The sequence below is a fragment of the Tachypleus tridentatus genome, chromosome 1 (genome assembly GCF_004210375.1).
Source record: "Tachypleus tridentatus isolate NWPU-2018 chromosome 1, ASM421037v1, whole genome shotgun sequence".
Lineage (NCBI taxonomy): Eukaryota > Metazoa > Arthropoda > Merostomata > Xiphosura > Limulidae > Tachypleus > Tachypleus tridentatus.
In genome coordinates, this window is record NC_134825.1 from 73,177,796 (window position 1) to 73,249,884 (window position 72,089).

The 72,089-nt window shown below is 34.0% G+C and overlaps 2 protein-coding genes across 16 annotated transcripts; one reads left to right on the forward strand and one right to left on the reverse strand.

The window, feature by feature from the left end:
- Positions 1 to 3,361: 3,361 nt before the first annotated feature.
- On the reverse strand, positions 3,362 to 20,137 carry LOC143252278 (uncharacterized). 15 transcript variants are annotated; one of them, XM_076504245.1, is made up of 5 exons: positions 19,892 to 20,134; positions 19,452 to 19,643; positions 18,952 to 19,037; positions 15,476 to 15,538; positions 3,362 to 5,114 (listed from the first exon to the last, which is right to left on the reverse strand). In XM_076504245.1, exon 5 carries the CDS (start codon positions 5,027 to 5,029, stop codon positions 3,686 to 3,688), a length of 1,344 nt encoding a protein of 447 aa, XP_076360360.1. In that variant the 5' UTR covers positions 5,030 to 5,114; positions 15,476 to 15,538; positions 18,952 to 19,037; positions 19,452 to 19,643; positions 19,892 to 20,134; the 3' UTR covers positions 3,362 to 3,685. The 15 variants fall into 15 exon arrangements, with proteins under 15 accessions (XP_076360360.1, XP_076360288.1, XP_076360390.1 ...); XM_076504173.1 differs by having other exon boundaries at positions 18,952 to 19,072; XM_076504275.1 differs by lacking the exon at positions 19,452 to 19,643 and adding an exon at positions 19,210 to 19,351 and having other exon boundaries at positions 19,892 to 20,099.
- A 41,857-nt stretch (positions 20,138 to 61,994) lies between these two features.
- LOC143252334 (uncharacterized) lies at positions 61,995 to 64,733 on the forward strand. The gene is made up of 2 exons (XM_076504303.1): positions 61,995 to 62,172; positions 63,139 to 64,733. The coding sequence occupies exons 1-2, from the start codon at positions 62,161 to 62,163 to the stop codon at positions 63,940 to 63,942; spliced, it is 816 nt and encodes a 271-aa protein (XP_076360418.1). The 5' UTR covers positions 61,995 to 62,160; the 3' UTR covers positions 63,943 to 64,733.
- The last annotated feature ends 7,356 nt before the right edge of the window (positions 64,734 to 72,089 follow it).

The following is a 72,089-nucleotide window of genomic DNA, read 5'->3' on the forward strand; positions in this document are numbered from 1 at the left end:
TGGCTTAGAAAGGAATTTACCGACTGCCTTTACTGCCTCTTTGTTGGTCAAGCTTAATTTCAAAGTTTATTTTAGGTAGTAATTAATTAGTAGCAAAAAGGCCTGTGTATGTGTGTGTAATATCATCATCAACACAAGACAAAGTATAACCCACCAAAAACTGAGAATTCATGATAAAAAGAATTAAATCTTTTGAAACAAAAAGTAAAAAACTAAAACCAAGGTTCCATTAAGAAATGCAAATTTTAACAACTTGAACTTGAACATTTTGTGTACATCTGTTAAATGCAATGATGATGAGGAGAATGCAGTTACAATCAGTGGAAATTCACAAGGGAGTCACACAGAGTTTGTGTTACCGTCCTACAGATGGAGGACTTTTATAGCATGACACCATCATCATGTACCAGTGCAGTATATGTTAAGACATGAAATAAAGTGAGCTGGAGGATTGCAGGTCCCCTAAACAGATGTACGAAAAATATTTTGTACATAGAGGCCAGTTACTGTCTCGGACAAAAAGTGGTATTTTTAAACATATCCTTTCCAGAGAAAAATTTGCAAAGTTAAGAAATTTGGAGTTAAATGCAAGTTTTGTCTGACATTGGTGAGATTTTATTTGTATAACTGTATGCAGTTCTTATTTCCTTACAACAGGATATATTCAAACTTCAAGAATGCTGAAAGAGCCTACAATGACATCTAAGCTATGAATAAAGGACTAAACATTTTAAGCTGTTTTTTCCTTTTTTTATAACCTCAAATGCACTGAACATTCATCCAAGTTATCAGATAGGTCCTTTTATAAAGATTTGTTCAAGATGTTTATTATGTAGTGACAAGACTGGACAAATGTAATACACAAAATAAACACTTTTTATTAATACACTAACAACAAACAGTGTATGTACCTAATAAGTACTTACCTTGAATGATCACTCTAAGAAGCTTCTCTGATTAGTCAAGACTATGTTCTAGACTAGACAGACCACTTAAATACCTTTCAGACTGACTAAATGCTGAGCTCCAAGTTTCAAACAGACTTGCATTTATCCAGCACAACACGAGCCACCAAATGACTGGTTATTTTCATTACAAAATAGATAGGAGTGTAATTAACAGATACCACCTTAATGACTATTGAAGGTCACTGCTGTCAACATTCTTACACATTGTATTAAGCAATGTTCTCCACAAGCAGTAACAGGTACTACATACTTCAAGAATAATGAAAACAATTGTTTCTTCGATGTTATGATAAACCTGCCAATGATCAGAATAAAGAATAAATTCAACATAGCACTACAAGAAGATAGAAATGCATGGTATATTCATATACAACATTCTCAACCATATAATTAAATGTTCAAAACTGTTTAAAAAGCTTTTGGTTTTCTTATGGTCATTTTTTTTTTTATAAAAGTAACATGAAAACTGAAGAGGATGAAAACAGAAAATTGTATAGTGTGGATACAGTTCTAAGGGATACAAGCTTTGGAAGCTCATAGGAAAACTTGATAAAAAAAATTTGTAGAATAGCTTCCCTTATTACATGTTTGTGTTGTTAATACTCATTAAAGATTTTGACAGATAGTAATGTATCTATGTACATACGTCAAAGGTTCCATTTAACTTGATTTTACACTTCAGTTACCTGTTTTACTGGCAAGGAATTACATTTACAGGGCAAATGGCCTTTTGTCATAAATTCTCTTAAATATTTGTTATTATTCATTTAATTTAGATTTTATTAAATCCTTTGTACAAATATTTCTGGAGATGGAGCATTGATTAAAGTAAATGGGCTATTTATTTGGCTTTCAAGGTCATTTCTAGACTTTATAAATAACAATGGGCAAATACAAGTCACAGTTCTAAGTACTGTTTGAGCCCCAGAACACATTAAAAACTGCTACATTCAGTTAGTAAAAATCTGATATAACATGCTACTGTTAATCACATTTGCACTGTAGCTTATCTAGACAATCAGAGATGCCAACTATTTCAAATGACTAAGCATAATGATTGTAGACAGAGCCCGTATAGATATCGTACAACCACTAGATACAGTTTTGAGTCATCCATGTCTGTGGATCCACCTGTTGCTAAACTGTAAACACTGTTAGTAAGTATGTTTTAAATCATTTTGTCATCTTCACAACCCAACATTTGTACAATGGCTGTAGTTTTGGTTGTAGCACAGCCATATTTTTTTGCTATATCAGAGTCTAGGAACATTTTTCTGAATATATGTCCTGCATGATCAGCTACAGCTAGGGGTAAATTATGAGCAATGAAAAATTGCATAAACATCACTTCTGCATTTATGGTTTCATAGTCTGAATTCTTACTTACAAATGTCATTATCTGCATTGCTTTTGTCTTTGCCTCAGCCTTTTGTTGGCGAGATGCTGATTTTGTATGTCTAGAACAATCGTTTATCCCGTCATGCACCACAAAAAAATCAATGTGACAAAGTGTACAAAACGCATAACTGTCACTGACTTTTGATGCAATGACCAGATATTTTGCACCATACCCTTTCAAATTTTTTAATTCACAGTTTTAGTCCTTTTAGATTTGCCAGAAACAAGACAATCTGGTGAACGAGGCCTCTTTTTTTCCATCTTGTGAATGATCGCATTAGTGTTTCTATGCTGCTTAGAAAACAAGAAATACCCATCTACGAGAGCACTGATTGGCTGACAAGCATTGATGACGTAACTATGGATTCCCCCACGTACCCAATATGGAGAAGCACTGCACTCAAACTATTGGCAGACATCAGAGATACAAATATTTTTTATTATTTCAAGCACAAAAATGATTATTGCAAGTAACCATTTGGACTATGTCTTATTTATTATCAGAATTTATTTGTATCTCACTAGAAATTTTCTTTTCACCCCTTTCAAGCCCTGTGAGAACAATTTATCACTTTATTGTATAGGCCTATATAATAATTTGGGAGTTGCAACAAGTCGTAATATTTGTCTGTACAAGCGTATAGTTGTAATGTATACACCAAACTCGTAATGGTTGGCATCTCTGCATAATAAATTTAGGCTAAAATGTTTTACTTTTGATATGAAATATGTACTTTAAATATTTCTTTCCTATAGGTTACAATTGCAGTCTTTCAATGTTTTGCAGACACTCTACCAGATCTTCAGTATATAATGAGAATATTAACTTCAGATAAACTGTATAATTAACAAAAGACATCTGAAAAGATTTGATAACAAAATAACTGGATTCAGACTCAAACTATGGCACAACTGAGTGCCTCACTGATTCTGAAGAGACTTGTGCATACTTGACGATTTTCATACACAAGTTTCAAAAACAAGTACATGCAAAGTATATTGCTCCAGCAAATTTATTTACAATGATTTGTCTCCATTACAATACATTGCTATTTCATTTTTAACATAATTGTTTACAAAGTAGTATACGGTCTTCTTTCCACACATACACAATATACAAAAATACCTTGGTAATTAATACAACAAACATCTAGCAACTGTCCCATGTAACATGCTGATACCACAGGCATCACTAAACAGATGAAGTCAGCTTGGTAATCAACAATCCTAAACAGAACCTTAAACTAATCTATGATTCATATAAACTAACAGACTTGAATTACATTATACACAAAATATTATTAAAGACAAGTTGGCAACTACATAAAAATGGAACTGGTACAGCTACTTTTTTTGTTAGTCTCTACTTCCTCATTGCTCAAATGATGATTTAAAGCAGCTAGAGCTTGTGATGTAATATTGCTGTCTTCTAACCATCCACGAATAACGCTTTCATCATCCTCCTCACATAAATTTGCATTCTCCGATTCAATTTCAAGCTGGACAAGGTGAACCACTTGAGGAACTGGACTTTCTGAAGGACTGTTCAGTGATATATTTTCCAAACTCAAATGTGGGGTCACAACTTGGGTCAATGCTGTTAATCCTCTTGTAGCCAATTCTGAATCTTGGTACCACTGTCGTATTCTATTATCCTGCTGCAAGTTGGGCACTTCAACAAGTAGACCTTCTTGCGGAAGATAAACCATGACATTACTGGAATTGGAGGCTTGTGCACCCGCTGATGTAACTGATGACTGCTCAATCTGATTGGATTGAGGATCTTTAGCTAAAACAACATTGCTGATAGGAACTGAAATCACTTGACTGAGAGACAAAGTGGAAGATATATTCCCAGACACATAAACTTGCTGTGCTTGATTTGCAGAGTTTTTACTGACTGCAACAAACATGGGTTGAACACTGGCATGAAGTTCTTGACCATTTTGAACTTCATTTACTGGGAGTAGAAGGGTATGTACTTGTCTAACTGTTCCAGAGGAGCTGGATGATGGCAACAGGACAGTCTGAATTTGCATTTCTGACTCATCAGTTGTACTGTCCATCCTTTCAATTAATGAACTTGTAGATTCTTGGGATCCTAATGCAATCATTTCACGCTGATGTTCAGCCATTTCTACCAAACGAGAGTTTTCAACAATGCTTGTGCCTGCTGGGAGGACAACAGTTTCTATCTTTTGTGAAGGTTTAGAAATAGCATCTGTTGATGAAATACTTGAATTCTGCATTTGTCTACCCTGTTCTTCAGAATGTGATTCTGTGAATATGGCTGTCTGAACATTCTTTTGGCTACTCAGAAGATTACTGCTACTTGAAAGAAACAGAGCCTGCCCTTGGGTATTACAGTTTACTACTGGCACTAAGGCTTGCATATTATTTGGAGACAGGATTTGAAAATTTTCTCCAGAAACTAACTGCCCTTGTACAGGAAAAGTCATGAGTGTTGTACCCTGTGCTGGATCAGAATTGTTTATTGGCAACAACAATGTCTGCACCTGATCTGAACTGTTTGAAGTTGGATTAGTTGCTGGCAGAGTAATCAATGTTTGCGTTTGTCCTAAGGCATTATAAGAAGTACCAGCATGCTGAAGGACCAATGGCACTTGGCTAAGATTTAATGTTACAACACCAGGTGCTGCCATATCTGACACTGCTGTTCACACTGACTGTGTAGTACCACCGTGTTGCTTTTTATTTATTTATAATCACAGCAAATACACTGGTAACCTGTAGGTTAAAGATGAAAAATAATTACTGGGATGATTTTATTATTTTTTTAATAGCATGGTATAGGAATGTTCTTAGTATGTTCTTCATATAATACAATTGGCTTAGCAATGAGAGGAAATACTTGTTAGAGCAATTATATGAAAATACTTTTATCAGAAAACTAGGATTTCAAAAATACAGTTGCTATATTTAAGAGATCCTCCAATCACATCTTCTCCATATCTACAGTTGTGTGAATCCACTGTATACACAACTAAATATATAGCCAGACAAAAAAAAGGGGTACATGTTTGTATATAGATAAAGTCATTACAAAACACAAGTCAGATAAGGTTGCTTGATATTCACTAACAATTTTCAGTTTTAGGTTTAAGTATAGTAAAGCATTTGGTCCATACTGAATGCACAAACATGCTGAATATAAACAATTTTAAGGATAGTATGTAAAAGATGGTTCAGTTGCAAAGATAACAGATTATAAACTACAGTAATTGGGTTTTGAAAAATTAGAAATTCAGATAATGACAATGCCAGAGACAAAATGAGAAGACCGAAACCTGTCAAGATGTCTGGTCCAACGACAGCAATAGCATACATACTAAAATGTTAAAATAAGTATTTGCAACATAATTTAAAATATTTACATTTTTCCCTGCAAGTTTTATTAAATCTTATCAGTTATAACAACTTCAGTTTTTGCACAAATTTCAAAATTATGAAAATCATTTTACATCATAATGAGTCAATTTAGGGTTAACCTAAATCTCCTATACTGTCCTAACTTCTTGACACATTGAGATTACACAAATATCATGAACAATAGTTCAATGCATTCTAATCACTGTACAGTTTTATTTCTGATGCACCAATTTTTAGCATTAAGTTCTCATTATTTGTTCATTAGGAATACACAGTAAAAACCTTAAGTAACAAATCCTCCTTAATAGCGTACAAAGAAATGTTTTGCCTCATTCCAATGGTTATAAAAATGACAATGAGCAGAATATTTTAAATAGTTAACAATTTAAAAAAAATGATAGAAATAAATGTTGCTATCGACCACATTTTAAAAAAATTTCTTAAAACTAGGCTTCCGCTAGCCATTAGCCATATCGCCATTGGCAAAAAGAAACAGCCTGTGGCTAAAAAAAAACTAGTGTTGGTTTTGCCACAGTGGTGAAAGATAATTTTTCAGTCTTGGATGGTTTTCCTTTATTTATTCTGCTCAAGTTTCGGTCTTGAACAGCTTTCGTGGTTTTTATCACCATCCACGCCATTAATGATGACAAATGACCAGAAGCGCTCCCCAGCAAGTTGAAGAAACAAAAAACATCTTTAAAAACTACCACTGACTAATTATATTTTCTTTATATATGCATTTTTAGGATTTCAGGGATATAACAACTAACAAGTTAAATGTTTAAAAAAATATATTACTCAGCTGTGCTAAATTTCTTTTATTTTCATTTCTTATACTACATGTTTGATTCTGCCCATGGTACAGAAACAATGATCAGAGAAAACCTGACTTTCGTCATACCAACATATGGTCTGTATCAAAGTGGAAATCCCAAGTTTCAATTAACATATGTTTAAATTAAAATCATGACAACTCCTAGATCAGATAAAAAGGTGTCTAAACAGTTAGATATACAAAGTTTATTTTCAAAAGAAGGTCAAAGCAACAACATCAACTGATGATGGAAAATCCACTTCCAAAAGAAAAGACAGCTCTTAAGAAACTGAAGCTTGCAGCAGTGATCAGATTGTCGATGTGAAAAAAACCCTCCGATTTTCACAGAGTTGTTAAAGAAACTTGGCTTTCACAGTTTCCTTGGTTGGAACATATTTCCCAACCAAATACATTTCATTGCAAGTTATGCAGGGACAACCAAACATTTATGCTACCACTGGGAAAACTGCTACTAAGCCTAAAAAAGACGACTTGGTGAAGCATGCACGGTCAGATCTTTGCAGTGCAGTAGCATCACAAGTTTTGAAGGACATGTCAACTGCTGCTGTGAATGTGTATGTGGGGTGTAAAGGTGGCATTCAGGCTCAGATGGTCACATTACTTGTACAAGAAAAGGAAGCCATCCCAACTGTGAAGTTTCATTCCCTCCTTTCACAACAAGTATTTAATGTAAGAATATTCTTCATTCTAGTGATAATAAGATACTTTGTTTTCTACACTATTTTCTTAAAACAAAAGACAATTTGACAATTTTCTAAAAGTGAAACATTTTGAAAATATCTATCAAAAATTAAGTAACTAGCCATCTCTTCCAAATATCTTTGCTTATTACTTTAATTGGTGGTCTTATTTCAAAACACAAGTTCTTATATATTTTTAACAGAGAGTGACCTCTCTAATGAAACTACAGACTCAGTCACAAAGTGGAACAGAGCTTCATATACACCCACAGCCAGTCTCTGGATGATGTGTACAGTGCCCTAAGTCATGTAGTTCAGGATGAAATGCAGGCAGACTTTCCCATTTTTTGCTCTTGAAGCAGATGAAGAAACTGATGCAGGAAACACCTCTATACTGATAATTTATATCAAGCATCTTTCATCATTAGGTGAGGTTACAAGTCGATTCCTTACTGTGCATGAGCTGACCAACACTGGGACTAATTCTATCTACAACACAATGCACTCAGTCATGTTAGATTGAGGATTATTTGATGTTGGCTTGGCTGGACTTGCAAATGATGGTGCAAATGTCATGGTGGGAATAAAAACAGGTGTTGCTACAAAATTTAAGGAGGAATGCCCCTGGATAATAACAAGTCATTGTTTGGCACAGAGATTACAGTTGGCAGCTGAAAAGGCAGCAAACCAGGTGCCATACCTTGTGAAGTACATTTCAGTTTTGAACCAGTTTGCAAAAAGCCTGAAATATTCTCCCAAGTTGTGAAAGGTTCTGGAAGAGAGCAAAGCATTGCATGGAGAGAAAAGCAACAAAATCAAGCGTTATTCACACGATGGCTCTCTTTTAATGATTCCGTCCAAGCACTAGTCAATTGTATTGCATCTGTGATAAGCTGCCTGCAGGTCGTAGCAATGGAATGTGGTACTCCAGGTTGAGCCTTACTACATGGTCTAGTCCATCAAATGCCATGTTACAGCTTTATCATGATGACATTTTTTGGCTGATGCTGTTGGCATTCTTGGACTTTTGTCAAGATCTCAACAGAGAGCTGATTTGTCTTATGATCAGGTTAAAGCAATTAATGATGGGTCAATTCTGTCAATTCAGTTGCTGGTACACATCCATGGTCCTTACACACACACTGCACTGAAGGAACTCCCACAAGCTCCTGATGCCAGTGGTTGCACTTCTTACAGAGGCCATGACAAAGATATTGATAAACAACATGAAAAGTATATCATCAGCTGCTGTGTCATTTGTTAAAGAGGTGGTCACAAGACTACAAGTAGCATTCCCAGACACTAACATCATATCTTTTTTTTTTCAATATTTAGCCCATATCACAGCAGAGCAGTATCTGATGAGGATGATCTGAAGAAACTAATCCAGCACTTCTCTCCTTTTGTCAATGAGGATGAGGCACTGACTGAATGGCTGCTACTAAGGAACACAATAGAACAGGATGCTCACAAAAACAGAAACATGAAGAGCTTCTACAAGGAATACATCCACCAGACCTGTCAAACTTTTCCAAATCTGTCTCAGCTTGCAGCAATTGGATTAATAATTCCAGTTACATATGTTGACTATGAGCAGGGAATTAGCAGGTACAACAGCATCAAAACAGATGCCAGCAGCAGTCTGTCTGTGGCCAAGACAGAAATGTTACTGAACTTATCTATGGAGTCCAAACCTTTAGATCATTTTAACTTTGACTCTGCATTCTGATACTAAGTCACTCACAAAGACAGACGTGGGTACCATTCCCTGTTGAAGAAATGTGCTTTGGAACCTCAGGTGTCAACTTCTACCACATCTGTTGAGAATGATTTGGCTGAAGAGCTGCCATTGGATTTACCTACTTACTAGTCATGCTACCATATTCTAGTTTTAAGTCTCTTTTTTGTTTCTGTGTTATTTTGAGAAATGTATCTATTTTCCTCTATCATGTTTATTTTGTTATTTTGTTTTTTTTTTTTGGCAGGAAAGATTGCTGGGGAAAAAAAAATAGTACAAAACTTAATGTCTTGTAGATTTTCACATAATTACAACTATTTTTTACTGGATGGAATTGATGCATATTATAAGTCACACACCACATAGTTTTTGGTGACATAAAATTGTGGCTAAACAACTGTCACTGTGGCTAAAAGAAAATTACTTTGTTTAGCCACAGTGGCTAAGAGAGTTATTATTCTAGTGGAAGCCCAGTAAAATTTCAGTAAAACTGATGCAATATTTCTGCCATCCTGGTAATTAGTTATCCACACCTAAAGCATAGTTATAAATGCATTTTGCTTCTATGTATTGAAAGACAAAGGGTTACCACAATGTAAACAAATGCATGGTTAGAAAGATAACAGTTTATAATTCTTATTCTTCAGCAGTTAATACCCTTAGCTTAACATCAGTCAACTGAATAGTGCAGATATAATTATAAAAATAAACTGGCTTTAACATTAATAACACAGCTGCTATGTTTTGTTTCTCATAATATTGTAATATTAAGCTTTTAGTTAGCCAATTTAATTTACGTAGCCATAATTTCATATAAAACAATGGCTCAAGGCATCTACTAAAATGAATTCAACCTACACATGTACCATGTACACTTGTTGAACTTTTAGTGTACATTTTGCTACATTATATACATTGGATTTTTATACACATTTTTCTTAATTTATGAAATTTTTTCAAACTAATTTCAAGAAGCAGGTTAAAAACTCCTCCATATTTTAAACTATTCAATTAATAGTTACAAAAAGTGCTGTGGCAACGAACTACACAGGATAATCGATACTACGCAACATTTATGCCACTTGGAAGCACATTCATATTTGAATGACATTATGAGCAGAAAATCTTTCCACAAATGCTCTAAAACCATCAAATCCAGAACAAACTTTACCAGAATAATTCATTCAAAGTACTCTACAACTTTACAAATTTTTCTTATGAAAAATAAATGACAGACTTACAAGAACATAAAGTAAACAGGAAAACTGCAAAAAGGTTTAAGCAATGAGAAATTACAAAAATTTCTTAATACAAAATACCAAATTTGATTTGAGGGGTTTTCTGTTTACATAATCTAAAGGATGATACTACTAAAACTTCAGGAAATTTCAATACAAACACTGGAGGAAAGGAACACAAAGGAGTCCACCTCTCCACTGATGAACCTATCAGATTCTCAACCTAATCAATTAGAATTCTTTACAAGTAGAACTTTGTTATTATGGGAAAAAAAATAGTGTACAAAAAACTTTGGAATCTTTATCTACATTAAAGATCCTTTTCATTTTTTGTAAATTCTTGAATTTTATAGAGAAGAGATCTTTAACTACTATCTATCTTTCACAAGTTTCTTAAGACTGAATGAATGTCAATCTGATACTTTATGTTAAACAGAAGATGTGAAAAACCCAAATAATTACAAACCCATCAGTTTGGCTCCCAGTGTTTTCAAAGTGTTACAATCTGTATGTATAGTCAGTAATCATCCTAATAAGCAAACATACTCACATTCATTAAACAACATTTTAGATAGTTTTGGAATACATTTTCTTACCAATATAGCTTTAGTTAATACAGTATATACTTTATCAAATGAAGTTTTCGTACTATTTAACTTTCAATTTTATAATGAGAGTTTAAGTGACAATTTTATAAAACTTAGCTTGGTGATGGACATTAAGAGCAGTATCAGACAATCTTACAGGGGAATGTAACTGACAAGGTCCCTCACCAACCTATTTGAGTCAAGTCAATGATCCATCAAAAACCATTGCAAAATCCAAATTTCTTCATCAGTGCAACATAAGAGAATCAACAGAAGCATGCTCAGTAATGTAATAGGATTTGAACTCTACCCAAATGGAAGTATCTATATAAATTAAATTTTGCACTCTACTTCTGTTAGAGTGCCCCAAGATTGATGAGCTTGGCTTGTTAAAATTAATCAGGCATTTCCTGTACGTTTTGTTCATTTATTAGTCATCATGTTTTTGCAGACATTGCTATCTCCATGGAAAACAAAATGAAGTATCTGAGGGTAAGCTTTGACAGAAAACTTGACTTCACCAGCCATGTTAACACTATACAATACCTGCTTACACTCTACCTAGGTCTAAGTCGCTTCATCCTGTATTATTCACTACCAATGATCAAGCAGTATGTGTGCTATGCAACTAGATTGAAAAAGTACAATCACTTGTTTAAGAATGAGCATGGAATGTACTTTAACAACTGTCATAAATAATCTATGATGCCACAAAAAGCCCAAGTAACATTACAGAGCACTAACAGGACTTAAAGAAAAAAAAACTTCTTAACCGTGGTCATGCACTCCCATCATCAAGCTACTGCTATTTCAGACTTTCCAAGTCCACAATCACCTAGAAAATATCATCAAGCTAAAAAATGCTTAAAAATCACCCTCTAAAGACAGTCACAAGGGAACAGGTGCTATACAGCCACCAACAAATCAGGTAACTTATGGCACCACTGGGATCTGTGAAAATTTGCCTATATAGAAACTTATTGGCATACTAAAGCATCAAAAGCCTTTCAGCACTTATTCAAATACCATGGCAGATATTTTCCTATGTCAAAGAGAGTGAGAGATGGTTGGGCATACAAAATCTCAGAGAAACATTCAGTACAAGACTCATGGAACATTCAAGCCTTCCACAATCAGCATAAGGACAAAGCTGGAAGCCATAAATCAAAATCTTGTCAGGAATACCAAAAACAAGGAACTAATCAGAGACAGTGCCACCAACACAATATCTTCGAATGACTCATACAAAGTACTGCATAAAATTTAGAGTAGCTGCTCTCAGATGGATGGCAAATAGTAGAGCAACAGCACAGTAGGAACATCACTTGAATGTACTACCAAGTAATGCAGTGGTAAAACTATATGGAAATGGTGGCAAGTTCATAAAATAAGCTTTTATATCAAATTATGCAAAACTCCACTAGCAGAACACCTACCTACTCTATACTATTAAGATGAAGGTGGCAACAATGAATAGCCTTTAATATTCAGGAAGAATAAGACTGCTGTAAACAACTTTATAAAACTTAAATAATCTGTTTATGGATCTCTATTCAAGTGATGGAATTAAAAGACTGGAAACTTAGATTCAACAGTTAAGTCTACAAGTTACAAGATTTAAAAACTTTTAATACCATGACCCAGACTTTACCTCTGTGTTATCATAAGCTTTAAAAGTACATACCCCTATTCTATTACAATTTATCAAGCTTAATAATACCTAAGCTGAATTTGTATCTAAAAGAACACAAAACCTAAGACTAAAGACTCAACTTAGCAGCACAGAGGTTTGTCTGGAAAAGAGTGACAATGCAATTACATTTGACAATAGTTAAGAAAAATCAATGAGGTGTCATTCTGCACATCTGATTGGTTATTCACATGTCATATATAGAAGTTAGTGTAAATAAGGGATATTTTCCAAAAATGGAGAAGGTGAGCAGGGCCCACTGTGTTTGATTCATTAAATACATATAGTGATAACTCTGCAAACAGAAAAGATAAAAGGTTTTTATTTTATAGTCTAGCTTGTCAATATCATTAAGTAGAGTTCCTAATTTGTACAACACTAGAATTGCATTTTGACATCATAAACACCTAATATGAACCAATGTTACATTCAACATACCATGTGACATGTAATACACAAAAATCTTTGTTTAAATGTTTAATATGTACTTAAGAAATTAAATGGTGTACAATATGAACATGTGAATTGCAATCACAATTTGATACCAAAAATTTGTTTTTGAATTTTTGTGCAATGCTACATGAGAGTTATCTGCATTAGCTCTTCCTAATTCAGCAGTGCAAGACTAAAGGGAAGGCAGCATGCCATCACCAACCACTGCCAACTCTTGGGCTAATCTTACCAATGACCAGTGGGATTGACCATCACATTATTATGCCACCACAACTGAAAGGATAAGAATGTTTGGTTTGACTGGGACTTGAACCTGCAACCCTCAGATTATGAGTTGAACACCCTAACCACTGATTATACTGGGCCTGATACCAAACTTAAGGATATAAATTCATAATATATTGAAAAACTTTTGAATGCAAGTTAACAAAAGCAATTACATGGACTTTGACCCATCAGAATAGAGTTAAGTATACACATCATAAGGTACTTTTGACACAAATATTTTTCCTTTTCTATTTTATATGTATGCTAAAACCAAGATAAAGTGGCTTGCAAAAGTATTCATCCCCTGCCACTAATTTTGATGAAATACAAATAATATAAACAAGACTGACTGCATCACTCCAGAATATTCACCTTCTTTTGAAACCACTCCAGTGTGGCTTTGGCCTTGTGCTTCAGGATTTTGTTCTGCTGAAATATGAATTTTCAACCCAGCTTTAAGATTCTTGACTGACTCAAGCAGGTTTTCCTCTAAGATTCTCCTGTAATTTGCACTATCCATCTTCCCCTCAATCCTGACAAGCTTCCCAGTCCTTACTGATAAGAAGTATCCCCATAACATGATGTTGTCACCACCATACTGACAATTGGGATAGTACTGACAGGATGGTATGCTGTGCTGAGCTTCCATCAAAAAATTGTCTGACTGCAAAACCTTCTGCTAGATGTCTGCAAAATTATGTACATGCATCATCACAAACTCCATACGAGATTTAAGAGGATTCATTATTAGTAATGGTTTCTTTCATACCACTCACTCCTAGAAGGCAACTTTGTGTAGTTGGACCAAAACAGTGTTGATGAATGAACACTGACTCCCATATTAGACATTGAACTTTTCATATTTTCAAAGTTACTGTTGACTTCATAATGGCATCCTTTACCACTCTCCTACTTGCCTGGTGCTTACCTTGGAAGGATTGCCTGAACTTCTTAATGATGGACTTCACTGTACTCAGAGAGGGTAATCAGCAATTTTGAAACGTCCTTGCAAATTTCTCCTGATCTGGGATTCTCTACTACTTTATCTCGGAGTTGTTTAGAAAGCTCCTTGGTCTTCATGGTTGGTTTGTTGTATCACTATGAGTTGTGGTTTAAACAGATACATTTACTCTGAAGTCAAGCTAAACCACTTTGATTACACACAGACAGACCATTACACTTATTTTGTGATATTTCAATCTAATATTTTGCACCTGAACTGATTCAGGATTGTCATAGCAAAGGGGTTGAATACTTAAACAATTGAGAATATTTTAATTTTCTTTAAAAATCTAACTTAATAGAAGTTTTATGTTTAGTTTTCTTAGTTTGGAATAGATTGTGTAAATTCTAAATAAAAGTCCCATTTAAAGTTTCATGACTGCAAGCTTAGATAGCAACAAACTGTGGAAACCTTGCAGGGATGAGAATAGTTTTACAAGACTAATTTTAGTAATGTTCTCCAAGGTCCACTAAGACTTTATGCATATAATAACTGTAAACATTGTGTGTATATATATTTTTAGATATAATATTCAAATAGCTCTAGACAAATGTGTGTATTAATCCAAAGTTTGCATAAAAACATTTTTATGGTACATTCACATTTATTTGCAAGTATCCTTTGTTTATTCAAATGTTGTTACAGGATATTGTTAAATAACTCTGCATTACAGTATTAGAACACAAATGGAGAAATAATTTTGTTTAGAATGGCACAACTTCTTAAACACTGATAAATTTTGAACTATAGATACATTACATTGAGTAAGCTATATTTTGCCAACAGAAAAACAGTTAGATCTCAACTTCTAAACATATGCATACCCCAGACCTAGCAGTCTCAAAAATCACTTGATATTTGTCATTGAAAAACTCCTGTAATCTGTGTGCTAGAACACATGAACACTTTCTTAATATCAGCACATTATAGGTATAATGATAATATTACATTTACTTCATGTGTTGTATCCAAATGCAATACATTATGAAAGTTTTATTAATCATAGAAGAATATACTTAGCTTCTCACATTGGTACAGAAAAATATTTTATAATTAAATAAGGATACATTACTAAACATACAATTTGTTCACAGTGAAAACACCTACACTGCACATTCTCATGAACAAGGAAAAATTTCATGATAAATTAGACCACAAACAGAAACATATCAAAATATCAAATATAAACCTAAAAATATGTTCTAGATTTTTTTTTTTTTTAACTTACTTGATTGAATGTTAACTTCAAATCCACTGTTGTGTTTGAGTTGTTTTGATTCTATTGATTTTGCTACATATGAAAATAAGGAATAATGATATTTTGGTTATAGCTTCAAAAAAGAAATTTTGAAAGGATGCAACAAAAATTATCTACCTTAAGGGTACAGAAAATGTTAGGATGGAAGTTGAACCTGCAAAGAATGATACAGAAAAGATAATATTTGATGGTTAAGTGACTAGGTTATTAAAATCTGCTTTTTCTTCAATTTTAACAAATAAAGATTTAAACAATATTCCTTATTTTAAATGTTGCTAGATGAAAACAAGATGATCATATCACAAGATTATGTTAATTATAAGCTTAAGATAGCATTGAGCAGTTCATAAAAAAAAATAAACATATTGGGCCAGATAATATTTTCACATGGGTTTTAGGATATGGCAAAACTGTGTGAGTCACTTGCTACTATTTTTGGCAAATCCTTCCATACTGGACCAGTGCCAGGAGATAGTAAGTTGGCTAATACTACCCCTGTTTTCAAAAGAAATGATAACAGTTGACACTGTAATTACAAACTCTTAGCTTTAATTTAGTAATAAACATTTTTGAAAGTTGATAAAAATGCTTTAAAATTTTGTTGGATAAATAACATGGTTCCACCAGAGAGGTAATTTTGCCCTATTAATATGTTTTGTCATCTTTGAAGAGCCTACCACTTACACAGATGAGTGTAAAAGTGAAGATTTGGTATCTGGATTCTCAAACAGCTTTCAACTAGGTGCCACATAAAAATTGTTAATATATTTTCTGCAGGTGTGGTGAATAAGTTGGCTCTTTATACAGAAAAGTGATTGGATGGAAAAAAGCAGGAAGTTGTTATAAATGATGTTCAGTCAAACTTGATTAATTCACAAACAAATTAGAACACTTGCTCTTTTGACTTACATTAGTAGTACAACTTAAGGACTGGTGAATAAAGTATTAAGTCAACAGATGATGTTGCTTATTGTGAGAAGGATGCTTTACAAAATAATTTGGATTAATTGGCAATTTGTACACATAAATAAGATGACTTAATTACAATAAATACAAGGTGATGCATGTACAATATCAATTTGAAGTATTTTTGAAAGGGATAACCTCAACAGTATCAAAGAAAAGGATCTTGGTGTTTTAGTTGATTCCAGTAAATCATTCAAGTAATGTGCTGTTGTTGTGGCAGTGTAAATATAATTTTACATTGTATCTACAATAATTCTGAATACAAGTCCAAAGAGGTAGTAATTTAATTGTATAGGTCTCCAGTTTTTGCAAAGCTTGAGTGTCTCACCTTACAAAGGACACTGAATTATTGGAGAGTTCAGAGGAGAGCTACTGGTATGATACTCAAGACAGATAGTTTGCCACACAAGAACAGGTTAAGATACCTGAAACTTTTCTTTTGAAAAAAGATGAACTCCAGATCTGATTTAGTTAAGACTGTTAAAATAAGTGTTCATGCATTATCATTCTTCTTACTCAACTATAATAGTAGAACTAAACGACACAAACATGAATTCTGACAGTGCAAGAATTAACTCAGCTAAAACTTGATTTTCTTATAAATTGGTTAGTCTTTTGGTGTGGTAGAAGCACTAAATTCAAGGGAGTTATAACTTACCTCGACCAACAATACCCTTGGTATTCTTATATATGTTGCACACATGCACAATTAAAATAATAAGAAAAAACAAACAAGTTTAATAATGTTTTTTCATCGTAATTTCTAAGTATCTTTTCACCAAAACAAAACAGTAATGCTTTGGTAAATTTGTATACCTATAATTAATTGTGTAAATGTCATTGACTGACAACATACACTATCCATCATTTGTAAAATAAAATTAAACATGCAGTACATTTGGAGAAAAAAAATAATTCAGAGTGCAATCCATTGCCATAAAGTGAGAAATGAAAACTGTTAGGTATATCAATTTGTTACATTAAATGAATGTGTCATCATGTTATTATTTCAAATCATACAGGGTGGCCCGTAAGTCCCTACCCATCCATATATCTTATGCATCCAGTGTATCTGTGTGCTGTCCCTCATTCTCGCTACATAATATTATGCGACACCATGTTCTGCGAGACATTTTCCTCAACATCGCGGGGGTTATTGTTCCAAATGGCACAGTAACAGCTGCCTTAAACTCATCATTAGTATTGTAACATTGTTTAGACACAATGTCCTTTATGTATCCCCAAAGAGAGTTATCATATGTTGTCAAGTCCAAACTTCTTGCAGGCCATTTCATGGGTGCCGGGGATGTTACAGAACCACGACCTATCCATGTCTGGAAAAGTGTCATTAAGATAATCTTGCACAGTGAGGACATAATGCGTAATTGAATATAACATAATAATATATGGATGGGTAGAGACTTACGGGTCATCCTGTAGTACCTGTATGATTTTCTATGTCTTTTTTGCATTTCACTGCCTCTTTGCTATTACCAGAACATGTAATTGGGATGTCATTAACCTAGCAAGAATGCATTGAAGTGATTCAGTTGTGTTAGTAATTCTTGAACAAGTTACTGGCCAGTTGCAACAAAACTGAGACATCCTTGCTTGTTTCATGTAAATTTTGGTTATTTCCCTGTCAAATTTCATGAAATTGGTTCTATGTCCAACTGCAAACATAGTGGGAGACCTTGAAATAATATTACAGGTAGGATATACAATATTCAAGATAATGTAAGATTCTTTAGAATCATTACATAGCATGTCAGCATTTTTTTTTTATGATTAAAAACACATGTAAAATTGTAATGCTTTTAGATATGTAATAAATTATAAAAAGAACTAGCAATTTAAAAAATAACCAGAATAGAATGCACTTTAATACATCTGTATTGCCTTCCCTTAAAACAAAATGGAGATATATTTTCAATTATAAAAATGATAATCTTATGCCATACCTCAATAGCTCAAAATAAAGTAGAATTGTAAAAGGAAAAAGACAAAAGCAACTTTAAAATCAATAAAAAGTTCTTACAAGTTCTAGTTAATATTTGTAACTTTAATGAATGCAATATATACATACATTCCTTTTGAAAAGAACTATACTACTTAAAATCAAAATTATTTATGAATATACCTCTTAAAAGATGCTCTCTTTTTCATAACTTATGGGCAATGTAAATTTAAGAAGCAAGATACTCTTAATACTCACCAGTTTCAAAAAAACAAAATAATATAATGCATACCATGTTATAAATGACAGCAATGCATAAGAATCACTCAAATGTTTGTTTTCATTAGTGGCTCAGTTTGTTAAAAAAAATACTAGAGATCAGAGTTTTATAAAATTGGTAAAAATATCTACTGTTAAGGTTAAACACATTTTCAACAAGACCTTGTATATACATATTTTGCTTTCCTGATTTAATAATGTTTAGCCATTTATTAATGCTAGAACCTGGTTGATATGAACTCACCTCATTATACACCATCTAAACAAGACAGCCAAGGTACATGGTTAGGCCAAGGTTATACTGCCATCTTCTAGTTACACACATACACACTGCCTGACCAACAAGACATGTGCTATATCAGATTCTTCAGTGTAATATGTAAATGAATATTATAAAATTTATATATTAATTATATTTAAAGTTATAATCCATAACAAAGAAAGTTGCATATGAGAAATTATATTATTAATTTAATTAATAACATATGAACAATAGATATACCTATTTAAACTGTCCTACACCAAAGGAATTTAGTACATTAAACTGTAGTTGTACAATTTCTAGGAATACATCCTAAGCAAAGCTGTATGTTAGTTAGTAGCTACTCATGCCAAGTGTAGCAGCAGTGTTACCTTCCTAAATTCTGTGATATAAAATTCATGAATTAGCTTGTTGGAAACTGTAATGGGGTAAGTTAATAAAAACGAAGAATTTCACTTGAATTCAGCGTCTCAATTTCTCACCTTTGGGAAAACTTTGTTAAACCAAACACGACATCATAACGCTTCCAAGATTAATATACCTTCATTAGTTAAAACAAAACTAAAGATAACTCATAAGGTTAATAATAACTATTCAAACAAAGTTTACTTCTCACTACAATCTTTTTGTGTGTGTGCACTTTTCTACCCAGGTTAAAAAATTCATCTGAAAACCTGCAAATATAATAATAATCAGCCTATCAGTTGAATCTTTAAAATCAAGCCTATAAATAATTATGACAAAATAAGCTAAGATTAGACGTTTCTGATACTGGCGTTAGGCTTAACTTACACTCCTGGATTTACACTTCGAAACCTAAGCCTAAATTTCAAAGTAAAGACAAATTAAAACTTAAAATAACGAGTTACTAAGTATTTCAGACTCAATTTACATTAAATGATTAATTACGTATGAAAGTGACCTTTCGGAAATTGTAAAGACTACTGCATATAACACCCCAAAAACACCTTCCGTACAAGTTGACCTTCACTATATATTATCACAATTATAACATACAACCTATATTCTCAGTTCTTAATCTTAAACTCATTAACCAATAAAAAAAGCACTAAGCACTCAACCACTTGCATCCGCACGAACTATTTTATTAATTTCACCAGCATTATATCACGTAATATTCTCTAACAATATGACGCATACTAAAAGCTTACGGCGTCCTCTACGAGTTCTTAAATAAGTTATATATTTTTATTCATACGCAGAATGTTTACATTTTTGATAAACTTTATAATACGCAAGAAAGTAAATTTTAAATGATTACTGATATCACATTTATTTTTCATAATGAAAACATTATGTTTTTAAATGAGTGCGACCACCAACCTCATTGACAAAAGTACCCTTAGTCATTAAATAAGATAATAATGACCAAGCTTTTTAAATTAATACCATAAACACGAATTGATGTGGAATATGAATTTTACAGTTTTTCTTACTCTTGTTTCAACTTTTATTTATCTTTTTCATTTCGAATCTATGTTTTGTGTGTGATAAGACTGTAAAATTTGGTTTGTTTGGGATTTCCCTCAAAGCTACAAGAAAGCTTTTTGCATTTGCCATCTCTAATTTATCATTGAAAGACTAGAGGGAACTCTTGGCCTTTTACTAACGAACAGTGTAAATGACTATTACTTTATAACATCCTACGGCTGAAAGGGCACAAGCATGTTTTGTGAGACGGGGAGTCTAATCCGCAACTCTCAAAGTGCGTTTCTGGCCACGCTAGAACAAAGAATGCAAAGATATATATGTAAAAACAGCTTTACCCATACCAGCCGTTTCTACATATATATTCTTCTCTACAAGTGGGTCATCTCGTCATCACGAAAGATTACAAAGAGTTTGTGTGTGTGTGTTTTCTTTTAACAAAGCCACATCGGGCTATCTGCTGAGCCCACCGAGAGGAATCAAACCCTGATTTTAGCGTTGTAAATTCGTAGACCTACCAGTGTACTAGCGGGGGGCACAAAGAGTTTGAATATTGATGGTGAGGCCTATACAGGTTAATTTTACTCCGGTATCGGCTTTATTCACTGGCTGATTCGAGGCAAGATAAGAAGTGTGGGGCATAGATATAAATAATACTAAATTGGAAGCCACATGATTTCGGCATGTATAAACGGTTGCCGTTATTGCTACGTATAGAACTTTCAAAGCCCACTTGGATAATTTTGCTATTTCATTTTAATAAATTTGTCAATTCATGATAATCTAAACCTGATTTCACCTCAGAAATTAGTGTAGAAATGGTTCACAAAACATACTTATCTGATCTAGCACATGAATAATACACTGGATTTTAACCCGGAGAAATATATTAAAATTTCTTCTTTTTACTTAGTTTTCATTATGTGTCTCTAGAAAAATATATGTCTCAAGTACTATTGCAAACGAATAAGAGATGGCGCGTCATATTCTTTTCTTGGGGTTTGAGAGTAGAGAAGAATATTTTTGCATTAGCACCTCCAAAACATTCTTCGTTCTTAGTTGAAGAGGATGGAAATAATTAAGAAAATTTATGATATAAATATTAAAAGATTCATTCGAATATATTTGAGAATTTACGGAAAAACGGACACAAATGCTGAAATATATATGCATATACAAAATGAAGTAACACAAACCATTACGGCTAGGTCTAAAGACAATAAATTTAGCAATGTTTATTGTGAAGGTAAGCACAAAGTCACACAATAAATTATCTACTCTCTGCCTACCACCAGTATCGAAACTCAGTTTCTAACGTTTAACATTTACTGACATACCGCTATGTCCCCTGTGGTTTTACCAATGTTATTCTTTAAAAGGAGTCCATTTTGCTTTTTTAATCAGAATACTACTGAATGGTCACGTTCTCTTTCACTCCTTTCACCTGCTACAAAATTTTTTTTTAGATATGAGCTACTTCCTTCCAAATGGTCTCTGCAAAGTCTTATAATTAAAGAAAGAAAAACTTTGCTACAACCCTCCAATTTTTATTGTAGCTTAACTCATGTACAAAACCAATCTCTTATAATAAACAAAAATTAAATAAAGAATTTCTAATGATACTGTAGATTTAGTGAGTGTGTTTTCTTGAACTCACATCGGGTTATCTGCTGTGTCCAGCGAGAAATGAAACCCCGATTTTGGCATTGTAAAACCTGAGATATACTGTTGTCCCAGTGGAGAAATAAACCTAGTGTAAGATATTACACTAATATTATTATTCTATAATCAGAACAAAATAGTTTTGATGAAATTTTAACATCCTTCCGATTACAACAGTGGATTTCAAGACATCCTGCCATTAAGGCCAAATATAATTTCCCATGGTAAGATTCACATTTGAAGGCAGGCATAACAAAGTCAGGATTACTTAACTATGCGTTCCCAGTAGCACAGCAGTATGCCTGAGGACTTACAATACAAGAATCTGAGTTTCGATACCCGTGTTGTTCAGAGCAAATATAGCCCATTATGTAGCCTTGTGCTAAATTACAAAAACAAAATTATGCAAAACATTTTATTTTACATGAAAATCGTACATTAACGGCGTATTACAACAGGAGCAGATTGAAGCATGAAAATTCTATTTTTATTTGATTTGTTATATTTAATTGAACTTGATTACAGAAAAATATGACAAATTATATAAACTTTCATATGCAAATAAAGTTGTATGTTTTAAATGTTTTTTTCAATTTCGCGCAAAGCTAAACGAGGGCTATCTGCGCTAACTGTCCCTAATTTAGCAGAGTAAGCCTAGAAGGAAGGCAGCTAGTCACCACCACCCACCGCCAACTCTTGGGCTACTTTTATCAAGGAACAGTGGGATCAACTGTCACTTTGTAACGCTCCCACGGCTGAAAGGGCGAGCATGTTTGGTATGATGAGTCTAGCGCCCTAACTATCCAGCCACAATAGGCCTTTTAAATAGGTTAAATTTATGAGTATATACTTAAATAATTAAAAACAGATGAAACAAGTTGCTTTTCTTTACCACTTATTAGTCTGGTGTCGTTTAATCTACAAACCATAATATATGTCTAATATTTGCTGTAATACATGTGCGTCTTACTCTACCATGTACATACCTAAATTTTCATGACCCATCATATACACTTCAACACAGTGCATAATGTATTTTTATTATTTGTATAAATTTACAATTTTTTCTTGGATTTTTGTCTACCTGCATTTATAATAAAAATCAAAGATTAAAATACAAATTCAATTTGCCCCCCGCTAGTACAGCGGTATGTCTCCGGATTTACAACGCTAAAATCAGGGGTTCGATTCCCCTGGGTGGGCTGAGCAGATAGCCCGATGTGGCTTTGTTGAAAGAAAACACACACAAACACACACAAATTCAATTTTCTCTTTTTGGGTAAAAGAGTAGCCTAAGAGTTGGCGGTGGGTGGTGATGACTAGCTGTCTTTCCTCCAGTCTTACACTACTAAATTAGGGACGACTAGCGCAGATAGCCCTCGTGTGGCTTTGCGCGAAATTCAAAACAAACCAAACCGAATAGGCTATGATGTCACTGTTCATTCTAGATTTATCCAAATGTCCCCTCTCTTCCATTAAGCAAATCAATATATTTAATAAACTTTCATCTTGATACTCAGTGATAGCATCAAAAGTGAATGTACACAAGAGTTGTATTTGTTTACCGTGTATGTTTTGCCAGCAGGGGCGTAGATCCTGGGGAGGATGGATGAGATACATCCTCCCTTCATTTTAGGTGGGGGGTATGGTGCATACAATCATTCCCCCTATAGTTTGGTCTGTTGAATTGTTTTATTGCATCACAGGCCTACAAATTGTGTGTTTGTTCTTGTGATTCTCGTGTTTTTACCAATCGAATTACATAATTAGGCCGAGGTGTAGGCTTTTTCAGTGTACATCTTTAATATAGGTGTGCTTCTAAGATTTTCAATTTAAGCGATAGTTCGTAAGTATCAGTCAGTAGGCCTAAGTATACATGCAAGGCTTGCAAGCACTATCACAGAATCTACCTATGTCTCGCACATAGTGTAAGATTAAGTAAAATGTTCATCACAACAGATTGAAGAGAGCATGAAATTCGAAAATATTACTCCTATGATCTAGATCTGGCAGGCCATTTGTAGCATGTAGCTGCATCAATCTTATGTGTATATTGTGCGGTTTTCCTACGCCATTTGTTCTTATGCATGTCAAGCCGGTTTTATTGTCGAACGCCTTACTCTCTTTTGCTGTCGAAGTCGCTGACCAAAGTGTACGTTTAGACAGTTAACAACAGGTTCGGGCCGCTCGGATCCAGACGCACCCTACATCAACCTCCTCCGCTCCCTTTAGTCTGAGACTCGATTTTACAACAGGGCTCATCAGACCTGTGTTTGTGGCCCTCATTAATCCATAAAATTTCAGATTATCACCGCCCTCTAATAAAGTGCTGGTGCTTTATGGTAAAAGAACAGTATATTATCTTATCATAGATAGTCAAAATATTGTATTTTCTTGTATAATTAAAACACAAAAAGAAGCGATTTCAACGGTCTGAAGCCTCTACTCTAATTGTATTGCTGGTTTTTGTATAGGTGTTTTTATTTAATAGACGTGCTTGTAGACATTATATCACAACGTGTTTGCCTTTTGATGAGCTTTAACAGAAATATAATATATTTGTGATTGTTTAAGCATTTTTTGAGAAACTTGCAATTACTTGTGTTGTAACTAGCACACATTATTGTCCCAGCGATGCCCAGGCGATCAGTCGGCTCGGTATCACTGTGAGGTACGCGCGTTCGACTTAAATACATTGTACAGTTCAGTCCTACTTCCATTCATTTTATCTTCGTTCGTTGTACGTTAGAGTTTTTCAATAAAGACTGTATTTTAGCCTGTTAAGTCATCTGGGAAACAGATTCCAATTATGACAAGCAAACGTTTGAAACTTTCCGATATTAGACAGTTCTGCAAGCCAGTTACTAGTACTACAAGTGACAATGCAGAAGGAATAGAAACTTGACATACAGAGGAAATACCATGTTCATCAGAGGACGAGTCTGAAAACGCTTGTTTAACTATTGTACATCATGAACCACCAGATAGTTGAGAAACAAGTTTGTGCAGTAATGGAAAATCTGACACTCCACAGATACAGTGTGGAAAGCCATATCATCCAGACTCACAACTAACACCACGACAGAAAGGAAAATCTCAAAATATCAACTTTCAGGGCAAGTGGTTTGATGAGTTCCCATGGCTGCACACTTCGACAATCAAACTCAAAAAGTCATATGCTTTCATTGTGCCAAGGCGAAAAATAGAGGCCTTTGTACAGGAAAATTGGAGAAGCCAGTGGAATATACCTTCATATTCACCGGTTTTTGCAACTGGAAAAAGGCAAAACAGAAATTCAACGAACACCGATCCTCCTCTCAGCACAGATTCGCTATATCTCCAGAAGGTTCACTTGATGTAGCTCCAGTGACTGTCCAGCTACATGATGGAGAAAAGAAGCAGCAGGAAGAATACAAAAGAAGTCTAGCCAAAATATTCAGAAGTTTATGTTTCTTACTGCGTCAAGGTTTAGCATTACGTGGACATACTGATACGGAGGGAACTTCCTGCAGTTAATGAAGCTCCCGGAAGAGGAAGATCCTGAGTTGACAGCCTACTTGTGAAAGAAGACCACATTCACATCACCCCACGCTCAGAATGAAATAATGGAGATGTTCAGCCATCAAATACTGAGGAACATAGCACACGAAGTGCAGCAAAGTGAAATCTTTGCATTAATGGTTGATGACACTCAAGATGTTACAGGTGCCGAACAGGAAGCAATATGTGTACGATACGTAGATGAGAACCTTGACGTCCATGAGACATTTCTTGGTTTGTACAGTGTTTCCAATACAACTGGTGACACAATATCCTTGACTATACTTGATGTACTGACTAGACTCAATTTACCACTATCAGGATTAACAGCACAAACTTATGACGGAGCCGCTAACATGAGTGGTGAGCGGATGCCAGGCAAAAATAAAAGAGAAGCAACCGTCAGCTTTGTTTTTTCACTGCAGAGCACACAAGACTCTGAGAAAAACAACAATAAAATGGAAGCATAATATTATTGAATATTTGTATATAGTAACTAAGGAGACCAAATCTTAAAGTAAGAATCGAACTATGTGAAGAAAAAACTAAATTTTATAGTCAAAAGTTTCTCACCTTGTATTCCATGGGTACTTCGGCCAGTACAATTTGTAGGTATAACGTTATGTATATATATTTTAATTGTATGTTCTCATAAGTTCTTTGAATAAATCTGAATTAAATTCTGGAAGTAAAAAACAAAAGTTAGATAACTAGTAAGTAACATTTAAATTATTATATAACCTGTGTGAAGCTAAGTAATTAGGGTTTGCAAACATCAGGCTGGTTTAGATAGCGTCATACTGAAAACTTTAGTGAAAGTGAATATTTTATAAGCAAAAATATTCTATTTTACAGGAAGTACTACAGGCGAAAAATGTTCGGATTGTACTGATATACACTGTATTTTTTATCTATTAAATGTGGTATCATTTGTTGAAAAAATAATTTAAAAAAAAACTTCATTCCTTAAAACTATATAAATTACACCATTAAAGATATAATCACATTTTCAGGTTCAGTCCCAGTGAAAGGTCGAATATTAGACTAAGCAGCTTATATTCCCTACAACACTTACAAACGAAATTTCTAAGGGTAACAAAATTGTAATTAAAATGTGTGAAAATATTTATTATATGGTTCAAAATTTCGCTAGTTCAGTAAACACTGTAGGATCTGAGGTCTCAGGTGTTTCAGTGCTACTGCTCATCTATTTTATGTCTGTCGAATTGCGCAGCATATGTATATGAACGTGTTATTTGTGCACTTGCTCATAAAATTTACTGTCCTCTTGTTTTAAAGTTGTTAAGTTTTGAAAGTGGTATAATGTGGTGTTAAATTTACCTTAGTTTAGACAATAACACAAATACAGTAGGCCTAACTACGTATTTGTCTACAAAACTATACTACTTCGGCTACCGTACGTTACTGTATAATATACACATGCATATTACTATTTATTCATTAATATTTACATTTTAGTTATATTTCTTAAAACATAGAAAGTAAATGAGAAATACATTGATTTCAAGGGCTCCATGAAGCATAGTTTAAAAAACCACGAATATCACACAACCTTACAGTTTGTTTTTATCACTAAGTAAACTGTGTACACTTTTCAACTTTAAATATTTGTTTCTTAGTAGTATCTATTTGTTTACTTTAATCTAATCTTAAAACATTTGTGGTTCTCTCTTTTTTTATATTTCATATTATTCATGTATATAGTGTATATAAATATATATATATAAAAGGTTAAAGTCGTATGTACAGAATAAATCTACACGCGATCGCGAGAAAAAACCCTTCATTTTCTATCTAGGCACAATTTCTTTATTAGATTTAAAGGATAAAATTTCGTTTTCATCACTCAACTTTGAGTTTTTCTACTGCTACCCCCTCACTTATCAGTTTTATTTTTCTGTCATTTTTCTCCTCTTTCGCTTCCATCATTTCGTTACAACAATTGATTCAAGAGTATCGTTACACTTGCAACCAATACAAACTGTGAAGAAAGACAACAATAAAATGGAACCACAATATTACTGAATATTTGCATATACAGGGTGTCCCAAAATAACGTTTACACTCTTTGAATCGTTATAACTTGCCTTGTTTATTGATTTTAACAATGAAACAAGATAAATATGATAGCCAAAGGATTTATTTAAAGTTTTCATACTGAAATCAAAAGAAAAAATAACAAATAAAATTCTTCCCAAGGAAAACTCTCCTTGATTGAAATTGTAAAATGTCACAATTTGCTTGCTTCACTTCAGGTGTTCAAACTGAAATCCGTTCTGCTCCAGACACATCTCATAACGGGAAGAAATGGAAGTGCACACATCAAACACCATGTCATCTGGTATTAAAGCACATTGTTCTTCAATTGCAACTCTCAATTCGTCAATTATTGCCCTTTTTGTGCTGTAAACTTTGTCTTTCAGAAACCCCCACAAAAAGAAATCCATGGGTGTCAAACCTGGCGATCTAGCAGGAAATTCTACACTTCCTCTTCGTCCAATCTATCTGTCTGGCGTAGATAAGCTCTCACGTCGCGATGGAAGTGGAGAGGAGCGCCATCCTGCTGGAAGAAACACTCTTCTTTTCCAAATTGTTCTTGGATGCGTGGCATGGCAAACTCTTGTAGCATGTTGAGATAATTCAATCCTGTTACGGTGTCTTGGAAAAAGAATGGTCCGATAAGTTCCCTAGCGGACAGACCACACCACACAGTCACTCCAGGCAAATTCAAGTGATGTTCCTCTGTAACATGTGGATTTTCTGTTGCCCAGTAGGTGCAGTTGTGTCGATTTATTGAGCCATTCAGCTTAAACGTTGCTTTATCACTCCAAACAAATTTGAGTGGAAATTCATCATCGCCTGCACATCTAGCAAAATACCATTCACAAAACTCAACCCTTCGATTAGGGTCATCTTCATTCAGAGCGTGAACAAGCGATGGGATGAAACTTTTGAATTGGGAACGCTTCAAAATGCGATGAACGTTGGATTTAGGGATACCTGTTTCATGAGACAGTTGGCGCACTGATTTTCTTGGAGAATTCAGAACATTATCAATGACCTCTTGCTCTCTTGTTGGGCTTGTTGATGATCCTTTTCGACCGGAGCGACCCTTTCTCATATGGTGGAGAGTTCCGTGTTCATCAAACTTGGCGATGATGTGTGAAATGCTGGAGCGAGATGGCGCATCCATATGGAACTTTCCAGTAAAACGTCTTTGCACTTCAGCTTTGTTTTCGACTTTCCAAAAAGTTTTGAGAATGAATATTTTGTGCTCGATTGTAAGCGAATTATCCGCCATCCTTGGACACAAGTCAAATCTGAAACAAAAGAAACGGTTTATTAGCTATACACAGTCAAAGAGTGTAAACGTTATTTTGGGACACCCTGTAGTAACTATGGAGACCAAACATTAAAATAAAAGCCGAACTTTGAGAGGAAAGAACAAAAATTTTTAGCAAAAAATTACCCACCTTATATTCCACAAGTATTTCGACCAGTGCAATTTGTTGGTATGAAGTTTTGTATAAATATTTTAATTGTATGTTCACATAAGATGATTCTATAAATCTCAATTATATTCTTGAAATAAGAAACAAAAGTCATACAACTAGTAACATTCACTTTACTCTGCAACCTGTGAAAGGCTTAGCAATTAGGGTTAGCAAATACTGGGCTGTTTTAGATAACGTCGTACTGAAAAACTTAGAAAAATGGGTCATCTTCTAAGATAAAAATATTATTTTTTACAGTAATTAATGCAGTGAAAGACTGTTCTCATTGTGCTAAGCAAACATTATTTTTGGTCTATTAAGTGTGTTACCGTTTATTTAAAAAATAACATTTTTAAACTCCTTTCCTTAAAACTACATTTATAAATTACATCAATAAAGATATAATCAAAACTTCAGATTTAGTCCAAGTCGGGTTCTTGTTACGAGGACAGTACTTTAAAATTTTGTTCTTTCACAAACAAAGGCTTGTCGTACGTATCGTAGTTATTTTCATAATTGTCTGAATTTAGAATACCAAAGTGGAAATTTTTTATAGATTTTTTTTTGTGTGGTGCCATTTAATAGATAGTGACACAATGTATTTATTATTTCGGTCATATAGATACAAATATGCACGCCATGTCCTTTAGATAATAGTAAGATCAGAAAATATAACGTAATTAATACTTTATATTGGATTTACTAAAATATATTTTTTCAATGTAATATAATGCTGTAATGGTTAATAGATACCTTATACCATGTTGCTGTGTAATTAATTAACTGTGCTTTTAGTTCGTGATTTTAGTAATTTTAGGATAATTATATCTATATAACCCACAATAGCAAATTAATATACTGTGATGGTTTACCCGGTGTCGTTTCATCATCAGACAAATGTCTACGCCATTTTTCTTTCTAAGTTCTCTCAGGTATCTTTAGAATGTTTCCTCACGTTCGATGATAATGAATTAATAGGCATTGATAAGGATTTTAAATGTGGTAGAGTTGTAAAAAATAACCACCATTTTGATCAAGTAATTATTTTAGTTAAGAATAACAATGTTATTGTCGGACGATATAACATAAATATTTTTATTTAATGATAGTTCTTTTAAAATACTTATCCAGGGTTTAAACGGTAAGGACGAACATTAGAGATAAAATCATAAGTAGAAAAAGCATATTTCTTTATTTTCGTCATGAAAAAGTTACTGAGTCGATAAAGAGTTATTTTATCTTTCATAAGAAGGTCCTTTAGGTGTCTGTATTGTGATTTGAAAGTGTAAACTAAATTAGGTACATAGAGTTTACGTGGTGAAAGAGAAAACTGAAGACTTTCAGCTAGCACTGATTTGCACTGATTATTTATGCTATAATTACATAGGTTAACAATCTGGTCGCCAGGATGAAACTTGGAATGAATGCTGTTAATCAGTCAATTCAGCCTCAAATTTTGGACATTTTCACGCCGAACAAATTATCTTCGTTCCATTGGTTCCACTTGTTTAGTACATTGGTGTAATCAACACTGGTATCAACGATTCTAAGGTTAGTACAGTACACTTTGAACTTTTTCAGTAAATTTCATGTTCTATTGGTGTTTTGTTCGAAATTCTTGATCCAACTTTTATTCCACCAAACATGCTCATCCTTTATGATATGTGTGGGGGAAGGGAGAATATTGTTAGGGTCAGTCTCACTATTCTTTTGTGAAAAAGTGGTTAGTGGATGGTGATGACTAGGTGCCTCTATTCTTTCACTGCTAAATTACGGACGACTAGCGTAGATAGCCCTCGTATAGCTTTAAGCCAAATTTAAAACAAACCAATAGTCTCTTTAGACAAATCTGATGATCTAACGACTTTTGAACATATCGGTTTGGTTCTTTAAAGTGGAGAAACTTTGAAATCCAGTGTGGAAGAATGCATTCTGAAAGAAAGCAAATTGACGACTAATAGTAAAACTATATTGAAGATGAAGAAATAGATTCATACAACAGAAGGGAGCAGAGATAAAGTTTTCAATATTTTACAGATTCCATCTTCAGTATTTAAAGCAAAATAAAAAAATATTGATGACACGAAACCCACTTGAAATAAAAATGTGTATCAGAATAATTGGTTTGCGTACTAACACTTTTATTGAGAAGGAGGGAAAAACGTTTCGACCTTCATAGGTCATCTGCACGTTAAGAAAGAGAGAGTTTGCAAGTGGCCGTTGCTGGACACATGTCTTAGGAACGAGAGTATAAACGGATACGGGAGAAACAGGTACGGAAAGTTATTCAACTATTGATGAAATAAAACATGGTTATTTTACTGTCAAAACAAGGGCAAACTGCTATCTGCAGTGTCGTGTGTGTGTAAACGACATAAACCACGAGAAGGTCTTTCTTCCAATTTTAGCTAACCTATAGCTAGCAGAAAAGCCTAATTTACACACTGAACTGCCCTCGCAGGCAAACTAAAATTTTTATTTGGGGCACTCAACCGTGTGACTAAGCATCGGGAATGTATTGCTTGTGCTTACAAGACACTGTTGGACAGATCATAGCCGAAAGGAGCTTGCTTGATCGAAGTTCACAGGTTTCCGCGACACACGCTTCAAAACCACAGTCAAAATATTTGTATGTCCATTCTGTCATTGATAATTTATGTTACTTAATAGCATTACATACAAAGCAAGTTTTACTTTGCACGTAACATTTTTTTATCAAACAAATGAAGACAACATGTACTACTCAATGTTCCTCTTTATTGAATCACTAAATGTCAGCAGAAATATATATGTATACTGAAAGTTTGCCAGATTTCATGCAGGTACACAAGTCATATCGATACAGTCCTCTCGAGTTTTTCACGGTGAGAACTCGCATGTTACTCTTTTATCGACACATTTTTAATATTTAGTGTTTGAATTAATTAAATACAGAAACGGACAAGGAAAATTATTCAACCATTGATGTAATAAAACATGCTTTTTTTACTGTCAAAACAAGGGCAAACTGCTATCTGCAGTGCCGCATATGGAAGCGTCATAAACAACAATGTCTTCCCCCCAATTTTAGCTAACCTATAGCTAGGAGAAGGGCCGAATTAACAACCTGAACTGCCCTCGCGGGCAAACCTTAATTTTCACTTGGGGCACTCAACCATGCGTCTAGGCATACTGGTACATCTGTACTACATACATGCCTGTTTTACTAATTTACTGGTACACTTGTACAACAAACATACCTAGTTCACTACTGTACTGGCACCTCTGAAGACCATACGTGCCTTGTTGGCGATTTCACAGATATCTCTGAACAACATACTTGCCTAGTTTACTACTTTACTGATACGTCTGAACAACCTACATGCCTGATTGACTACTTTACTCATGAATCTGTACAACATACATGCAGTGGCGGCGCCAGAATATTTTCGTTGGGGGGACTGAGTGGGGCTGAGGTAAATTGTGGAGGGGCTTCCCAAAATGCCATCAATATGAAGTACAGATGGTAAATTATAATAATGTAAATACCAAGGTACATTTCAGAAAGGTGTGCTATTTTGAACTGCGTTTTCAATGCAGTTTTCATTCGAAACTCATACTCTGATTAATAATTCATTATTACAAATTAGAAATAATCTGTTTATGAAAATATGCGTATATGTAAAAGAGGTAGCTCACCTAAATTCCACCCAAGGTAATATATAATAATAAAGAAAATTAAGATTAACTTAGATTGAACATTTATTATACCATTAAGAGTAAAGCTACAAATCAAAAGAAATATAACATAAAGACATAGTTTACATAATAGAAACAAATTATCCTATGTGAAGTTAATACACTTTAAGAAAAAGTAAGGTCATTATCAGGCTAACTATCTTTCATCATGTGTGTTTATAGTCATTATTACTTCAAAACAATGCTCCTGTTCTGGTGATTGGCAGTTTGGATGGCTGATACACAATGCAAAGTGATCTCACAGAGGACACAACACGGGCTAAATGCTTCATAGTTTTGACCTATACACGATACACTTATACATGCATGCTGTGTTTTACTTTTCAATAAAAGATAAATGAAATTAATGGGTAAATACCTGTGAAACCTTTGGTTTATCAAGTAAAATCCCTGATGATCTGTTGTAATTTGAAATCAACGTGGTTGTCTAATCTTCGTCAAAGCTCAAGATAGAATGGCATTACACAGGGAGCGGCAATACAGTGCATGAGTTTCAGTGCATTCAGTACGTTGCTATGGGACACATACTTCCGTCTTAATGAAGACGTTGAGTTCTACAGATCTATGTCTCTTTGATGTTAATTGTTAAGCAACGACGACGATTGTGTTTTCCATATTTTATGAATATATGTAGGTAACAATACTAGGGGGCTGAGGGGGCTTGGCTTATTTGGGGAGTCAAGCCACCCCAAGCACCCCCTTGACGCCGCCACTGCATGCAAGACTGGTTGACTACTTCACTGTTAGATCTGTACAACGTGCATGCCTAGTTGTCTACTTTACTTGTTCATCTGTACAACATAGATGCCTTGCATACTACTTTACTGATATATCTGAACAACATACATGCCTGGTTGACTACTTTACTGATACCTCTGAATGACATACAAATTTGAATAAAAATAATAATTATAAATCTGTACGAACAGTTTTACTCAGATATACTTTAGACTTTATAATTTTGTAAGATTTATTCAGTGTAAGTCACAAAGATGTGAGAAACCAATCGAGACTTCCATGTTTGTTTACATGTAAAGTCTGACGAGATTCCCCAGTATACAATATACCTATTGTTTTTAACCCTTAATCCCAGAGCCTATGGACGTGTTTTTAACAATAGACAATTTACCTATTGTATTTAACTCCTAATCCCAAATCCTATTATTGTATTTGTTAACTAATTATAATTTCTTGACATAGTAAATACTCAAGCCTCGTTTTTCGTACAATTTTCTTTGTGGTTTACTTTCTACAGACTTTTTGTCGTACCCTTTTATGATATTATAGAATTCGATATCAACACCAATCAGTGAAGGTCAGCTTTGAAAGCAGCTGTAGACAATATTTGAATGTGATTGGACAGAGAACATTATTTACTACTTGTTTTATTTACATCGTGAACAGTAGTGTCTGTCCATCCGTTCATCTCTGTCTCCTGTTTATGGTATCCTTTTCTCCTGCTGAGTTTGAAAAAGTTGACGAAGTCAAAGTTCAACATTAACTATTTAAATAACGAAAGAACGGATACGAATAATGTTGACAACAAGCAGAATATTCTACACTAACTTGTTTGGAATTATAACACTGTCATTCACATTTTAAAATGTGACGTAACGGTATGTTATTGTTGAGTATCACAAAATTTCACAATTTGTTTTTATCACTTGTAGTAACTTATCTACCTTTTCTACTTTATATTTTTGTTTCTTTGTAGCCTCTATTTGTGTACTTTAATCTAATCATAAAACATTTTGTGGTTCTTTCTATTTTTATATTTCACATAATACGACTGTATAATACACACACACGTATATATATATACACACACATATATAAATCTCAGACGATATGTATGACTTGTCACATCTAAAACTTTTTGCTCTGAGATATACGCCAACAAACTGTTATACACGTAATCGTGAATAACGACCCTTTATTCATACTCCAGGTACAATTTGTTAAATACGTTTAAAGGAGAAATTGTCTTTTTTATAACTAAACTTTGAACATCTTCTGTCTTTTCCAACTGCTATCCCACGCTTACCTGTTTTATATTTCTGTCTTCATTTGCCTTCTCTTTCGCGTACATCACATAACAATTGATTGACAAGTATTGCTACGAGAAACTTTGGAATCATGTATCGAAGTTTGCATTCTGAAAGAAAGCAAATTTCAAGATATTTTTTTTAACTTTAATTTTTCAGAGTCATAGCATACAGGCAACTACGTTAAAGATGAAGAAATGGATTCATATAAGAGAAGGGGGACAGAGATAAAATTTTCAATATTTTACATATTCCATCTTTAGTATTAAAAGCAAAATAAAAAAAACGTAATTTATAACTAATTAAATAAACTATATCGCTGAAATAACGATAATTTAAACAAAACTAAAATACGTAGAAAGTAAATTACTGACAATAAAAAATGCTGTATGTAAATTAAAATGTGCTATTTTAATGAAGAATACATGATATTCGGTGTTGGTTAAAGTTGTTTCATGTGGATGGTTTCTTTAAGTACTAATTCCAGATCAGTGTTAGCCTTACAAATAGTATTTATATTTTAGAGTTCGTGTCCTGTTTCTTCACTATGTTGATTTATAAACGAAAACTATGAGTTACTCAACTTTATATGTATTTTCATAAACAATCCCATATTTTATAAGCTCTTACTACTAGATGGCGTTCGGCTTTGTCAACACATCAGGCCCTGCACTTTGTCAACACTAACTCGTTAGGAATTAATAACACTATCATACACATGTCAACATGTGACGTAACGGTATGTTATTGTTGAGTGGTTCTTAATAGAACACTTCCTATACAAATGTGGAGCATCAAACAGAAAAACAAAACCCATTTAACACACTTACTCTAGAGTATCACACTATCGTACAGTTTGATTTTATCACTGCTAGTAAATTATGTATTCTTTCAACTTTAAATGTTTGTTTCTTAGCAGCATCTATTTGTGTACTTTAGTCTAATCATAAAACACATTGTGGTTCTTTCTATTTTTATATTTCATGTAATACAAATATATATATATATATATAAATCTTCAGATGACTTTTCACATCTCAAACTTGTTGCTCTGAGATGTACACCAACAAACTGTTATACACGTGATCGTGAAGAAAGACCCTTTATTTACACTCTATGTACAACTTTTTAACTAAGTTTAAAGGAGACATTTTCCTTTTTATAACTCTCCTTTTAACATCTAACATTTCCTACTGTTATCCCTTACTTATCAGTTTTATATTTCTGTCATTTTCATTCTGTTTCGCTTACGTCGTTTCTTTACAAAATTGATTCACCAGTATTGTTACACCTCCAACCAACTCAAACAGTGAAAGACAACAATAAAACGGGGCCACAATAATAGTGAATACTTGCATACAGTAACTAAGGAGACGAGATATTAAAATAAAAACCAAACGGTGCGAAGAAAGAACATTTTGGATGAAAAGGTTTCTCACCTTGCATTCCAAGGATACTTCGACAAGTACGATTTGTAGGTATAAATATTTTAATTGTATATTCACATAAGGCCATTCTATAAATCTGAATTTATATTTTTGAAATGAGAAACAAAAATTAGGCAATTAGTAAGTGACATTTACGTTACTCTAAAACCTGCGAGAGGCTTAGTAATTAGCGTTAGCCAACACTGGATTGTTTTAGACAGCGTCGTATTGAAAAATTTAGAAAAAGTGAACATTTTCTGAGAAAAAAAAGATTCATTTTACAGAAAGTACTACAGGGGAAAAGCGTTCGGATTGTGCTGATATAAACAGTAATTTTTTATGTATTAAATATGGTACCGTTTATTGAAAAAATAAGTATTTTAAACTCCATTTCTTAAAATTATATTTATAAATTACATCAATAAAGATGTAATCAAACCTTCAGGTTTAGTCCTAGTGAAAGTCGTGTTCTTGTTACAAGAACAATACTTAAAATTCTGTTCTATAATAAACAAAGGTTTGTTGTACGTATTGTAGTTTGTTGTTTTTTTGTAATTGTCTGAATTTAGAATACCAAAGTGGGAATCTTATAGATTTTTGTCTATGGTACAATGTAATAGTTAGTGACACAATGTATTTATTATTTCGGTTACAAAGATACAAATATACACGCAGTGTTCTTTGTATAATAATAAATTTAGAAAATATGACTTAAATTATTCTTTATGTTCAATTTACCAAAAATATATATCTTCAATATTATATAATGCTGTAACTGTGAACCCATAGTCTGTACTATGTTGTTGTATTATTAATTAACTTTGCTTTTAGTTTGTGATTTTAGTAAATTTTGGATAATTATATATATATATATGTTTTCAATATTTTACAGATTTCATCTTCAGTATTTAAAGCAAAACAAAAATAATACATTATTTCTAACTAAATAACTAAAATACATTGCTGAAATAACAATTATTTAGTCGAAACTAAAATACATAGAAAGCAAATTACTAACAATAAAAATACTGTACATATTTTAAATGGTACAATTTTAATGAAGACTACATGATATTCGGTGTTGGTTAAAGTTGTTTCATGTTGATGGTTTATTTAAGTACTAATTCCAGATGAGTGTCATCCCTACAAATACTATTTTTTTTATAGTTCGTGTCCTGTTTCTTCACAATGATGGTTTATAAACGAAAACTATGAGTTACTCAACTTTATATGTATTTTCATAAACAATCCCATATTTTATTAGCTCTTACTACTAGATGGCGTTCGGCTTTGTCAATACATCAGGCCCTGCAGTCTTCTTGGGTGAAAATATGGACAAGCCATGAGCAAAGATAAATTCAGATGTCTTTAGTCAGAAGAAATCCCATGTGTATGGTATGGGGTTAAACCTAATCTGGAACTAAAACATAATTCGTGTCCTGTTTCTTCACAATGATGGTTTATAAACGAAAACTATGAGTTACTCAACTTTATATGTATTTTCATGAACAATCCCATATTTTATTAGCTCTTGCTACTAGATGGCGTTCGGCTTTGTCAATACATCAGGCCCTGCAGTCTTCTTGGGTGAAAATATGGACAAGCCATGAGCAAAGATAAATTCAGATGTCTTTAGTCAGAAGAAATCCCATGTGTATGGTATGGGGTTAAACCTAATCTGGAACTAAAACATAATTTGTAAGTTATTAAAAAGCAACTATCTATCACCATATTGCTCTGTGCTTTTTGTTTTTTAACCTATCTTTCTCACTTACCAAATTTTTTATTCTACCACAATTTGTGAACACCTTTCACATGCTGAGTGCACGCCCACATATCATATTTTAAAATTTAAGCAAATCATAATTCTAAATATATACGAACAGTTTTACTTAGAAATACTTTAGGCATTCAATGTATGCCACAAATAAGAATGAAAACCAATCCAGACTTTCATGTTTGTTTCCATGTGAACTCTCACGAGTTTCTCCAGTAGACAATCTACCTATTGATTTTTAACTCCTAATCCCAAATCCTATGATTGTATTTGTTAACTAATTATCGTTTCTACACATACTAATAACTCATGTTTCGTTTTTCGTACAATTTTCTTTGTGGTTTACTTGCCACAACCTTTTTATCTTAATTTTTTATGATATTACATAATTTAATCTAAACAACGACCACGACTTGTGAGTATCTTTCAGATGTTGAGTGCACACTTTTATATTAAATATTAAACTTTAAGCAAGAAATAATTCTAAATCTGTATGAACAGTTTTACTCAGAAATACTTTGTAATTAATAATTTTGTGACATCCATACAATGTTAAGTCACAAAGAAAAAAGGAAATCCAATCCAGATTGAACAGAGAACGTTATATACTACTTGTTTTATACAACATACTCTGAACCGTAGTGTCTGTCTGTTCGTTCATCTGTCTCCTGTTTATGACGGCCACTTCTGGTGTTGAGAGTGAAAAACTACACTAACTTGTTATGATTTAATAACACTATCATTCACATACCAACATGTGACGTAACGGTATGTTGCTGTTGAGTGGTTCTTAACATCAATGAAATACTCAATCATTACTTGTAGTTGTTGGTATAAGTAGGTTTGTCTCTCAGAGAAACATAATTAATAATATAAATAATTTAAATTGTTACATTAACTTAAACTTTTCCCGTTATGAGATATGAATGTTTCTCTGTGATAAGAAATTAGGTAAGGAATATAGGTTTAGAAAGTTTGATTAATAACAGCAAAATATACCAGTCATTCAAATTTATATTGAATTTTGTCTAATGAACAATTAATTTTATGTTTGAGGGCATTAAAGTCATTTGTTGAAGCACTAGACGCAAAGAGATAAACAGAACTTCAAAACGAATTGTTTGAAAAATTCTGTTTGGTACTGTATCTGAGATGTATACAAACTTTAGATTCCAGTTGCATACAGATAATTTGAACACATTTAATTCTAGCATTTGGTTACCATCATATAACAAGTACCATGTTTTATATATTTTAATATAATTCAGTCCCCATATGATACAGCACTTATTGTACAGAGTTACAACGTTAAAATTAGGGTTTAAATTATTTTCTGTGAACACAACAGATAGTCGATAAGGCTTTACTGCAGAAATAACACACACCTAATATCATTTACTTTTCTTCGATGTTATACTTGAAAAAAATGCTTATTTTGCAATATATTTTTCAACAAATTATTTATTAATATTTTATTCAGATGTTTTGTACTTGATATAAAGTTACTAGTCCTGATTTTATTTAAATATTGATATTAGATATTATTACATAATCATTTGCCATATTAAATGTTGAGTTTTGTTTACATAGTTATATTTAATGGTTTGTTTTGATTTTCAGAATTCTGTCAAATATACTGCAGCATAATTATCTGAGATAACTTGAAATTACTGGCTCAAGTTTTAATGGAAACTATAAGAAGAGACGAAGGAGAAAAGAGATTTCTGTTTGTCTGCCGTATTAATTGGATGAATTCAGTATATTGGAAATGTTTGCTTGGCTGACACAAACTTTATTTTGGAAAGACAATGTAATAAGATTCGCAACATGTTTTGTTAGGCATCGTTTTGAAAAAATATTTAAAACTACACACACATAGAAAATTATACCAGATTATTGTACATCGTCTAAAATATCTAGTTTCATACTATTTTCGATAGAATATCTTTTTGTTCTCACATAACAGCTATTATTGTTCAGTGCAGCCTTCAACATGTGAAAATATATTTGGTTCCACTAGCCTTGAAACTCTTACCTACCCCACATTTTAACTTGGTTCATCTGCGTTGTAGCATGTAAATAAGCAAGCACAACGCTTCACTGAAACATACTCTACTGTTAAAGCTGGCAGCTGGCTTCCTATTTACTGTAGAACACAACCTTTAAAGTTGACAGAAAAGAGGCACCAGAAATGGGAAGTGTGATGAGAGTAATGTATCTATCGGAAATATATTTTCAGTGTAAGAAAACACAAACTTTGATACGATATCTTACCCAAAAAACACATAATAACAGGAATATCATTGAGAATCTCACATTGACTTTGTGGAGGAACCTAGATGAGCAGTCCTCAGAAAGTGTCCTCAGGATGTGGTTGGAGTGTGACTTCTCTTCTTGGAGGAACACATTAGTGAGATAACGCACAAACCAGGTATACTCTACTCCCATCTTGAAAGTCCGGGTCACTAAGTTGGGTGTAAAAATGACATTCTCAACTGTGGATACGCTGGCTGGTTCACCTTCTTTCCCATGGTGGGGCAGGGACATCAGAGCAAACACAATGACATATAATTTCAGTCACGTGGTCAGAGCGTTTGCTGTACATCTCCGTTGACTTGGTCTGTGGTTTCGTAATTACGTACAGGACAGCCTTCTCTTTTGACACTCATGGAAAGAGTCCTCCAGTCATATCTTCATACTTCTGGTGGTGGAAATCCATCTTGGGTGAATTGACAAAATGTTCAAATACGTACTCACTCCCACCCAGTACTTTATCCTCGTGACCCAGCCATTTTCCCTGTTTCATACTGTGCTCGAGAAGCTCATGTAGTGGCTAGATAATCCATTACTACTGTTTTGGTTCCCTCACTTTGAATCGTACCAAAGCCACACACCTTCAGAAGTGTTAATGTTTACTGGTTGGGATACATCATGGAACAACAACCTCATCTTAAACTTATGTACCAGCATAACAAATTCCTCCAATCAGTGTGCCCGACCTCTGTTCTGTTCATTGGACATGTTTGTATTCCTTACCACTGCTAGTGAATTGTTTGATTATGACCCATTCTGACAATTTCGTGGTGAATTTTTATATCAATCATAGATCAGGTATCAGATCTTTAATTTTTTTTAAAAACACTCGATCGTCATGATTCGGTATCTACCCAATGGATTTGCTGTATAGATTTTCACGTATTTGAACCGATGAACTTGAAAACAGATTATCTGTATTTGATATGCCTATCAAAAAGCCGCTTCATCCACAAGTTTTCTGATGCATATGTGTCCTTTTGGGTAGTTACGCCTTATTTCCTCGTCAATAGTGAAATTTCACGAGTGGAGCAGTATAGAGAGAGCTAGTAAAAAATAACATCATTATCCATTAATAAGAATCATGTGAGTTTAGGTTGAAGTTGCCTAAAAACTAGTGTCATGCAGATACTCAAGGCAGATAGATGTTCACAGAAGATATAATCGCTGTGTGAAATGTTAATTTTCTAAAACCAGATGACTTCTGAACTAACCAACAGGAGATAATAGAATAGGGGTTCCAATCTTCATCTCTACATTTGACACAATAGTTTTATGATGTGTTAAAATTTTTCTTCCTGCTTTTACTTTAACGTTTTTCATGCTGTTTATTACTTTTTGTTTTGTAGAGTTATTAAATAACTGTAGTTTCAAAATTCACTCCAGTTGAACACGAATCTTAAATTTCATATTACTTTTCATACCTTCTTCACCTGGGAGTATTTTTCAACACATTTCTCGATCGGTCCGAATTTTCTTTCTTTTCGTTTAGGTCAGTAGTTCTTAACTTGGGTTTAATCGAACAACAGGGGTTTGATGAGTCAGTCTCAGGGATTCGGCGGAGGTCAAGACACCCACACTGTGTGTGTGTCCATTCCGTTCACCCCACTCGTATGATTCGTGACGTCATGCTTCACTTGGCCATCATTGGCTCCGGCTGATCACGTCACATCACTTGGCCTTAATATCTGTGCTGCAGGGAACGTCGTGACTTGTGACTGTAGTAATTGTGCGTCATTTGTGATTTTTTCCTAATCTTTCAATCCCTTCATACTAACTACGTCGAGCGAAAACAGAAATTGGTCGAACGAATGTGTACAATATGGATTCACGGAACATGATGGGAGTCAGCGTCCTCAATGCATGATTTGCAATGCCAAGTTGAGCAATTCTAGTCTAGCACTGGCAAAAATAAGAGAACGCTCCCTAAAGCTGCATGGAGATGGGAAATACAAGAACACAATGCTTGCTGAATTCAAGGTAAAGAGAGCCAGGTTCGATGAAAAGGCTACTTTGCCTGTTCTCGGCTTTGTACCGAACCACAAACCGATCCTCACAGCATCGTACGAAGTTGCGTATTTGATCGCAAAGAACCACACACCATTGGTGAAGCACTCGTAAAACCAGCCGCGTTGAAGATGGCGAATATCATGCTGGGCAAAGCTGCTGAAAATAAGTTATCCCAAATTCCTCTTTCAAATGACACCATCAGCAGCAGAATAGATGACATGAGCGATGACATCTTGGCTCAAGTAGTTGCAGATCTGATTTCAAGCCCAGCAAAATTCAGCTTTCAACTCGACGAGACCACCGACGTTTTCAATCTGAGCCAGCTTGTTGTATTCTTGCGCTATGTGAAGAACAACAAGATAAAAGAAGATTATTTTTATTTTGTAAGCCTCTTACAATAACAACTAAGGCAGCCGACGTGAAGAAACTTGTGGATGACTTCTTCAGAGACAACGATCTTTCGTGGGATATGGTTTCTGCAGTTTGTTCGGACGGAACTCCAGTCATGCTGGGACGAAACTCTAATTTTGGTGCGCAGGTAAAAGCCGATGGACAATACATCATTGTAACGCATTGTGTTCTTCACAAGCATGCATTGGCAACAAAAACCTTGCCTTCAAAACTGGCAGAAGTATTAAAAATTGTAGTGGAATGTGTGAACTTTGTGCGAAATAGTGTCATGAAGCACCGCATCTTCAAAGAACTGTGTAATGAAATGGACTCTGAATTCGAGGTACTTCTGTACCATTCTTACGTTCGGTGGCTATCCCGGGGAAAGGTGCTGAATCGTGTTTTTGCTATGCGTGTGGAATTAGCCCTGTTTTTGCGAGAGCGCCAACATTGTCATACAGATTGCTTCGAAAAATCTGAGTTTATTCTCATTTTTGCGTACATGACCGATATCTTCAATGTTCTCAATCATCGCAATCAACAGATGCAGGGCGGTGGAGTCAACATCATCGAAGCGGAAGAAAACCTGAACGCTCTTAAAAAAAAGCTACCGTTACGGAAACGACGAACAGAGAATGATAACTTCGCAAACTTTCCCCTGCTGGACGACTGTGTAAGTAAGGTCGAAGATGTGTCTGAAATCGGAGATATTTCTATTCCCGGGGAACTGAAGCAAGTAATTGCCATGCACTTAGATGAGCTCGCAAAGTCTCTCGACGGATACTTCCCCACCGGAGCGTCATATCCAGCATGGGTGAGACAGCCGTTCACGTTTAGTGTTGTGACAGCAGATGTCAATGATGAATACCTCGACGAAATCATTGAACTTCAGCAGAGCCAGGTTCAACAGCAACTCTCCAGAACAACAACTATCTCAACGTTTTGGTGTCACCAAATCGTAGCGTATCCTCTTATTGCTAAGAAAGCCCTTGAGATACTCATACCATTTGTTACAACGTAACTTTGCGAGCAATCCTTTTCGATGATGGTAGACATAAAAACGAAGAAAATGAACAGACTTTGTTGCGAAAATGATATGAGAGTGGCACTTGCCAAGGTGAAGCCGCGCATTTCTGAACATGTCTCTGAAAGGCAACAGCAAAAGTCACATTGATTTGCAGTAAATACTCTTTGAGTTATGTTTTTGTTTTTGTGTGAAATTCATGTTTTGTTTGTTTTGCTCTTTGAACACAGTGATATTGTGTGCAACTGATGCATGGTTCATTTTGTGCACTAATAAAACATTTACTTATGTTTTGAATTTGAAAAAATCATATTTTATTTTTTCAATTACGAAGGGTTCAGTGAATGCAAGTACGAAACTTCCGGGGTTCAGTGCCTCCAACAAGGTTAAGAACCACTGGTTTAGGTCGATGCACTCCTAATCTGTCTACTAGTGAAGTAATTTCTTTTCTGGGGGTGACAGTAGTAATGGAAGTCCTCATACCCTTGAGTCACACTTACTTTTACACCTGTCACTCAGTATGACAGAATAATTGGAACCTTGTATCCATTACTTAATTACTTTAATATACTTTATACAGTGTGTTCTTTCAATACCCGAGTGTTCTGATAGTTATTTAATCAGTGAAATACTCAATATCTGTACACATGTTCCACCCATCTCAGAAAGAAAGGTCTTAACTTTTTGGTTCCCAGTACCACGTTGTTCTGCTTAGATGGTAAATTAATTCTATCAAGACTGGACCAAGTTACCTGCATATTTGCATGTTTCCTTCCCAAGGTTTTATCCGAAAATCAGTCTACACCGGCATCTGTCCTTCTGATAACACCTTTATGACCAGCTCAAACTTAATTTCCAGTCCTTATCCTTCTTCAGAAAATACCTCCCTCTTAGTACTTCCCCTTAGATATCACTCATTCATCAGACTCAGTATATAATTATCATCCCGCTGTCACCACTCTCCGGTTTCAAACGTGGGTTTGGACTAACTGTACATATAGCTTATTTACTTTTCATTTCCATGTATCAATTTTCCTTTGTGGTATACAACAGAACGCTATAACCGGGCGGGTACAATCTCCTGCTGGTTATTTTGTGGTAGAACTGGTTTTAGAAAGGTACTGAACCAACCAAATAATATTAGTTGGTTAAGAAACCTCCTTCATATCTTCTTCAAAAGGTTGATTCCCGAGAGGTCTGGTATGGAAACGAGATAGACTAGTCTAGATGTACTATGTTGGCTAAGATATCACTCATTACCATAGGAAAGGTGGACCAACCATCATATCTACAATTAAGGTTGTCATCCTCTTTTAACACTCAGTTTAGTGAAACATACTGTCAGGATAGGCGAAGACTGTATCTGGTTATGAGCGTTCTCCCACATGTGTATTCCTCTAAGTTGAGATGTTACACTCTATAGAGATGAATTTGGACACTTTCCGCTGGGTGCTCATCAATGTTTCCTCAACCAAGTCAGTGTGAGTTTAGGTAAGATATCGTAATAATTTCTTACACTGATACCTCGACTCACACTTCTGGTACTTCTTTTCTTGGAAGCAGCTGCGACAGTAGAAGTAGTCACATTCCTGTTGAAACCTTGGGTAGGTGGAACTAGTGGCGGCAGAAACTGCACGGTAAAGCCATCATATGAGAAGTGGTATCTATCGGAAATATATTTACGGTGTATGAGAACATTATGTTTTCATAAATTCACAATCAACGTACAATAGCATCTTGTTTAAAAAAATATAGACACTATAGATGTAAATCAAAGCTGAAAATCTACATTACCAAAATTGTATTCAAATTTTATGTGTGTAATCTAGTTAGTTAGTTATCACCATTAGATTCCATCTAGGAACATAGGGCCGCAATCGCTTGCGGATTCTTCAACAAGTATTTAAGTGAGTAGGTTGTTAGCCCATTGCACTGAGCCGTCTCTAATTTAGCAGTGTAAGACTAGAGGGAAGGCAGCTAGTCATCACCACCCACCGCCAACTCTTGGGCTACTCTTTTACCAACGAATACTAGGATTGACCGTCACATTATAACGCCCCCATGGCTGGGAGGGCGAGCGTGTTTGACGCGACGCGGGCACGAACCCGCGACCCTCGGATTAAGAGTCGCACGCCTTACGCGCTTGGCCATGCTAGGCCCTGTGTGTAATCTAGTTTACATATAAATCATTGTAGATAAACTTATCTACCGCTCTTTCTGTTTGTAAGTTCAAAAGTAAAATTACTTGGCTTTCTTTATGCAAAATATTTGCCATCATAACTTATTTGTATGTTTAACCTGTAAAGGCAGATCACAGATGTAATGACGCACGTATATGATGTAACAGTAATATCTGATTCCATGTAGTCCGAAACATCAATTATGGTAAGGATATTGTTGAAACATTTTATTCAGATTCAAAGATATTATATCCACATGCTCATATTATTTATTGATACGAATAATTGAAATCATGTATATGTTTTTGCAATAAGATTTTATCAAAACTGTAGGTATGCTGTGTAAATAAAATTATAAAAAAACAACAACTAAAGACTGAATTCTTTAAACAGTGAACAGACAGTTTGTCTGATATATTTTCATTACAATGGTTCTTAACCAACATGAGGAATGTCTTTACATTTGTTAATTTCAATACAACCATGTACTGAAAGTACAAAGTACTAACTAATTTACATTTTATCGTATCTTTTTACGGTTCTACTATTATTAGATAGGCTTCTTTAAAAGATTCTAACAAACAAGTTTTTAAATCTTCATAACATGTTCGATCCTACCTGATTCTTTCAATACTAAATTATTATTTAACAGAAACTGATCAAGAAAACATTTCTACATTTACTGAAATATTGAAATTGTTCACGTGTGATGATTTAATACGATCACATTTTATATTTTTTAGCAGTACACACAGGGTTCAGAATGTTATATTAAAATAATTTTGAATAACCAAATCAATATCTTGAATATGAGGTTCAAGTGGTACAGTAGCAACATTATTTGGTATTTTGATGCCACTAAGACATTGAGTCCTTATAAAGTGACGGTCAATCCCACTATTCATGACTGAAAAACTAGCTGAAGAGTTCGCAGTCTTTCACTGCTAAATTAGGAACGGCTAGCGGAGATAACTCTCATGTGACTTTGAGCAAAGTTCAAGCTACACCAAGCCAATTAACACAATATCACTGATATACCTTATTCTCTAAGGGACATATTCGACTTTTATTTCGATATAGTTGCATTGAAGTGGATTTTTACTATAAGCCACTGTAATAACACCATTTTTACGATATTCACACCAATAACAGCTTCGCTTCAGTCATAGTGACACCCATACTGATGTCTCAGAAGTCACAGTGACACTTGTAGACGTGACGTGACTGAAAGCGGAGCTAGTTTTACTATCTGACATTTTGTGTGTAAGTATGACGAGTTTTTGTAGCGTTTATTACATACAGGAAAACTTTGTGTTTACAGTTTTGACTGATGATTTAGATAAAGTAAAATGTTAGTAATTTGGAATGTCTATGACGAATTCCTATTCCAACCTTGCAACAACAACCACAGACTTAGCTACCGATTCATTAGTTTTCACTTGTTCAGAGAGACACAGTTATGGACATTCCAGATACAGAATACATAGATATTTTCAGTTACCTAGGGTTAAGTGCCTCATATTGAATGTATAAAAAGTTTAGATGTCTTGTAATAGGCTGGGTGTACAGTATCAGACTCATTCATTTTGGTAATGTAGTAAACAACTGGTTCAAAAATTGCTAAACTGGACCCAGATGTGTTCTGTATAATCACCTTCACTTACTTAGCAGTATTTCATGTGTGCTGATGGTTGATATCTTTCTTTACCTTTAGCGAGTCAACTTGTTTGTTAGGTTCTTCGATAACGTTTACTACATCTATAAGTGTTAGACCTATATTGTTTGTTTTTGAAATTTCAGGCAAAGCTACACAAAGACTATCTAAGCTAGCCCTCCCTAATTTAGTAGTTTAAGAATAGAGGGAAGGCAGACAATCATCACCCACCGCCAACTTTTGGGCTACTATTTTACCGACGAGTACTGGGATTGGCTCACATTATAACGCCCCCCTCCCCCCCTGACTAAAACGCAAGCATGCTTGTTGTGACAGGGATTCGACCTGTTTCCTTCAGATTACAAGTCAAGTACCCTAACCACCTGGCTATGCCGGTACGTTAAATCTGAAATCTAGATCTAATTGTTTATCTACACAACGCTTGTATTTTAACGTTACGCTACATGTATATTTTTTAATTTATAGACTGTATACTAGTAAAGTTTTCAATCTATGATTCTATCCAAATATTCACCTTTCGCAAGCACCACCTACAGGCTGCTAAATATACTTACAGTTTCTGAGATAATATAATGTGTTTTGTAATATTTGTGTAATTAATTTCTTAAAATGACTCAACACTTACAAGTTATAACAAAAGTTATATTTTCATACTGGTGAACTACTGATCCTGTAGGACCAACACGGTTATTAAATTACCAGTAGTTCACATGTTAACAAATGTTTATATATTAAGGCTGTATTCCACATGCTAGCCTATATATATAATCATAACTGTGGGCTGGGATGGAGTATTGTTTTAAATGGGCTTAATTGGGTCTGTATCAAAAAATGTCTCTGTTTTTGAAACTTTTGTGGTTCTAATACTAATATTCGTGATGTTCTTTGATAATAAAATGGTGCATCTTCAGATGTACATCCCTAAAATCAGTGGTTCGATTCCTCTCGGTAGACACAACATATAGCCCACATGATCTCTGTAGACATGTTCTGGAACAAAGTATCTCGCTCAGTGTGAAGAAACCAACACTTCTAAATCAGATGAATAAAGTATAAAACTCAACTTTATCTTATTTTCACGAACAGTTCTGGTGACACAGTTTATTTTGTTGTTGTTTTTATACAGAAACTGAGTTTAGTTCATATTATTGTTGTCTCTTTTAATTGTGTGTTCAACAGTTTGAACCACAATACAATTTATCATTAAACCATTGTATATAGATCCATAAATTGTGACACGTGTATGATCTTCAAGACTATTAACTATCTATAAATGGATAAAAACTACAGTTACTATTCTTGGTACCTTGTGTTCTGAATGTTGCATGGCATGTTTGGTAATATCACTTACTGAGGCTAATGTGCATAACGTGGTCCATGTATCCTGCACTAATGCGTATAACTTGATCCATGTATCCTACACTAATGTGTTTAACTTGGTACATGTGTCCTACACTAATGCGTATAACTTGATCCATGTATCCTACACTAATGTGTTTAACTTGATCCATGTATCCTACACTAATGTGTTTAACTTGGTCTGTGTATTCTACACTAATGTGTATAACTTGGTCTGTGTATCCTACACTAATGTGTTTAACCTATCCTACGCTAATGTGTTTAACTTGATCCATGTATCCTACACTAATGTGTTTAACTTGGTACATGTGTTCCTACACTAATGCGTATACACTAATGTGTTTAACCATGTATCCTACGCTAATGTGTTTAACTTGGTCTGTGTATCCTACACTAATGTGTTTAACTTGGTCTGTGTATCCTACACTAATGTGTTTAACTTGGTCTGTGTATCCTACACTAATGTGTTTAACTTGGTCTGTGTATCCTACACTAATGTGTTTAACTTGGTCTGTGTATCCTACGCTAATGTGTTTAACTTGGTCTGTGTATCCTACACTAATGTGTATAACTTGGTCCATGTGTTCTACACTTTACTTCAATTTGAAGCATTTGAGAATAAAAGTTTTCAATTCATTTTCATTTGTGTTCTGTTAATGTTCTACGTGCCAAGTGGAATATATTTAAAACATATATCAGTTATTTGAGGTTGTACATAAAACCTGATTCATTTTACCAGCTTAACTAATGTTATTTTGGATCATTTCTGAAGGGCAAGGGTTTGTCATTGTTGCTTGACCTTGTATATTCATTATTTTATATTCAACTCGTTATGTCTTCAAAAACGTTATTTCTTTGAGGCCGTATACCAACCTTAATTTTTTTAAGGCCTCAGATGGATTATACAGTAACGTATCATATGTATGTTACTGTATTTTGGAATAAAATACCCCACCACCAGCTCATACGTTTGTAAAACATTTCCAGTAGCTGTTCAGTAATGACATGGAATGGTTGGTAATGTCCGAATAATACGTAGCATAAGTATAGTAATAACGTAACTTCGTAACATTGTGTCAGAACATAGTCAGAATGTAACTTTACAATATAAAGTAGCAATAACATAAGAATATTAGATTGCATATGAAGAGCAAAAGAAAAGTGAAGATGGTTGGATGAAACAAAAAGTGGACAATTACTGTTTTTAACAATGGATGTACTAAAGCAGTACAGTGAGGAACTTTATTAAGATTACAAAATTGTTCTATGAGAGAAAAGGAATTAGTTACGTCCAGCAAATGTTGTTGATTTAATTTTTATTGTTGCAGACAATTAGAATAATTATTCAAACAACTAAAAATTTATAAATATTAATAACAGGTACCCAGATTAACTGGTTTGCTAAAGCTGTTGAATTACAAAAAAATATTTATATAACTTAATAACATAACTCAGAATTGTTTGCTTTACTTTTAAGGAGTATAAAATAAACACGATCTGCCACAGGATTTTACCTCTTACAGTGGAGTCACTCAGGATTTAATAATGTCTCCACATATAAATAATAAAAAAATTAAAACTCCATTGTTCATAAATATGTATAACATGGTGCTAGTGATAGTACGGTAAGTGTTTGTGTACCACTTACATATTGGTTTTGTTTGTTTTAGCATAACTTCTGGTTGTGTGCCGATGTGCTTTACGATGTCATTTTGGTATATTTCAAAATTTCTTATATATATATTCTTATTATAACCATAAAATACTCAAGCCATAAACCAAAACACATTAACATAAATTCACTCCATAACCTCACTCCATAAATTGTGTGTAGTATTAATCACTAAAAGGAGATAATTCCATTGGAACAACTTTCAGAACTTTGTGAATTTTATGCCACAGCAAGTCCGTAGCTGTTATTTGAGCAAAAGGTGGCCCTGGTTGTTAACAGGTGTAAATGTTGATAATTTGCTTGTTTGTTTGAAGTTAAGCACAAAGTTACGAAATGGGCTATCTATGCTCTGTCTACCATGGATCTCGCCAGGCGATTTCTAATGTTGTAAATCAAAGTGGCAATATGTATATATCACAAATCATTCTTTAATCTTTAATTTGTAATAGAATGCTGTTACGTGTTTTCTAAATGTTAAACTGCTGTTTTAAAAGAAAAACAAAACTTAATACATATCTGATTGCAATTCACTGACTCGACGATTGAAACCTTTTGATTATAAAATGTCTGTAGCAGTAATGTTGAAAATATTACGTCAATGTGGCATTATTATATATTTTGTAAATTTATTTCATAGGCCATTAAAATATTCTGGTAGTCTGGAAGAATACTTCATAGAGAATACACTTACTCACTAGCTTTAAGAAGTTACGATTACTACTTTGTGTGGGCTGGCTTTAGCCTATTTACTAGCGTGCTCGGACTGTGAATTAGGGTTCATGGTTTGTGGGCAGTTACTACAAAATCATATTCTGCATTTTGGTATCACATTGCATCATAAGAGTGACAGTAAAATCGGAAGAACCTATTTGGTGATTCTATTAACTCGTAAGGCACAAAATATAAATAATAAAGTTCAGTATGACAAGTGGACAAAACCTAATAACTTCATGTTACTCGGCCAATTTCCATAATTCTTCCAATTTTTTCTTTGTGGGTACCATATACAAATTTAGATACAGAATAGTTAAAACAAAATGGAACATATTGTACAGTTTTGGCCAAAATGTTTGCAAATTTTGTGAAAGATAAGATCATTATTATTAAGATGGAATACAAATATACTTAATGATGTTAAACTGATAAATGTATGTGATATTAAACATATATATATGTAATCTGTGTAATGAGACAGGTTATATGGACATCATAAACGATTTATTAAAACAAAAAATGCTTTTATTAGACAAGTGTACAAAAATGTGTAATTCAGTATTTTATCTATCAAAACCAAACCTTACAAGAACATATATATTGACAAAATATAACATTAAATTATTATAAGTAACTTCTGTAACATTATACCCTTCATATCAAACATTCAGTATTGGTTAGTCCTCTTAGTACTTTAATAACCTCTTCCAGGCGAAGTGTCATGCTGTTAATGAGATTATTGATTAATCCTCCTTGCTTCCATCCGAATTTGTCACTAGAAGGCGCTGAAACTCATATAGGTAGTTGGTTTAGGGCCGTAAATAATTTTTCTGGCTTAGTTCTGCCCAACAATTCTCAATGGGATTACAATTTGAAGACTTTGTTGGCCATGGCAATCTTGTAAAATTCACCTGGTTGAGATAATCCTGTATAGTATATGCACTGTAAGCAGTGGCATTGTCATTCTGGAATACAAAGTTATTGTCAAATCTTTTCCTAACATATGGCAGAAAATACTGTTTCCATGTGATGTCTGTAGGAGGTTCCATTGACGTTTCCCTGGAAGATATGATGAGCAGTTGTTCAAACATGTACTATAAATATGTACTGCACCACCTCCTTCAGGAGAGACAGATTCCCTTCATCTGTTATCCAGGAAAACAATGAACACGAATCCTATCACTAACTTTAATAAGCCAGAAACAGGACTCATCTGAAAAGATAACATGTCCCTAGTATCCTAACTGTAAGTTGGCATGCTGTCTTGCCCGGTTAACATGGTGAAGATGGTGAATTTTGGGTAATATTGGTTTGCAGATAGCCCTTATTGTAAAATAACTTTGTTTGGTCAGTCTCCTCTTTAGTGTACTTCTGGATACCCTGGAATGAATGTGTTCATACCATTCCTGTCTTGAGGTATTACAGGACTTCTTTCGAAATCGACGTGTTAATCTGATTATAGCTTGTTTATCTGGGGCAGAAGTTTTTCTGCATCCACCAGCAGACTTTCTTGGAATAACATTTACTGTAGTCCGATGACGTTTAAGGATTTTGGAGGCATCCCACTGTTCTGGCTTCATACAATTTCTATGCAATCAAACAATTTGACGCCATATAACTTCTGGTACACTCTTTTATACAGAACAGGTGTGCATGTGTGTTTGACGAACAAATGCTCGAAATAACTTATTCAAACCAGAATAACGACTCGTACATGTGTGCATATTTGTTCTTCTCTATTACTGTTCGAACATTTACTTCACATCAAATAGACAGTAATATCAATATAGAACAGTATATAAACGTTTAGACCAAGACTGTATCTATAATATAAGTTATACAGTAAAACCTGTCTAAGCCGGAAACTGCATGAGGTGGAAACCTGTTGAGGCCAGAAATATCAAAATTATTCAGTATTATCTTAAGATTTCTTTTATAAAAGGCTCTCTATATGGCGAAATCTGTGTAACGTGAACGGAAAACTATCTTTCACCTACCTCATCTATCAACAAGTAGGATTAGAACCTGAGTAAGGCGGAAAAATGTTTTGATTAAATATTAATTTCTTATTTCCTTTTATTTCTATTTTAATCGCATGAGAAAGCCCATTAAAAAAAACGAAACAATTTAAACTGCTGGACACTTTCTTCAAATAAATTTGATTAAGATTTCATGCACTTATGTATATTTTGATGTTCTGTTTTTGTTCTTATTCTAATAAATATATCAGAAACAGTATAATAACTTTATTTACAAACAACTTACTTTCCTTGAGTCAACCAAGTATAACGTTCCGCTCAAAAATTATATATAATTAAAGAAATGCATGTTCACTGTCTAAGCCGGACATTTTCCTCGATCCCGTTCAATTCCGCCTTAGACAGGTTTTACTGTATTAGTAATAGACTGAATGTTACTATAATGTTAAATTATCTGAAATAAAATTTTCTATAAAGAAGCTTCTTTAGCTATTAGAAGTAAGGGTCAGTCATGGGCTAGTGGTTAACTGGGTTGGACTGTGAATTATGACATAGTAGCTGTACACTTGATTATTCATGGTTCGCGACTCATTTCCGTGGAAATGCGCTACGTGCTTCGGTGCTATGCAGTGACGGTAAAATCCCAGTCCTTAGATTATTTGTTTGTTTGCATTTCGCGCAAAGCTACACAAGGGCTATCTGCGCTAGCCGTCCCTAATTTAGTAGTGTAAGGCTAGAAGGAAAACAGCTAGTCATCACCACCCACCTACAACTTTTGGTCCACTCTTTAACTAACGAATAGTGGGATTGACCATCACTTTATAATGCCCCCACGACTAAAAGGTCTAGCATGTTTGGTGCGACGGGAATTCGAACTCATGGCCCTCAGATTACGAATCGAACGCCTTAACCCACCTGGCCATGCTGGGCCATTCGTTAGGTTAAGTGGCCAAGAGTTGGTGATGGGTGTTGTTGAATAGTTGCCTCTTGTTAAGTCTGTATTAAAATCAAGAAACTCTTTGGAAAAACACTCCTTGTGTAGAGTTCCGCGAAAATTATGTAGCAACTGCTACTTATTTTGTGTACAAAGATAATAGAGACTTGGCCTTTCAATAATAATGAATTGATTAGGATGAAGTAAGATAGTAATGAGTATTCACAATAAATAAAAAATTTCTTTAATGTGATGGGTTTATCAAAAGGCTTTCTTGGGATGTGTGAGCTTTCAGATGAACAATCTTATGAAAATAATTTTACTATAGATTACAAAGAACGAGCTTAACATATGTGAATATAGCTCATTATAAATCTACGTTATCTATTTAGCCTAATCGTTTAACTTCTAGGTTTAAGTTACGCATGTGATTCAAAGGTAACCACGATTTTAAGTACTGATTTGGCAATCCGAGTCATATTAAAGTCCATTTACATCCAAATAGGCACAATACTACGTGTATTTGTTTACCATCCTATACTGTCCATCTTTGGTTTAATTTTTAAATACTATCTTTGCTTATTTTTTTTTTACTGTTCATGCACTGTCTGTCTTGAAGATTATATGTTCTTGAAACACAGTCTGCGTTAAAGTTTAATGCCGAAATACTGATTTATTTGTGTATTAATTTATTTTTCATATATTGTCAGGCATACTTTTCATATAATTTTCCTCTTCAAGTTTACTTTTCATTGTTTTCTTTTTTTATATTTGCTTTTAAATATTGTCCGTCTTTTCAAGTATGTTCTGTTCTTACGTTTGTTTTTCAAATATTGTTCGTGTTTTAGGCTCCTTTTCAAACACTTTTGTTTAAGTTTGTCATTAAAATAGTTCGTGCTTCTCTGTGTTGGTATTTGGGTAATTATGTGGAATACCCTGGAGGATCAGGTGCACTAGACCTCTTCCTCCAAAATCATTAAAATAGTGTCTGTGTTTCTTTCTTTGTTTTGAATTTCACGCAAAGCTACAGAAGAGCTATCTACGCTAGCTGTTCCCTAATTTAGCAGTGGAAAGGGCAGCTAGTCTTGGGCTAACTTTTACCAACGAATAGTGGGTGTCTGTTGTTCAAGAAATGCGTGTTTAAAACTATAGTCAAATATTATCTGGAAAATGGTAGAACCAAACACAACAAGTTATGATGACCCATTTCTTAAGCTCGTGGAACACTAAGTAGGATGAAAAGATATTTCAGCAGACACATACATTTTAGACTGTTTTACGAAGACGTTAAGGTGAGAAACGCTTAAGTTAAACCTACTTGTGAAACAAATGAAAAAAAAATGATAAAAGGACTGATATAATACACTGACAACTTCTCAACCTGCTTGACATCATGTTGTAGAATTGGGAAGACATAAAAATAAAAATAGTTACATCCATAATGTTCTAACATGTGAATACTTCGGTCTAACATTTTGCGAAGGATAAATGAAAGAATGTGGAAACGTCAATGACATAAAACAAGTGGTACTGAGTGATTCATCCTTAATGGCGAGAAGATGAGAACTCAAAAATAAATGGTTAAATACAAATTAAAATTATGGGTACAATGTGAAAGGGATGCACTTGTCAGCCAATCACAGCACTAAAAGTTTGGATTACCACTCATAGCAGTGTATGATTAATTACCTTGGCCGAAAGATGATAAATATGCTACGTAGTGCTAATTATAAATTCAAAAAATACGTAAATATAAATTATCCATAAAATTACACAAGTTGTTGGACAAAGGAGTTACTCAATCGGAACACATGCTACAAAAGGTTACGTTTCATCATCTGTTATGTTGGGTTTGATCATTTCCATTTTCACCCAAACAATGGAGATAAGTTTGAACAAATCTATATTTAATAAATAATAAAAAACCGTTCTACAAGTTTATTTGTTAAAAGAGAAATGAAACACTGACAACATGTAAATAATATTTGATTTTAATGTTCATAAGCTCCAATTTCGCTGTTTTAATACGGTGGCTGTACAAAATAAAGGTAAACAAAAAGCATAGCTATAGATAAGTCGACATCAGAAGTCCATATAAATTAATAAGTGTAACCAACGATTGGCATGACGGTGACGTGACAAGCAGAGATTGTGTGTGTGTTTGACTTATAAAGTGATAAAGTGACCAAGTCTTAAGTTTCTCTTATCTGATCGAATATTGAGATTTGATAGTCATTTTAGAGCGTTCCTTTGGTCCAAAAGTCCGGAAATCGTTCTTGCATTAACGGGAAAACAAATCATGAATCATCAGATTCACAGTAAGAAATACTAACCACTAAGCCAACCCTGTTCCAGTATAGTCAGAAACACCTATTTGTTTCTCTATAATTAGGTTTATTGCATGGTGACCTTTTTTGTTTTCGAGAGATGAGTTCGACCATCTTCCTAAAGTAACTCATAGTAATGTTAATTATTATTATGTGAATGAAGCATTGTGAAGTGTTTACCATTTTTATATACAAATCCAAATGGTCACTTATACTTGATGTAATCATTTTTGAAACCACCTCAATTAATACGAGTATGTATATTGAAGATCATGATTACCATGTTGTGGTTTATACTATTCTTTAACAACAATGAAAATCTTCGTGTCTTATATCCATCTTTTGTTAAAAAAAAAAACCAACAAGAAACATTTAAGAGTATGAAAATAAGTGATTTAAATATCTGTTACGAGTTGCAGTCACTGTTCATATATAATTATATAGATGTGTTTGAGTCATTTAATTTAATTCATCAAGAATCAACTAGCGCACGTGGGCTTTCGCAAAGATATAATGGTCATTTAACAGATCCCTTGCCATCCCAAGACTTCACAGCAGGCATAATGATCATCAAACAGAATGCTCATCATCTGTGTAGGTTCTAAAATAAGATGTGATGAATGTTAAAACAAAAAAGTAATAAGTACATTAAATCCGTCAGGACAGACACAAAAGAAAATATTCGTCGCTCATGAAAATTTTCAAAGCAGATGTGACGAACATTTCAAAGAAACCAGACAACTTGTCATTTATATGCAAAAACGGCTCGTTTGGGCTGAGAAAACACTTTACATAGAAGAGCGAACAACGTTAGCTGACAACTTGTCAGTTTTTACAGTTGCTAAGGTAAAAAAATCAGTCAGAACAATAGCTGGCTTGTATAGCTATTGGTTGTATAGGCCTAACTTAACTGCTAGGTTTTGCAAATTTTAGTTTTGTATGTTCACCTGTTGCTTATTTCTGTGCAATGAAGTTGCAAGAAAGTATATTTTATACATTACTTGAATTAGGACTGTTATAAGGCTTTATGATAGAGTATCTTTCTTTATGTTGACCGAAAGGTTGTAGTTCGTTTGTTGTTAAGTTCACAAAACTACAATATGGGCTAGCTGTGCTATTCCTACCGCGAGGGCCCGCCAAGCGCGTAAGGCGTGCGACTCGTAATCCGAGGGTCGCGGGTTCGCGCCCGCGTCGCGCTAAACATGCTCGCCCTCCCAGCCGTGGGGGTGTATAATGTGACGGTCAATCCCACTATTCGTTGGTAAAAGAGTAGCCCAAGAGTTGGCGGTGGGTGGTGATGACTAGCTGCCTTCCCTCTAGTCTTACACTGCAAAATTAGGGACGGCTAGCACAGATAGCCCTCGAGTAGCTTTGTGCGAAATTCCAAAACAACCAACCAACCTACCGCGAGTAAAAGGTAATAGGGTGCGCTTGTGAACAGTTGTCGTAGCTTATTTGTTTACTTCATAAACTTTACATTGTCATAATTATTTCTGAAAGTGAGATAAATTCTGTGCTTATATTCAATCTGATGCTTCCATAAATTATCTCAGGAAACTATTTATTATGCATGAAAGACAAAACTGTACGACGATTCGAAATTAGAGTAAGGTCAGTGAAATTTGAAACCAGCATTGGGAAAATTAAAGGTTGCAGCAAACAGGTTACGTATTCTGAATTTTTAATTATTTATTGTAAAATAAGAATAAAAACAACCGGAGAAACTTAATCATGTATAAAAGCTTTACTTGAACATCCTTTTTCAAACTAACAAATTATGTTTTGTCTTAGCTCGAGAAACAATCAGGGCCAACGGCAAAAACAAGAGAAAAAAAATGGCTTCCAAAGCTTATCGCTAACAAAAATAACTTTCGATTTCTTTATGCTTGGTTCGATTACACTATGTAACACAAATTTTGTTCCTGAATAGTATGTGTTATTTCTTAATTGCTTATGATGTAAAAGTACAGAAAATGGCCATTATTTCCTTCAAAGTTTGTTTTTTTGACATGGATAATGAAATTTAGAAATTAACCTATTTTCTATGTAAAAACGGGCAAATTTACATAAGGTCTGAATGAAACAACATATGAATCAATATTTATATGTATTTATGCTAAAGTTATACAAAAATGAACAAAAATGTTTAGAAGTGAGTCGTTTTCGAGATTTGCGACTGTAATGTAAATCACTTTTACGTATCAGCCATCAAATACAGTCTTCCATCGTGTTTTCGTTATAAGCTCCCAGGTCACAAAATCAAAGTCTGAAGAGAAAAAGATCTTTTCCATTTACTTTAGGCACAAGCAATTGGGAAATAACACTTTCTGCCTAAGAACGAGAAAAAGTAAAAAAATTGTTACATTGAGGTTTTCTATCGGACTCTAATCTGCTTATGTCTTTACTGAAACAAAAATAGTTCAATAAATAGCAAGCTAAGCATTTCAACGTAAAGAAGTGGCTATTATCATGAAATTAGTGAAAGTGGGTGGAATATTTTATATTCTAAATATAAAACTAAAAAAATTTAAATATAAACTAAAATTATAAAAATATAACAAATATTATATAATATTATACAGTAAACTCAGCTCTGTTTATAAAGTAAGAGTGCTTGTGTGTTTTCTAATTGCATAGCCACATCGGGCTATTGCTGAGCCCACCGAGGGGAGTCGAACCTCTGATTTTAACGGTGTAAATCCGTAGACTTATAAAGTAGGAAAAAATCAACAAGTGATAAATGTAACTTACTCATTCAATACAGTGCATGCGTGATCTTGAGTTAATTTGTGTTTTCTGACTTTGTGCAGATGCATGGAGATAGATTTTACTACCTTGGCACCTAATTATTAACGTGTTTCTCTAGAGCTAATCAATATTCAATCTGTACATTCCTTCTGGGCTTTAACAAAAGTTCGTCCAGCTACTCACTGTTTTAGTATACCAAAGAATTAAGCTTCATAACAGTATTTATATGCAGAATGAATCTTTATTCTCATTTACAAATATGTAATATTAATTGTACTGTAACATGTATTACTCAAATTCTATTTGGTAAGAATTATTTGGAAATTTGAGTACAATCAGAGACAACTCGGAAAACTAGTTCGAGCCAAAATGGTAGACAGTTAGAAACACAACATGAAACGAATTCCTACGTATACGTTATTGAATGTAGCGCCGCATAATTATATATTAATTCAATCACCTATTTGGTACATTTTTAGTGGTTTGGTTTGTTGTGAATTTCGCGCAAAGCTACACGAGGGCTATCTGCGCTAGCCGTCCCTAATTTAGCAGTGTAAGACTACAGGGAATGCAGCTAGTCATCACCATCCACCGCCAACTCTTGGACTACTCTTTTACCAACGAATAGTGGGATTGACCGTAACATTATAACACCACCACGGCTGAGAGGGCGAGCATGTTTGGTGTGACGAGGATTCGAACCCACGACTGTCAGATTACGAGTCGAACGATCTAACCCACCTGGCCATGTCGGGCCTCCCAAGATACGTTTATAAAGTAATATGTCATAGAAGCCAGTAGGAGGACAAATGAATAACAAACATATAATGATATATGGATATAAACCAGTTTAAGTAATCGAAAATTAAAGTGTAAAGATACAGTCAACGTTTTCTATTCCTTTATATTGTGACATCGTTAAGTGTTCAGTGATATCTGATACCTCAGTATTTTGTCCATAACGAAGAGAAAGTTATATATTTACAAACCACTCACACCTACTTTTGTTTGCTAGTGTTTGAGGTCATTTCGATCAGTTGTAGAACTATACATTGTACAGGAACTAAGCGTAATTTATTAAACTGTGTTCCTAAAGTGTACCTCTTATTTTCTAAGAAAAGAAAAAAATAATTATTACTTCTTCTTGTTCATAGGTTCTTCCAATGTTTACATCATAACTTGGCTTTTATCCCTTCTCTTTGTTACATCGGAAGTAGGATATGCAACCGCCATTTTTATATAATTAATCATGACATATGTGAGGAAGAGTCCAGGCTATGCACGAAAATATAATGTAAAGAGTAAGATCAAGCTAGGACGTTTTCGGGCGTGTATGTGTGTGCGGGGATCCTCTCAAGCTTGCAAGGAGCCCCAAATGGCAGTTTCTGTGGGACATTTCTATGCAAGTCAGACTGGCGCATATACAAAAAACTAAACCATAGCGTAACGTTCCCAACCGAACTTAAGGCCCACACAAGGTCAACCTTCTTTGCCCTATCCTTTAAAGCCCTTTGTAAAATGACGTTCCTGGGAACAAACAGAGAACTATACCTACTTAGGGACGAATATCAGTAGTCATGATACAAGTGTGGGAGAGGGACGGGAATGGCAAAAAAAAAAAAAAAAAAAATCTTGAAACTCAAATAAACGTTCAATACAGATGTGAAACTATAACCGTGAAAACAACTACTAAAATTGCACATTTGGTAAGTTCTAATCTGAGGGGTCACTGCTTAAGTAAACAAAATGATAATTCGAGGTATTTGAAATGTAATTTTATAGAGGAAGAACGAAAACAATTTGCATAGAAGGAAAAACTGCTGACGAAATAACGCAACGTGCAAAGAGAAATAGACACTTGCTGGACATTTTTAGGAAACAGAAAATGCGCTACTTTGGGGAAGTAGTCAGATCTGAGGGGTGATTTGTAGAGAAACTGATTATTAGAAGTAGAAGAAGAGGGAAGTAGAGATTCATCTTGTTCGATGGTAATAGAAATTAGATTTGGTATGAGAAGCTTGAACTAGAAAAGTTATACAGGCAGAGAGGAGTAATACAGGATTAAGATTTATGGTCGTCGGTCTTCGGAATTGTGTCAATTGATAAAATTAAAACTAAAATTTCGAAAATTATTTCATTGTTATCATAATATTACAACTCGTTTGTTTTCTGCCATAAACAGTGTTAAGCTTTACAGATTAGCAGTTGAAGTATTGATTGACTAAGATCCCTGTTTGAAACGTGTGTTTTTTTATTACTTGGTTTGCTAAACATCTTCAAGATTCAGGTCACAAGAAACTGTTTATGATTTATATTTTGATCGCCCTTGAAGGTGCGGTAATAGATAGCACTGTTAGGTTGTGAAAACTAGAACTAGGCTACCTCGATATAAAGATTGAAAACAAGAAGCATCCTGATTGGTTTGCTGATAAAGAAAGGTGACATCATACGCCGCTGTTAAATGAGAGGAGTAGTCCCGGAAAATGCGTGTCCTCGCGCCCACTGAGCGTTATCTAAAGCCAAAAACAATGTAATGACCTTCATAACTTTCTTCACGACATCGTAAAGTAAAGAGAACGGCAGGCCTAACTGATCATGTAACAGAGCATATAAATAGACAAAACTATTTAAGACAGTTGGATGGTGCTAACATATCTCGACTGAAATATAACTCAGCAGCGGACCTCTTTCGCTGGAGGGAATCTTCTATAAAATGGAGAGTTTAGTAAGTACATATACTATATTCTCAAGACGGCTAGTACAAATACTCGCTGATATCTAACATATGTTAAGTCTGTATTAATTACAATATTTTCCTAGAATTTATATTAGAAAAAAAATCTTTGTTACCAAGTTTTCGACTGTGTATATATGAAATAAATAACAGTTATGAGCCATCTGGTAGATAATTTAATAAACAGGAATACAATTTCACTCATGTCTCTTAAAATGTTCAACAAAATAATTCCTATATTCATTGATGCTCGAAAATAGCCCCCCCGCTAATACAGCGGTATGTCTTCGAATTTACAATGCTAAAATCAGGGGTTCGATTCCCCTCGGTGGGGTCAGCAAATAGCCCGATGTGGCTTTGCTATAAAAAAAACACACCTTTAAGTGCTCGAGAATAAAATTATTTCCTTGCAAAGATGTTTATTTCCTGGAGTGCTGTTAGACATGACATAATTCTTATTTTGATAAGCTAATGCTGACTACAAAGTTCATGTGTTCATAAAGAACAATATGTTTATTAGTCGGTGGATATTCTTGTTGTTACAAGATTAAAATATTCATAATTTAAATTATGCGTTGATTAATTTTGAAATAGTAAAATGTCCAATCTACCACAGGATGGCGCCATTCATGGTATTAAAACTAGACTCAGCGTCGTTGTAACACAGAAATAATGTTCAATCATTTAGTTTTAGTTTATTTAAGAGCAGTTTCCATGAAAGAAGGAGAGAGTTCAATCACAGTATTTCACTTTTTTTTCTTGTAACTATAGACAAAAAATCGTTTAATTCAGTTTCAGAGTTTCTGAAATCGGATAAATTTGTTTGTTCGAACGACGCTGTTCTCAACTTCAATGTTTTTGATTCGTTTATCATCTTAACTTCGAGATAGCTAAGTAATTTCAAGCCTCGAACTTTGGACACATTTCTCTGACTAGTTTTATTTTTCCCTACTCCAGGTGATTCTCGTCTGTATCTGTTGTATGATCACGACAGCACAGAATACTCTTTCTCAAGATTCTGGAAGTCAACACTACAACCCAGATTTTATAGCAGCCCTACAACGGCAAGCTCGTCCTGTTGCTGCTAGATCTCAACATTACAATACTGTTTCTAACAGTCTTCATCAGGACTTGAAGACTCATCAGCTTCAGCTTCAGCAACATGAGCAAGAGGTACAGCGCCACCTTCAGCAAGAATATGAAGCTATACTTGGAAATTTCAAACTTTCAAACCAGCAACAAGCTCTAGAAATAGCTCATGAACCTCAGAATCAGAAACAATACTATCTTAATCAACAACAATACCAGCAACAAGCTCTAGAAACAGCTCATGAACCTCAGAATCAGAAACAATACTATCTTAATCAACAACAATATCAGCAAGAAGCTCTAGAAACAGCTCATGAACCTCAGAATAAGCAACAATACTATCTTAAACAGCAACAATATCAGCAACAAGCTTTACAAGATGCTAATCAGCCACAAGAACTTGAAATTCCTAAGAATTACCATCCTTCAGCTCTTGTCCACAAAGTTAATATCGGCCCCAGACTCCATGGTGATTACGACTTTGCCTATGACACCGGTAAGGGATCTTTCGGTCAGAGCTTCCGTACAGAAACCCGTTTTTCCGACGGGACAGTAAAAGGTTCCTACGGCTATATTGACGGTGAAGGTCGTCAGAGAACTGTGAATTATATTGCCGGTAAAGGTGGGTTTGTTGCCGAGGGTGATATTGGTCCATACTACTCAGCATCATGAACAAGTTTCCGGCCTTTGGATAAAGACAAATATTACATTTATGTATTGTAATCCAAAGAACATTCACTCAAATTCAAATACTTTACATTTTAAGTTGTTAACGTTATACACGCTACACATTTCTAACAACATAAGTTTATCAGAAATATGTCAAACACATCAGTATTTACTTACGTGATTACTATTTTATATGAAAAGTATCTGGTATTAAGTATTACTTCTATGGATAAAATAACTATGTTTTTCTGCTATTTTATAAAAATAAAATTGAAATATTCTAAACTAATGAAGGGTTAAGTGCTTTATTATGTGAGTTCCATCGATACATTTCGAAGAAGAATAACAAGTGAAAATACAAAACATTCTTAATAAATTTATGTATTTAAAACTTCATGATCTCAGCATATTATAGGACTTAGGCCTCAATGTTATCTGATACTGTTAGCTAAAATGAATAATTTTACAGTAACTTCTGAGTATACGTTAAATTAATATCTGAATTTTAAAGTTATTTGTTTGCCAAAAAAATGCATGTCATAAATTAGTACTTTTGAGGCGATATTTTTATAACCATGCTGTAACTTCGCAATATCTGGCGAATTTAGTATTTCTTTGAAATGTAATTTCTAAAGATTATTTGCATTAGAACGTGATTATGAAAATATTTGCAGAGTTTTAAAATATTATTAGTAATTAAAACAACAACAACATTATCATGAGGTTTATTTTTCTGCATATTTACGTAACATCTGTAACACTGTTGTGAAAATAAACAGCTGTTTTCAAGTGTGTTTATATTTTACACGCGTCTTTACTGTGTCCGGAAACGTTTGTTTGTTTTGGAATTTCGCACAAAGCTACTCGAGGGCTATCTGTGCTAGCCGTCCCTAATTTAGCAGTGTAAGACTAGAGGGAAGGCAGCTAGTCATCACCACCCACCGCCAACAATCAAGCATTTAATAATATATATTTATATATATATTCATAGAACTACATACGTACCACTCTTCACTGATATATTGCCTTAAGATTTTAAATAATTAAGAACTTTCATAAAAAAAACTTGTTTACAATAACACAGTAAGTGTTTACAATAACACTGTAAGTGAAAATATTGCCTTAAATATCGATTACAGCGAAAATACCCAACTGATAGTTCAATGTGACGTTTTGTTTTGTGATACTACATTTTCTCAGTTAGACCAGTGTATTGAACTGACTATATTAAATATCTGGTTTGTTCTTAATTCTGATATATGTAGATAGCTTGGTAAAATATAGTAATTTTAGGGAGAAAATAATTAAAGTACATATACGTATGTATCTGATATAGGTAGTAAGTAATATACTTCCATAAAATAGTTTTAACGGCTTTTATTGTTGGGTAAGTTTTACAATAATTCAGGAAAAAAAAAGGTTCAATCTACTCAATAAGTTAAAGAATTTCTTTAACTTCAAGTTGGACAAGTTCCACAGAGCCTCTACAGTTTGACAAAATAAAAGTAGGCCTCACTTCATAAATGAACAAAGCTATCTGAGAGCTATCTGCTCTAGCTGTCCTTAATTTATCAGCGATAGACTAAAGGGATGACTGCTAGTCAACACCACTAACCGTCAACTCTTGAGATACATTTTTACCAAAGAGTGGTGTGATTCTTCGTTACATGATAATTTCTTCACTACTGTGCCTTATCTTTTTCTAAATCAGGAAAATATAAGGAAAACAAAGACAACATATACAACTTTAATTTCTTTGATGCCAGGGAACATTGTACCGCTCTGGGATTATTTGTATCGTGTTTAATTCTATGTCTTTCTGCCAATTTTCAAGGTTATTGGTATTCGAACCCGGGACTCAAAGGTTGCGAGTCGAGCTCTTCAATGTAAGAGCAGTTGAATATTCTATGATTTATAGCAAGATTTATCGGTCTAAAAGTTCAAGGCATGCGCGTACTTTCTAAGTTATTTTCATACCATACGTTCATGGTAGTTCTGTATAACGTGATTTATTTTTTTTACTTTGAAATAATAGTTGTTGGTTGTTTGCTAGTGTTAACTGTTTAATCTGCACAATCGATTACTCGTTTTGAGTTGGATTAGAATACGTTTTGTTATATAGAATATCATTTTAGTTGTTTTTTTTTTGTTTCCATATTAACACATTAATCTGAAAATGCATTAGCTCGTATATTGATCAAGGCTTTCTAGTTTTGGGATTACATTTAATAAAACAATGTATATAAGCAAGATTTGAGTGAGACTAGTTATTAAGACAGAAACAATACAATCCTTCTATCTTTTCTTTCAACAAAAACCTTGAGAATTGGCTGAAGGACATAGGATTAAACATGATACAAATAATCCCAGAGCGTTACAATGTTCCCTGGCATCAAAGAAATTAAAGTTTTATATGTTGTCTTTGTTTGGCTTATCTTTTCCTGATATACTAAAAAAATAAGCCACACATAGACAAAAGGTTTTAAAATTAAACAGATGTCTGCATGCTTAATGGTGCAAGTGTTCTCGTAATTTACAACTTTTGACAAAATAAAACTAATAAAATTGTTACAATGATGGTATCAGTAGAATATTTTTGTTTTTTGCTTTTTGTTTGTTTGTTTGTTTGTTTGGAAATTTCGCACAAAGCTACTCGAGGGCTATCTGTGCTAGCCGTCCCTAATTTTGCAGTGTAAGACTAGAGGGAAGGCAGCTAGTCATCACCACCCACCGCCAACTCTTGGGCTACTCTTTTACCAACGAATAGTGGGAATGACCGTCATATTATAACGCCCTCACGGTTGAAAGGGTGAGCATGTTTGGTGCGACGGGGATTCAAACCCGTGACTCTCGGATTATGAGTCAAGTGCCTTAACCACCTGGCTATGCCGAGCTTTTGCAGACATAGCAAGAGAGTTTTGAATTTTGCAGTTTTTCATTTTACTAAAAATATTTTGTGACAAGAACGAAGTTTCACAAAGTGTTTATTGCTGTTAATTTTGAACTGAGTAAAAGTTTCCTTCCACGAAGTACTGAAGGTCTAAGTAGGTACAATATTTGCATAAAATGAACTTGGTGCCCTTACGTAGACGGTCCAGCTTGTATATGATCATTGACGGTGTTATCTCAACTTAAACATATTTACCCGTGATTGATTTAAAATAAATTATGATTTCAATTTGTCAAAATTAACTGCTAGTTATTGAAAAACTGTAATTTGTTTGAGTGTTGAAGTTTAACAAATACAAACTTATGTTTTTCAAGCCTTCTCAAATTATAAAAAATCAATGATTTAGTCATTGTTTTACTCAAACTTCTTCTAAATCATCAGTCTTTTTAGGAGTTAGCTTAACGTGGAGTAAATATAACACTTGAAATTTCCTGTAAAATAAACCCCCCAAAATAGCCTATTTAATACGACTGATAATTAGTCCCCCGCTGGAACATCGGTAAGTCTACTGCAGTGGTTCTTAACTTACGTTCAATCAAACCCCAGGGGTTTGGCGGAGGTCAAGACACACATTTCTGAAAAGGCTACCATATTGTTTTGATCTAAGATTTCAAGGTGGTAGGTTGCTTCTTTAGTCTACTCAAAGTTTCATACTTTTTTAGACTTAAATACAGCTTAGTTACTAAGCAATGTAGTTATTTATGATTTTTTTGTTATTTAATTATATATATATGTGAAACCTGAAAAAATTTGATATCTTCCATGTGAAAAATTTTAATAGGCTTAGCAACTTATATCCAACTGCAACTGAATTTATAGGTCGTAGCCAGAAGAGATAATTTTTTGCTTTACTTCTTTATTTATTGTTCTGTATTTTAAGAAATATAAGTTTCATAATTTCTTTCTAAATAGTAATAATCTATAAACATATATAATGTATAATCATTTAAATGTTACTATAGATTACAAAATACTAGTCCACTAAAACACGGCCAAGACCGGGTTAGTTTTATATTATTGGCTACGGTAATATAAGTACACATACACCATGCCAATGCAAGTTATATAATGCTAGCTAGACATGACTAGAAGGTAAATATAATAAAAAATATGTATAATTATATAATGTTATGATACTTAAATTGCTTAGACTGAACATTTATATTTTCATGTTATAATATCTTGTCATTGTAGCATGAAAAACAAATTATATTTATTTCCTAATTTTTTTATGATGATTGATTATGAAGTTGGTCAGTTGACAAACTCCACATAAGGTATAGAAAACAACATAAAATATAAAGTCTTACAGAAATAAATATTTAAAGTATATTTAGAAGGTTCTAAAAATTACACAAATAATATTTGAGGTTTCTGGGATGAAGAATAGGTTTTTTTAAATGAGAATAGGAAATCACTTTGCACTCAGACTAACAACTAAACAAACTTATTATTTTCACAAACAAGTCTTCAGTAAAAGTCTGCCAAATCTTGTGAAAGTATATTTATGGTGCCAAAAGTTATAGGGTAGATGCTTAACATGTGCAAATGTGTATGTAAACTCCTGTATTTTATAATGAGCTCGTTACGCCCAAATGGTTTTAAAATGTGAAACTCTAACAAAAAACTAAATATTTAGTCAAGAACCAATTAGAATTAAAATGATGTGATAATTTTGTACTTTTAAGTAAAATATGGTTCACATGTATTGCAGATTCAAGTGTGCATATTGTTTTCCAATATGGTATTTACCTTTTCTCACAAGATTAGCTGTTCTAGTCCCATGCTTCTCTCCATATACCCCATCTACCCTGTTAGAATTGCAACATTAAAACATATGTCTTTTTCAAATCATTATGTATCACCTTCTTACCAACCAGAGAATTACATGCTTGCATGATGTGTGCAACTCTCTAATTAACTGTGGTGATGACACAGTTCACCTTACAAATGTTTTGATTTTTTTAAGGGCCATTGGCCTTTTTAATTTTACGTAAGTTTTTATTTGATGTTAAGCTACTGTTTTTGTTTTAACTTAATTTCCCTGTACACTTTATAATACGTTTACTGTAATTTTTTTTACCAGTTGTTTAGCACAAATAGTCTAGTTGCTTTGCACCATAAAACACTAAACAACAACAACCCTCTATTCAACTATCACTTCTCATTTTGCATCCTCTGGTTTGGATGTATCCTTTGTTTTTTAATGCTTCTTATTTGACTTTATTTCCTCACGGAGTAGGTTTTTTTAGATGAATTTACTTTCATCCAGCCTTTTTCTTTTATTAGTATTTTTCAGTTAATTCTAGTCCCAGTCTTCTCATTTTTGACTTTGTTCAATGGAATTTTCAATTTATAATGTCTTCTTAGCTCAATCACTTATTGCTCCATTGGTTCTATTGCAATTGGGGATATGGCCATCAATGACATTACTGAACCCCCTGGGAGCTTCACGATCGATAGAACCTTACTGTGACTTTTCTTCCCACTCTCATTTACTTTCCTATTTCTACGTGAAACAATCTGCTTTGGTGGTTTGACAAGGTTCGTATGTTGGTGAGCATGCTGTTTTCTCCCCTGCATCTGGGTCTCCATCTTTTCACAGGCATATCCTATAAGGGATAGAGGGCAAGGGTCAGTCACCCAAAGACTTTGTACTATTGGTCTACAGAAAAAAGTGCTTTCTATATATCTGTGTTCTCAAACTTCTAACTATATGTTAAGTGTTGCATCATTTCCTTTTTCTCTCTTAACATTGTCTGGTGATGGTTTATTCAGACATTTTGATGATGATGATGATGGAACATATAAACCATCATGTCCAGAGATTTCTGCTTTTGGATGTTGGATCTTTTATATTAGGCTAATGCTCATCACATTCACCTCATTGTGTGTCATGTGTCAGACGATTTCAATCCGGTTGTAGATCGTCTTTTGCTCCCTGACCAGATATATCCCACAGAGTGAGTATTAGATCCATTTGTTTTCAGGAATCTTTGCTCTCGGTGGAGTTCTGCCCATGTGCTATTAGCCTGAACAACAAGTTACCTCTTTTTTTGGTTACCTCCAGGCTCTGGCTGTTGATGTCTTTTTGTGTACCCACCCATCAGATTACTTCATTGGGTGATTTCTTTCATTCATTCTTTATTGGCAAGCTTAAAGCCTCAGTTTCCATGGTTATCGCAGCTGCTATTATTCCCTCTTTTCTCTCTTCCAATTTCTTCTTACCTTCTGCATCAACTTTGGTCACATGTCCTACATCCCACCCTTCATGTTTTTTTTTTGTCAGGTCCTTGGTGTGAAGATGTGGTTTCACAAGTCAAGTCACTTCCTTGTTAGTTGGTTCCATCTGCCCATCTTCCATGGAGGTGTACTAATGCAAGCGGAAAGTATTCTGTTGTTGGTTTATCTCTTGAAATTTTCCACTGACCAGCATGCTGTGACTCATGTAGTAAAATTTCTCACCTGGATTTTTAACTATGAGTATGTGGTTTCCTTGCTTTCTGTATATTGGGTGGCCTTTATCCCATACATTTCATTTTTCTAATACTGTAGAGTTTTTACTTTGCCTGTCCTTGCCATGCTCAGGTATTCCTTCAAGATGCAATGCCTTCCCAGGAGAACTACCTTTTTGGACAGGAATGTTAATTTAGTCCTCCATTTTCTTTACTTTGCATCTGTTTGAACCATATTTCTCATGTTTTCCTTAAAGCAGATTTCCATCTTCCCTTAGCCTGTGAATGTCGACAGATTTGTTTCCCATGGATTTTTCACATACTCTCTATCACCCTACCTATCTTTTTTATTCAGATTCTTTCTTTCTCTTGAAGACCTCAGAAACTCAGGAGTGTAGTTCCTCCTTTTCTTCTGTTTCTCTTCCTTCCATTTCCTATCTTTACCTTTGACTGAATTATAAAGATGAAAATTTGTTGATTGTAACTTTTTTGGCTGAGTGTTCTAAGCAAAACTACTTTTAACAATACGTGTTACTTAATTCTGAAACAAAAACATTTCTCTGTCAACAAGCCATTAAAGCTTAATAGCTTGACATTATACATCATATGTAGAGTGAAGCATAGTTGCACCTATAAATACAGAATTGTTTCAATAAATTAATTCAGTTGTCAGGCATTTTTAAGTTCCAACAACAACTTGGTTGCACAGCCTTTAAAATAAAAAGGAATAATGTTATGCACTACAACTAAAGTGTCACAACAGGATATCTTGTTAGCAGGAGAAAGTCTAACTAGATATTTTTTATCGGGTTTTCAGAGCAGGAGAGAAATATCTTATTCTTGAAGACGTAATTTAGGTGTTAAACACACAACAATGTGGCTGTATGAAGGGTGTGTAAAAAAATCAAATTATTTTTTACCAATAAATTTATATGTTAATGTAAGATTTATACCCTTTCTTTATAACTTTAGAACTCTAGAATTTTTAAGTGTATTTAAACCGTGATTAAGGTAAAATGGTTTATATTATTTATGGTTATCTGTATTTTGAACGCATGTAGTTAAAACGTTTTTAATGATTTTTCAGCTCCACCATTGAAAATAGTTGCTGTTTTGTCAGAAAAGAGAGAAGTTACCTTTCTAAGGTTTTTGTTATCCAGGTTGTCTCTACAAACATCAGTGTATGCTGTTGGTAGAACTCAGCTTTTTGTGTTTGTAACTGGAAAAGAATACATGGTAAATGAAGTACAAAAACACACTTTTATGTGACCTGTTTTCGAAGCAAGCAAACAGTGTCAGACAGAAGTTAAATGATATCTATATCTTTCAGTTAATAAGTGTCTCTCTTACTTTCTGTGTATTTATATTGTCTCACTTTGTCTGTGTAAACATGCACACACACACACACACACACAGAGGACACATTCCAAGTTGTTTTATTGATTTAAATAGTGTTTTCTTAAGCTTTAATTTCAGATAATTTACCTGTTTATAGGAAATTATTAAAAAAATAACATCATCATAATATTTTAAATTCAAAAACATATTTTCACAGTGAAAAACAGTCTTATAAAAGGTTTCAGAAAAAAATAATTTAAAAAGGTGTGGTTCATGGTTTAGATGGTTCGACTCATTATGTTTGTGTTTTAAAATGAGAACATTTGTAGATTCCTGTTTAAATCATATGTTTAAAATGAAAGAAGGTGATTAAAATGAACTACATGTAACATTTTTCTAGACTTAAC

Coding starts and splice junctions, on each gene's coding strand:
- LOC143252278 (XM_076504209.1), bottom strand. CDS start 5,029: ATGGCAGCACCTGGTGTTGTAACATTAAATCTTAGCCAAGTGCCATTG.